The sequence below is a fragment of the Cnephaeus nilssonii genome (assembly GCF_951640355.1).
Source record: "Cnephaeus nilssonii genome assembly, chromosome: 6".
NCBI lineage: Eukaryota > Metazoa > Chordata > Mammalia > Chiroptera > Vespertilionidae > Cnephaeus > Cnephaeus nilssonii.
This window is the reverse complement of record NC_137077.1, coordinates 231,621-296,668: the sequence shown is the minus strand read 5'-3', so window position 1 is coordinate 296,668 and position 65,048 is coordinate 231,621. Positions and strand designations below refer to the sequence as shown.

At 59.8% G+C, this 65,048-nt stretch overlaps 8 protein-coding genes across 16 annotated transcripts in view; 3 read left to right on the top strand and 5 right to left on the bottom strand.

Annotated features, from left to right (window-relative positions):
• SBF1 (SET binding factor 1) overlaps positions 1–9,632 on the bottom strand; it is a 24,551-nt gene extending 14,919 nt beyond the window's left edge. For 2 of the 4 annotated variants that reach the window (XM_079774319.1, XM_079774321.1), the window contains exons 1-16: positions 9,433–9,632; positions 3,902–3,987; positions 3,405–3,542; positions 3,070–3,228; positions 2,880–2,990; positions 2,535–2,558; positions 2,183–2,288; positions 1,931–2,063; positions 1,733–1,841; positions 1,532–1,645; positions 1,366–1,443; positions 924–1,037; positions 724–852; positions 550–648; positions 252–456; positions 61–173 (exon numbers count right to left, since the gene is read on the bottom strand). In XM_079774319.1, the coding sequence (XP_079630445.1) occupies positions 61–173; positions 252–456; positions 550–648; positions 724–852; positions 924–1,037; positions 1,366–1,443; positions 1,532–1,645; positions 1,733–1,841; positions 1,931–2,063; positions 2,183–2,288; positions 2,535–2,558; positions 2,880–2,990; positions 3,070–3,228; positions 3,405–3,542; positions 3,902–3,987; positions 9,433–9,487 (1,773 nt within the window). In that variant the 5' untranslated portion in view covers positions 9,488–9,632. The remainder of the gene's footprint in view (positions 1–60; positions 174–251; positions 457–549; positions 649–723; positions 853–923; positions 1,038–1,365; positions 1,444–1,531; positions 1,646–1,732; positions 1,842–1,930; positions 2,064–2,182; positions 2,289–2,534; positions 2,559–2,879; positions 2,991–3,069; positions 3,229–3,404; positions 3,543–3,901; positions 3,988–9,432) is intronic. The other 2 variants (XM_079774322.1, XM_079774320.1) reach the window with 1 other exon arrangement.
• Positions 9,633–14,809: 5,177 nt separating this feature from the next.
• ADM2 (adrenomedullin 2) lies at positions 14,810–15,781 on the top strand (the record flags this gene model as incomplete). Its single annotated transcript, XM_079775286.1, has 2 exons — positions 14,810–14,919; positions 15,463–15,781. 2 exons carry the CDS (start codon positions 14,810–14,812, stop codon positions 15,779–15,781), a joined length of 429 nt encoding a protein of 142 aa, XP_079631412.1.
• Positions 15,782–20,657: 4,876 nt separating this feature from the next.
• Positions 20,658–23,393, top strand: MIOX (myo-inositol oxygenase; the record flags this gene model as incomplete). Its single annotated transcript, XM_079775450.1, has 10 exons — positions 20,658–20,802; positions 21,221–21,301; positions 21,622–21,702; positions 21,817–21,979; positions 22,198–22,265; positions 22,385–22,494; positions 22,801–22,868; positions 22,952–23,001; positions 23,088–23,200; positions 23,285–23,393. The coding sequence occupies exons 1-10, from the start codon at positions 20,692–20,694 to the stop codon at positions 23,391–23,393; spliced, it is 954 nt and encodes a 317-aa protein (XP_079631576.1). The 5' UTR covers positions 20,658–20,691.
• Positions 23,394–30,928: 7,535 nt separating this feature from the next.
• On the bottom strand, positions 30,929–35,861 carry LMF2 (lipase maturation factor 2). The gene is made up of 14 exons (XM_079775914.1): positions 35,717–35,861; positions 34,920–35,173; positions 34,732–34,760; positions 34,382–34,599; positions 34,123–34,301; positions 33,579–33,720; positions 33,308–33,442; positions 33,130–33,235; positions 32,948–33,044; positions 32,691–32,873; positions 32,415–32,583; positions 32,218–32,329; positions 32,034–32,130; positions 30,929–31,941 (listed from the first exon to the last, which is right to left on the bottom strand). Exons 1-14 carry the CDS (start codon positions 35,808–35,810, stop codon positions 31,639–31,641), a joined length of 2,118 nt encoding a protein of 705 aa, XP_079632040.1. The 5' UTR covers positions 35,811–35,861; the 3' UTR covers positions 30,929–31,638.
• A 178-nt stretch (positions 35,862–36,039) lies between these two features.
• NCAPH2 (non-SMC condensin II complex subunit H2) lies at positions 36,040–45,518 on the top strand. 3 transcript variants are annotated; one of them, XM_079774922.1, is made up of 20 exons: positions 36,040–36,269; positions 38,317–38,418; positions 41,280–41,335; positions 41,440–41,521; positions 41,611–41,679; positions 41,800–41,879; positions 41,968–42,095; positions 42,372–42,455; positions 42,865–42,971; positions 43,302–43,373; positions 43,599–43,665; positions 43,869–43,976; positions 44,079–44,132; positions 44,262–44,336; positions 44,408–44,497; positions 44,594–44,665; positions 44,749–44,804; positions 44,879–44,980; positions 45,067–45,216; positions 45,280–45,518. In XM_079774922.1, the coding sequence occupies exons 1-20, from the start codon at positions 36,162–36,164 to the stop codon at positions 45,418–45,420; spliced, it is 1,803 nt and encodes a 600-aa protein (XP_079631048.1). In that variant the 5' UTR covers positions 36,040–36,161; the 3' UTR covers positions 45,421–45,518. The 3 variants fall into 3 exon arrangements, with proteins under 3 accessions (XP_079631048.1, XP_079631047.1, XP_079631046.1); XM_079774921.1 differs by having other exon boundaries at positions 41,968–42,122; positions 44,597–44,665; XM_079774920.1 differs by having other exon boundaries at positions 41,968–42,122.
• A 128-nt stretch (positions 45,519–45,646) lies between these two features.
• Positions 45,647–47,604, bottom strand: SCO2 (synthesis of cytochrome C oxidase 2). Of its 4 annotated transcripts, none has more exons than XM_079774924.1 (3): positions 47,472–47,604; positions 46,738–46,809; positions 45,647–46,451 (listed from the first exon to the last, which is right to left on the bottom strand). In XM_079774924.1, exons 2-3 carry the CDS (start codon positions 46,749–46,751, stop codon positions 45,656–45,658), a joined length of 810 nt encoding a protein of 269 aa, XP_079631050.1. In that variant the 5' UTR covers positions 46,752–46,809; positions 47,472–47,604; the 3' UTR covers positions 45,647–45,655. The 4 variants fall into 4 exon arrangements, with proteins under 4 accessions (XP_079631050.1, XP_079631051.1, XP_079631052.1 ...); XM_079774925.1 differs by having other exon boundaries at positions 47,449–47,551; XM_079774926.1 differs by lacking the exon at positions 47,472–47,604 and adding an exon at positions 47,442–47,463.
• A 176-nt stretch (positions 47,605–47,780) lies between these two features.
• Positions 47,781–51,706, bottom strand: TYMP (thymidine phosphorylase). Its single transcript, XM_079774923.1, is given in 11 exon segments — positions 47,781–47,955; positions 48,038–48,178; positions 48,276–48,414; positions 48,416–48,507; positions 48,590–48,752; positions 49,201–49,319; positions 49,633–49,762; positions 50,189–50,287; positions 50,687–50,889; positions 51,040–51,290; positions 51,495–51,706. Coding segments are annotated over 10 exon segments (1,458 nt in total). The 5' UTR covers positions 51,254–51,290; positions 51,495–51,706; the 3' UTR covers positions 47,781–47,797.
• A 131-nt stretch (positions 51,707–51,837) lies between these two features.
• Positions 51,838–54,604, bottom strand: CIMAP1B (ciliary microtubule associated protein 1B). Its single transcript, XM_079775763.1, is given in 7 exon segments — positions 51,838–52,445; positions 52,635–52,775; positions 52,880–53,001; positions 53,121–53,225; positions 53,440–53,788; positions 53,790–53,958; positions 54,375–54,604. Coding segments are annotated over 6 exon segments (936 nt in total). The 5' UTR covers positions 53,928–53,958; positions 54,375–54,604; the 3' UTR covers positions 51,838–52,364.
• Positions 54,605–65,048: the final 10,444 nt, after the last annotated feature.

Genomic DNA, 65,048 nt, shown 5'->3' with positions numbered 1-65,048 from the left:
GCAGACCCGGCGGGGGCCCAGCGCTCCCACACCAGCGTCCCCCACGCCCAGCGCCCTCACCTTCTTGGCCTCGAGCATCTTCCCCTCGAACACGTATGAGATGCAGTTTCGAACCACCTCCAGGCGGCGAGCGCTGTTGCCATGGAGCCCGCTGCTCCGCTCCAGGATGGCGGCTGGGGAGCAGAGAACGCACTCACCTCTGACCTCACACCCACCCGGGCCACACTCAGGGCCTCCACCCCATTACGCACTCATAGGGGGCCCCGAGGGCACGGTGGTCCTCCTCTCGGCCTTCACGGCGGGGGGTGCTCCCTGCATCTTGGCCGTGGCCTGGTCCACGATCCACTGTACCATGCCCTCATCCAGCCGGGGGAAGGGCCGGGGCGCCCGCCGCAGGTGGCTGGCCTCCCCGGGCCTCTGCACCTTGTGCATGGCCACGGCGGGGTACGGGTTCTCCTGGGGGGCACAGGGAGTGTGGGCGGGCAGACCAGGGCTCCCAGAGCTCCCAGGGCTGGGGCTGCAGAGTGGCCTCCTGGGCCGCCCACCTACGTTTTTGTAGAGCTGCTCCGCCAGCTCCTTGACGTGGCGCAGGACCCGCTGGGGGTGGCTCTCATCCGCCCGCATCCGTGCCACCTCATGGGCCACCAGCTGTGGAGAGGCAGCATCAGGCCCTGACCAGACTGGGGAGGGGTGGGGGCTCCTCCCAGAGGGGGCAGGGCACACCTCATCAAACAGGTCCGTAGGACGGTAGGGGACCCCGCGCTCCGACACGAAGCCTGCGAAGGCCATGCCCTCCAGCACCTTCATCAGGAAGTCGTCCTCCACCAGCCCACGCTGGCCCAGGAAGGCTGCCTGGGGGGCACGAGGAGGTCAGCCCACAGGCACTGACTGCTGCCCGCCGCCGTGCCCGCCCTGATGCCCACCTTGTGGAAGCGGATGACAGGCTCCGGGTGGATGCGGACCATGTGCAGGCACCAACGGTAGCCCTGCAGGAGCTGAGCAAAGAGCCGCAGAAAAACAGCCCGCAGCTCCTTGTCCTGGTCACAGGTGAGTGCAGGTGAGTGCCCAGCCCCTGCACAGGCAGCCCTCACCCTCCACCCACTCCAGGCTCCACACCTCCTCGAACCCAAACCCTGTGTGGGCCCTGCCCAGGCCTCCCCAGGTGCCTCAGACCCTCCTCTCCCTCCAGCCCCCTCCCTACAGAGCGCAGGGGTGCCTGCGACAGCACTGACCACCACTCCTGCCCGGGGCCCTCGGAGCTCAGCGCCCCCCCTCCCCCGCGGCCTGTGACCCGCCGCAGGGTGGGCGCACTGCACTGTGCCGGCGGCAGGCCTAAGGAGAAGGCACAGGAAGGCATGACCCCACCTGCATCTTCAGGGAGGAGGAGGATGTTGTGGGGGGTGGGAAGGCGAGATCCGCCAACTCCAGCTCCGGGTCCAGGACCTAAGCAGCGGAGAGGAGCGCAGTCAGGCCCACCAGCCCAGGCACTGAGCCCCCGTCCTCCCGCCCTCCCCGCCCTCCCCGGCCTCACCATGCTCAGCACGCTGTGGGTCTGGCTCTGCAGCGGCTCCGGCAGCGGTGGAACGTGTACACACTCGGGGACCGTCACCGTCCCTCCATCCAGGTCAGCCACAATCACATCCAGCTGCGGACCAAAGGCGGCGTGTGGTCAGGGACCCGCAGTCCAGCCAGCAGGGCCTGGAGCACGGGCGAACACAAGCATGGCCCTCACCAGCTCCTGGGTCTCTGCCTGGAAGGCTGCATTGACGCCGATGATGAAGGGCGTGGGCGTGCTGAGGACCTCCAGGAGCTGCGCCGGCAGGATGGGCACGTAGGTGAAGCTGCAAAGGCCAGGCTCCGTGAGGTGGGTGCCACAGAGGAGGGGGCTGGGCGGAGGGACCAGGCGGCAGCAGGGGCCCGGGGCAGGCACCTGTATCGGAGCGGGAACAGCAGGGCCAGGAGTCCCCGGCAGGCGTCTGAGAGGCGCTGGTAGCTCCGGGACAGGAAGAGCACCTTGTGCTCGGTGAGGGCAGCACAGAACAAAGACAGCACGTTGGTGATGCCTGAAGGGAGAGGACAGGCTGGCAGGCCCCGCCCCACCCCACGTACAGTGACAGCCTCAACCTCTGACCCCGGCCAGGTGGGGGGAAGGGAGGCCTGGCGCACGGGGCAGCGGGCTCACCTAGCTGGCGGAAGAGCAGGGCCACACTGCAGCGGCTGATGGGCAGGGAGTCAGTGAGTGGGGTCTGGATGACCTGCCGGTCACCCGCCCCCAAAGAGATGGTTCTCTGTGGGAAGAGAGAGACCGGTGCTCAGGGGCCCGGCCCAGACCCGAGTCAGCCCAGAGCTCCGTGGCCTCAGCAGGCCTGGGGGGCCGACAGGGCCCGAGGTGGGACTGGCCGGGGCAGTGGCAGGCCCGAGGGAAAGGCCACACCAGCCTCTGCTGGCCCGAGCAGTGCTGCCCAGAGAGCTCGGGGCCGCTGACCTGGGGCAGGGACGGGCCTGGGTGGGCAGAAGAAACAAAGAGTCCGTACCACTCCGTCCTCAACAGAGTCCAGCTGCACAGGACAGACGGGCAGAGAGACACAGTTAGACACACTCGCACATGGCGGCTCGGACAGAGAGGCTGAGCATCCAGAGACAGCACCCCCAGGAGCGAGAGGACAGACACACTGACAGGTGCCAGGCAGAGAGACAGGCGAGACACGGACACACAGGCGAGCAGGCAGGCCAAGGAAGGATGGCAGCTGGCAGTGCACCAAGACACACAAGGCCTGGGGCCGCGCTCCGCCCAGGCTAGACTGTGGAGTGCCTACAGCCCCCGCCCCCCCCCACAGCCAGGGGCGCAAGGAGGGCCCAGCCGCTGCCTCAAGACCCACCTGTGAGCCCCCAGCCAGTGGGATGATGCAGGTGAGCAGGTTCCCGACCACGGTCTCCAGGCCCACGTTCAGGCCCTCCACGTGGATGGTGTAGATGAGACCCAGGCTGTTCTGCAAGAGCCACAGAGGAGCATGGCAGCAGCTGGCGGGAGACCCACGCCCTGCCTCGTGCCCTGGCTGCCCGCCTCACCCTGAACACCTCCACGTGGTCCAACCGAGACACCAACACCAGAGTCTTTGGAGCGAACAGCTGGCCAGGCGGGCCGGACGTGCCAGGTGACAGTCGCCCTGAGCCTCCCTCGTCGGCTTCCTCTTCCCTCCCAGCAGCGTCCTCCGAGCACACGGCTTCCTGTGGACAGAAGCCTGTTCGCCCGGCTTCCAGGCAGGTCCAATGAACCCAGCGGGAGGACATGGGTGACTCTTCTGGAAACTCCAGGCTCCATGGGGTTAGGCGCCGGGACAGCCGCAGACAGGGAGACACCCCCAGGGGCAGGGGCAGGGGTAGGGGCGCAGCCCCAAGCTGACCTGCGTGGGCTCTGCTGGCTCCCAGAAGGTCAAGCAGGCACAGTAGTGCCGCTCGGAGTTGATGTCAGTGAGGACAGCAACAAAGAAGGTCGGTGGGTTCCTCTCAGGACACAGCTGCCACCCGCTGGGCTGGCAAAACTGTGGGAAGGTGGGGTCAGAGGTCAGCTCCCTCTGCACCCTGCCACGGAGCATGCACACAGCCAGGGTCTGGATGCCAGGTTCCAGAGCAAGCAGCTAGCACCTCCCTGGGCCACCAGGGTGTACCTCACCTCCTGACCTCACCCACCCCCCACAAAAGGGAGTAATAGCCTAGGTGGGGTGAAGACCCTGTGGGGCAGGACATGGTCCCCGTAGTGAGGAGGGAGGAATGACAGGATGTGGGAACCCAGCACCCTGCCAGCCAAGCCAGAGGCCCTGCCCCCCACCCTCTGAAGCAGCTCAGACATCTCCTTGTCCCGGGCGGGGCCTGGCCCCCCAGCAGCCAGCACCTCACTCACCAGCTCGATGCCCTGAGGGAACGGGTTATCCTCCCAGTCCTTCTCCGGGAAGCGCTGCAGGATCTGGCCCTGGCCTTCCCCACTCCCTGAGGACAGGAGCAGGTGGTCAGAGCACCTGCCACCACCACCACCCCCGCTCCCACCAGGCAGGAGCCTGGAAGCCTGGGTGGAAACGTCCCCGCCCCCGTCCTCATCTGGCACCAGGCTAGCCTCAGCTCCCACACCTATAATTTCCCTAAAAATAATCCTGAGAGAGGCCAGTAGGCATCCACAGATCCCAGGGCCACCAGAGGGCAGAGAGAAGCCCTGCTGTGGGACCGGGGCCTCTGTCTCACTCCCACTCCCAGGCCTGGCCCCAGTGTCAACACCCCACCCCCCCCTGCCCCGCAGAACCCACCTGCAGCCTGCACGCCAGCCGACTGCACAGCACACCCCTCCAGCCAGGGGACAATCCTTCCAGACTGTCCTCCAGCCAACCCCCAGCCTCGGCACTAGGCCCTCACGATGCCCCAGCCTGACAGGTAGGCACCAGGACAGTGGGCGCCCGGCAGCCCAGCGCCCAGCCCTACTCCCTGGCTCTGCCTCACCCGCCAGCCAAGGCTCACTTGAGAGGCACAGAGGTCTCAACGCATTGTCTGTGGCAGGGGAAAGACCACTGTGCCCACGGCCTCAGAGACAGAGCACCCCCTGAAGGAGTGCCAGTGAGCTCTGAGGAGTGCTGAGGGTGGCACAGGAGGCCACTGTGCACACAGCCACCCCAGGGCCAGCGAGGAGGCCCATGTCCCTGCTGTGCTCTGGGGAAGCTGCCTGCCAGCCTAACTCACAGGGTGCTCCCCAGAGACCAATCCACTCCTTGGAACCCCAGGGCCCACTAAGCCCCTCTCATCTACTTCCCCCACTCCGAGCTAGGCACTGCCCCAGGTCAAGGTCACACCAGCGGCTCTTACTCATCCCAGAGCCAAACCGGAGGCATGACCGGGCCCTGTTGGGGACCCTCGCCTCTCGGGACTCTGGGAGAAAGGACACAGTCTCTTCTTCCTCCAGCTCCCGCCCCGCAGGGCAGCAGAGTGAACCAGGAAAACACAAGCCTCCCGCCTTCCCCTCCCACACACGACCCGCAGGCCCTCCCCGCTCGGCGCAGCTTCGCCACTGCCCAGGGCAGCAGAGGGCAGGGTCCTGAGGTCGGAAAGCGCCCGCTCAAGAGACCACCTCCTGGTCCTGAGGCAGCACCAAGGCCGGCAACAGGAGGTTCCGGCTGGCTGGAGGTGGCGCTGGAGGTGGCGGTGAGGGGCCTGACTCACAAAACCTCAGCTTCCTGCTTCCCGCCCCCCGCCCCCCCCAGCACGACACTCACTCGGAGATGAGGTGGCAGACAAGACGAGGTGGGGGAAAGGGACAGGTGTCTGCTGGTGTCACACACACAGGCCCACAGCCCACCAGACAAAGCCTCTGGGTCCCTCCAGCCCCCCAAGGGCCACCCTTGCCCGGCCCCGGCTGGCGTGCCCTAAGGGATGGCTCCTTCCCCCAAGCTCTCCCTGGAGGGCTGACTGGTGTGGGCTCCAAACCACATCTGGGCCCAGGTCTGGCTGACACCCAGGGCTCACCCAGCTCTTGCCACGAGGCAGAGGCGGAGGAAGGAAGGGGGTGTGTGCAGCTCTGCCCCACAGCCTCCCGCCCAGGCCAGGCAGGCAGCTCTCTCAGCAGCCTCTCCCCCAGGACGTGGACAGAGCAGCTGGCATTGTCCACCGCCCCCTCCCTCCCCATCCATCTCATCTATGAAACGTCAACTCTTCCTTGCAGGGCTGCACCCTCCAAAGAACCCCTGGAGACACTCCTGAACTGTCCCAACTACCTAAGGGGCAGGTGGCTGGGCAGGGCAAGGGGTGCTCACGTCACCAGCACCTTCTCTGGACCACCATGACCCCAAACTTGACCTCCAGGTCTCAGCCCAAACTGCGTCCCTTCCTTCAGGCAGATGTCTGCTGCCCGAGCCTGGGCCTGCAGGACCTGCCTCCCTCCACCACACCCCTGATTCTTGTACACCTGTTGGCTGGCTGGGCCAAATGGGAGCTCCGTGAGCAAGAAGCTACGTCTGTGTATCCAGCGCACACCTAAGCCTGGCACAGACCACAGCCTAATGAGGGCTCGCGGAATGCACACAACTGGCTACACCACCATCCGCCCACGGCCAGCCCCACTCACACCCCACAAGCAAACAGGTTCCTCAGTCAGAGTGCAGGCAGCTTCCGGGGCCCGGGGCTCCAGGCATGCAGGCCTCCCTGGAAGAACACGAGGTAGAGGCCTGGCTCTCCTGACCCCTCTGAGACCCCAGCCCACACCTCAGTCTGTGCTGGCAGGGGCCAGGCTGCAGCTGGGCTGTGGGCCACACCCTGAGGCAAGGGTGGGTTCTGCCACGTCTCCCAGCACCCCCATCCGAGGGAGCCCTGTGGCAATGGAGGTGATTTGCTGCTGCTCCTTGCCCCACCAGAGCTGCCCCTACCCCAGGGACCAGCGCAGCCCTGCGTCCCATGGCGGGTGTGTGTGTGTGTGCGTGTGTGTGTGTGTGTGTGTGTGCGCGCGCGCGCGCGCGCGCTAGGAGGAAGGGCACTAGGTCCCCTGAGACACAGACAGGGACCAGAGCTTCCTCCCACAGCCACATCCCGGCAGCCAGTCCCGTGTGGGCTGAGGCTGACGAGAGGCGGGAGAACACAGGGCATGCGTTCTGTCATCTGCTGGCAGCACCGTCACCAGTGCCAGGCTCAGTGCCTGGAGGCCGCCTGGGCTAGCTTGCACTGTGGGCAGAGGCCAGGGAGGTGCACACGCCCTGGGACCAGCCCAGCCATAGGAAGAGCAAAGGCAGGCAGCACCCTCCTGCTGCTCCCTCCCCCCCCCACCCCACTCCGCAGGACACAGGACGTGTAGAGGGGCTGGGCGCTCTGGAGCCCCATAACCACTGCTCGCAGCCTCCTCAGTCAGGCCAGACCCGAGGTCTAGGACCCTTCGCCTCCCAGGTGGGGGCTGGGAACCAACCGAGGCCACCCAAACAGCCCCAACCTGCTCCAGAGGGAGGGCAGGGCAGGGGTGGGGAGAGCCATGGGCACAGGAATGTGGCGGCTCAGCTCAGTCAGGACCGAGAGGCCAGGCCATGGGATGGAAGGGGGTCTCCTCAGATGCCGGGGCAGGGGGGGACCAGGAGGGTCCGGCCCCTAGTCCCTCAGACGCTTGGTCAGGTCAAGTGCATCTCTGGCTCCCAAAGACACAGCCAGCACTGGCCACGTGGCGTTGTCAGCAGACACTGCCAGGGCCCTCCCAGGCCGGGAGGTGGACAGAGGGATCTGTCTGGCACCTGAGATGTTCCCAGACCAGCCCAGGGTGCCTGTGTTGGTGTGGAGGTGTTCCCACTCACCAAGGGGGGGCATGCACCCTCTTCGATGAAAGAAGGGGCCCCTCCTTCCCCCCTCCCTCCTCCCTCTGGCAACACTCTGGGACTCAGCACAGGCCCTGCATCCACAACTCCGGCAGGATGTCCAGGTCCTCTCTCCCAACGCCTCCACCGAACCCAAGGACCCTGCATCCCTGCCCTAATGTCCTAGGCCTCCAGCACGCAAGGCCCCTCCTCCTCCCACGGAGGTGCCCATTCCGTCTGTGCCTAGGGGTGTCCGCACACCTGCCGCTCGCCACTAACAAGACACCCACCACTTCCTGGAGCCGCCATGTGAACAGCTTCATGTGTGTGTCCATCTCATGCTCATGGCAGCCTGGCAGGTCTGCATGACTCATCCCATCTGCAGATGAGGAAACTGGGGTGCAGAGGGCCTAAAGACCGGCCCAAGGTCACAGAGCTAGCAAGTGGCGAAGCAGGGACTGCTGACCCCACACAGTGCTCCTCTGCCCTGGGCCCCAGGGCAGGCACCCCGCTCGTGGGCTTGTTCCTCACAGGGATGGGCAGATCCTGCCAGGGAAGCCCTGCGGCTGGTGGCTGGCCAGCAGCCTGGAGCAGGGGTCCCGGGGCTCCAGAGCCCCACCCCCAAGGCAGTGGACAGCCTGGGAATCACTCCTTCCTGCCACTACGGTAAGTGGGCACTGTGGGCTCCAGCCTTCCCCTCCTGCTCAAAGGGCACATACATGTGGGGTGCATACCCTGTGAGCACATACGTGTCACAGCCAGCTTGTTATGGAGCCCACCCATGCCTCCCTCATATTCACCCTCAATGCCCCACACCTGCTGTCACACCGCCAGCATGCTCTCTCCTCGGGCCCTACCCACCCCACCTTCAGCATCATCAGCCTCCAGACCTGCTCTGCACACGCAGCCCCCGCCCAGCACCCTCACACGGGGCCAGCCTTGCTCCCTGGATCCCATGCACCCCTCTGGCCTGTACACCACTGACAGTGCACCCACCGTGTGCAGAATGGTTCTTGCCCGTGAGAACTCCACCTCTGGAGGAGAAGGCACGCTCCCCACAGACACGGACGGTGTCAGGGGTGCATTCAGACAGACGGGAACAGAGAGGGGGAGCGAGTCCTGAGCGGGAGGGCCCTGAGCAGGGTCTGCAGTGCGCAGGGCCCAGCAGGCAAGGAGAGGAAGTCTGGGTCCTGGGTGGTGACTAACAGCAGGACTGACAAGCAGCAGGGTGGGCGATAGGCTCAGGGTTCAGCCCAGCCTGACCACAAGCCATCCCCGACGACACACTGCCCACAGCACGGCCAGCCCCTCCAGTGGGTCTAGGACCAGGCACCCAGCCTCTCTTCCCCGAGCCGGCTGCGCACGGGGCACCAGCAGGGAGACCTGGGTGGGCTGCCCTGCGAGAGTGAGGTCAGGCACACAAAGGGCTGTGCAGGGCCTGGCACAGGGCGCTGCTCCCCGGGTGCTGATGTCATGGCCGGGCTCTGGGTTCTCCTGTCCCTGCGCTGAAGGGCTCTGGACACGGCGCTGACCGCAGACAGGCCCTCCCGGACACGGACAGCAGGCAGCACGCTGACCCCCGCCCCGGGCTGGGCTTGCAGGCCTGAGGACGTCGGCCCTCTGCCAGGAATGCTCTTCTCTCTCGCCCATTTCCTCCCGAAACCCTCCAGCTCCAGCTCCAACACCACCTCTAGGTGAAGCATCCCCTGAGCCCCTCGCCCTCGCCTGCACCCCGCCCAACCGCCTGGGCCTGAGACACCCCGCGCCGGGCCTGTGCTTCGGGCCGGAGGCACCGGGGTCAGCGGAGGGGCTCGTGAGCGGAAGATCGTGTCGCCTGAGGCAGAGCCACCCGGCAGTCGGCCAAGGCGGGGAGCCCGTCCCACCCATTGGGAGTCGGAGGCCGACCGCCCGGGCCTCGCTCATCCCGGCGACGCCGAGGCGCTGCCCGACCCGGCTCTGCCCCGAGTGCGGCGGCAGGCGCGGCCCGATCCATCTCACCGCCCGCCTCGGACCCAGGACCTCCGGGCCCGACCCGGCGCGGCAGGTGCCCCGGACGATCGCGACGCTGGCCCGGCGGCCTCGGCCCGCCCGCCCCGGCCGACCCTCTGCGGCCCCCGGCACTCACCGCGCGGGTGCGGCCCGAACGCCACCAGCACGAAGTAGTCCGCGAGCCGCGCCATGGCGAGGGGCGGGCGGGCTCCGCGGCTCGGGGACGCGAGGGCGGCGTGCTCATGGCCCGGCCCCCGCCCTTGCCCGCGCTCTCCGGACGCCCGGGGCCCGCTCCGCGGCGGCGGCCAGGGCTCCCGCCGCCATCTTCCCAGCCAGCCGGCCCGCCCGGGCGCGCCCTGCGCTTGCGCGGCTTCGCTCCGCCCCCCCAAGGCAGGTCCCGGAGAGACGCGCTCCCATTGGTCCAGCCCCGCGGGCTCGGGGCTGGGGGCGGAGCCCCGCCCTCACCGAGGGCTCCAGGCCTAGGCCCCGCCCCCGGGCGGGAACAGCGACGGCGGCTCCCGCGGGTCGGCGGCTGGCGCAGCCCGAGCCCAAGGCTCCATCCGCGGCGCTGTCAGCCCGGAGGGAGGCGGGAGGGCCTGGCCCCGCCCGCGGATCCCCCCGATGAGCACGGGAGGGGCCCGGGACATCCCCTCGGGACCTGCCTTCCTGGCGGCAGGGGCGGACCCTGGCCCTGCCCTTAGGGTTCCCAGCCGGAGGGGGCTCAGCCCCCCTGGAATCCCCATGCAGGTGGGGTGAGACATTTACCTCGTGACCATAAGAACGGCTGCTGCAGCCCTGACCGGTGTGGCTCAGTGGATAGAGCGTCGGCCTGCGGACTGAAGGGTCCCAGGTTTGATTCCGGTCAAGGGCATGTGCCTTGGTTGCCGGCACATCCCCAGCGGGAGGTGTGCAGGAGGCGGCTGATCGATGTTTCTAACTCTCTATCCCTCGCCCTTCCTCTCTGTAAAAAATCAATAAAATATATATTTTACATATTAAAAAAAAATAAGAAAGGCCTTTTAAACTCAGGTCCCGCTTCGGGCAGAGTTTAAGGCGCCGGCCCTGGAGGCCTGGCTGGGTGCACACCCAGGACCCCGACAGTGCCCACCGCCCTTGAATTGGGGCTGACCAGGGAGAGTGAATGAAACCGGACCCAGAGACGAGAACGGAGCCCACCAGGCTCCCCTGCCCACCTGGGTGCACAGGCCCAGGCACAGCCTCCCCTGATTCTGTCGGGTATTGTCACGGCCGCTTGAATTGGTTTCCATCACTTACAGCCAAACGGGTCCCCCCACCACCTGAGCCCAGCACTTAGCTTGTGCAGGAGGTGTGTGTGTGGGGGGGGGGGGTGTGCAGTGCCCCTGGGAAGTCCTCAGCCTGGCGCCCAAGCCCAGGACGGGCTCTCCCCAGCCCTCATGCCCTGAGGAGCCCATTTCAGCCCTCTCAGAGGCACCTTAGGGTCACGGGCAGGTTTGGGGGTTCGCTCTGGACCATGGTGCCCCACTGAAGTTTCTTGCCGTGGAGTTTCCTGCACTCTACATTAACAGGTCCCCCTCAGGGGTGCTTGCTCCTGCCTGCCTCCTCCCCTTCGAAGGTGCTGTGCCTTCCCTGCTCTCCCCCAGGCCTTGCTGCAGGGAGCGGCCCTCCCTGGTCCCACGGCCCCTTGGCAGCCTCCTTCCCTGCTTTTACCCCACCCCGTGTGGCTCCCTCACCCGTCAGCTGCCAGTGTTATGGTCCCCACCTCTCTGCCTGGTTTTCACCGTCCCCATCTGGCAAACCCCAGACACACACAGTCCTGCCCACCCGTCTCCTGTCGCCCTGCTCCACTGACAGTGCAGATGGCCACCGTGACCTATGGCCCAGCCTTGATGGACGACCCCGCTGCCCAGCTGCTGATGTCTGGTCAGCTCTCCTCCACTCCACACGCCGTCTCCTCAAACCTCGGCCCCCACCCCCAAGGGCCCCCTTCACAGAAAACACAGGAGCCACCCTACGGTGAGCCACGTGTGGCATCCTCACACCCCAAGCCTGCCTCCCTTACCCCACTTCCTTCCACAGCCTCCTCTCTGCCTCTTGCTGTCACTCCCCAGGCCTCCATGCTGTCTTTTCCTCTCCAGCGATCCTTGCCATCAGCGTTAAACACACTCTCTCTCACCTTAAGGTGCTCTACAAAACTGCCCTTGACCCTAGCCAGTTTGGCTCAGTGGATAGAGCGTTGGCCTGTGGACTGAGGGGTCCTGGTTCGATTCTGATCAAAGGCACGTGCACGGGTTGCAGGCTCCATCCCCAGTGTGTGTGTGTGCGCGGGAGGCAACCAATCAGTGATTCTCTTTCATCATTGATGTTGCTATCTCTCTCTTCCTTCCTCTCTGGAATCAATAAAATATATATATATTTTAAAAACTGCCCTTGAAGATGTTAGCCCAGCCAGTTGCTTCCCTGGCTTCTCTTGCCTCACATGAATTTCTCTAAAGCACCACCTGCCTGCCGTGGCCCGGGTCCCACTCTCCAGGGCACCTCTGCCGGTGGGCATCTCTCAGCAGCCAGCCCACCACCCTGCAGAAATAGGTCCTCCAACTGAGGCTGAATGAAGGAACCCCAGAGGGCACACGGACATACAAACAAGTGCCCCGAGATGCTGCTCTGTGCAGGGGGCTGGGAGGTCCCAGAGGCAAAACAAGCAGCCTGCAGCCAGAGGGCGCCCCATCCGTGGGCTTTCGGGGAGATGGGACCTTGGGCTCGTGGTGGCAGCAAGTGTCCTGAGGAAGAATGCAGTGAGCCCGGGGCCAACCCCTCACTGAGACTCACCTGCACCTCCCAGAGTAAAACCTCCGGGAGCCCTGGCAGGCGGCACTCAGTGGGTGGGCACTGTCCCGAGCACCGAGCACCGAGAGGTTGCGGTTGATTCCCAGTCAGGGTGCATGCCCAGGTTGCAGGCTTGATCCTTGGTAGGGGGTGTGCAAGAGGCAGCAGATGGATGTTTCTCTATCGATGCTTTTTTCTCTCCCTCTCCCTTCCTCTCTCTCTCTGAAATCAATGAAAACATTTTTTTTTTGAAAGCACCTTGTGGAGACAGGAAATTTCCGTCATTGGTGGGGTGAGTAATACGATCACACTTGTGTTTAGGACGGACGACTGGCAGCGGTGTGGACAACAGATTGCGGCGAGGAGTGGGGGGTGGGGCTCGTGAGGAGAAGCTGCAGAATCATGCCCCCCGTTCCTCCGCGCCCCCTTCCCTGCCTGTCCCCTCATAGCTGGCATGTCACGTTCTGTCCTCTCCGCACTCTCCTTAGGCAATGTTCACACGCCCCCCTGCCCCAAGCCTGGCCATCTCTGTAACTCCCCAAACTGTCTCTCCCTGTCTGCCCCTCTGCAGCCCAGGCCTGTGAGACACCCCTGCCAGGATGGCCCCCCGGCAGCTGACCTTCCACTCTCTCCAGCGACCCCCTGCCTGGCTCAGTTCCTCCCTGACCCGTCCCCTCTGTTCCCACCGCACCCTCCCCCCCCCCCCCCCACCGCCCGCAGCCCCCACCTCCCTGCTGACTCCACTTGTCTAATGTGCATGTGACGCACCACTCTCCCCGCTCCCTCACTGTGAAAGGAAACCAATGGAATGGGGTTACCTGCCGACACTCCCTGCCTTCCTCGGGTACACACGGCGCTCATGTGGTGGCACCTGCTCAGCACTTGTGGGCTCCTTCATCCAGCACGTGTTCCCTGGGCTCCCAGGGTGTGCTCAGCAGGAGGCACGGGGGCCGGGGGGGCAGGTCACTCACAGGAGCCTGACGGAGGGGAGGACACTGGGGAGGGTCTGAAGGACGAGGAGAGAGGGATAGACTCAGAGATGCTCAGTCATCCACGAAGGGCGATGGGCCCAGCCAGCGTGGCTCAGTGGTTGAGTGTCGATCTATGAGCCAGGAGGTCACGGTTCAATTCCGGGTCAGGGCACATGCCTGGGTTTCAGGCTTGATCCCCAGGAGGAGGCGTGCAGGAGGCAGCCGATCCATGGTTCTCTCTCATCGTGGATGTTTCTCTCTCTCTCCCTCTCCCTTCCTCTCTGACATCAATAAAAACATATATTTTTTAAAAGGGGGCGATGGGTCTTTGTCCCCTCTCAGTCTGTGTGGGTTGACAGTGGATTGGCACAAGCTTCGTGGAGCACAGTTTGACACTAACGGTTTGCACAAACACAGGCTCACCCTCCACCGGAATTTCCACTTCTAGGAGAGCATCCTACAGAGACACATCTGTGAGCTCACAGCACCAGGGTTCTCCTGGAGGTAGCCTAGTGGCTCCTTAATAAAGGATCAATAGCCCGGCCGGTGTGGCTCCATGGTTGAGCATAGACCTATGAACCGGGAGGTCACAGTTCAATTCTCGGTCAGGGCACATGCCCGGGTTGGGAGCTTGATCCCCAGGAAGGGGCGTGCAGGAGGCAGCCAATCCATATTCTCTCTCATCATTGGTTTCTTTTTCTTTCTTTTTTTTTTACAGAGAGGAAGAGAGAGGGATAGAGAGTTAGAAACATCGATGATAGAGAAACATCGATCAGCCGCCTCCTGCACACCCCCCACCGGGGATGCACCCGCAACCAAGGTACACGCCCTTGACCGGAATTGAACCCGGGACCCTTGAGTCCGCAGGCCGACGCTCTATCCACTGAGCCAAACCGGCCAGGGCTCATCATTGGTTTCTAACCCTCCCTCTCCCTTCCTCTCTGAAATCAATAAACATGTATTTAAAAACTAAACATAAAAAATAAAGGATCCATGGAGTCAGCCTCAGAACACCTACACATTGGAGCAGGGCCAACAGTGGGAACGTCGGGAGGGCTCTAAGCGGACACGTGTTTTAGCTACTCGTGCCTGAGTACTCAGGTGACGCTCACACAGGCCTGTGAACAAGAGAAAGGCAGGCGTGGGGTGCCCCCCCCCGGGCGGTGCAGGAGCCACAGGGGGGCAATGGCGACCTCACGCTCTACTTGTTTAAATTGCTCACAGAAATCATTCAGTCCTTCAGTGGTGAGGGGACCGGGCACAGGCTCTTAGGAAACCAGCTGCTGGGGCTGAGGGGTCTTGAACTTGTCTCTGCAGGGGACCGAGTGCCCAGCCTGCTGTGCTTTCACAGGGCTGCTGGCCAGGCCCCAGGGTGGCTCTCCTGCCCCCGACATTTGTGGGCTGGGACACCGCCCCCCCAGGAGAGGTGGTGGGTGGGAACCAGCCCTGTGGACCGAACCCCTCCGGCACCCGCTCTTTCTGCCTGGGAGGCTAGGGAGCCAGCGGAAGGGGGAGTGGGGGGCTGGGGAGGGCTGGGGAGGCCCCGCCCCGTCCACTCCTGGGGAGACTATTTGGGTCCGGAGGTGCCCGGGCTCCGTCCTAAGCAGGACCCGCTCACCGCTGGTCACAGGTGCCAGCCCGCCTGCCCCACGCGGAGGACTCCCCACAGAAGGGTGGCTGCAGCCCTCCACTCCCCGCACCTGCCTGCCCGCCGCCCGCCGCCCGCCGCCCGCTGCCATGGCCCGGCTATTGCCTGTCACCCTCGGATGCCTCAGCCTCCTCTACCTGCAGCTCCCAGGCTCGCTGACCTGCTGCCAGGGCAGAAGCCGGCAGCCCGCCCGGCCCAGGTGAGTGGGGTGCAGGCCAGCCCGTCCCCTGGCCGAAGCTGCAGAAACCAGAACACCTGGGAGGCCCCCTCTGCCCAGCCCCTTCCCTGACACCACCCCCCCGCGTTGGGGAAAACCCCCTGCTGCTAGGGCTTACCCTCAAAATCAAGGGCCAACCCCCAGCCTTCAGCAAACTCTGGTCAGGGCAAGAGCCCCCTCTTTCTTTGCCTCCCTCCTTCCCCACTGGCCGAGGAGCCCTCCCCAACAGAGAGGCCAGCCAGGGCACCAGGGGCGGGAGGGTCCCCAGGCCTGCCCACCTCCCCCCTCCGCAGGAAGGGCTGAGGGGGAGCCCTGAGCACAGTGACCCTCAGAAGCCAGGGGTGCCCTTTTCCCAGGAGGCGCGGGTGAATGGGACAGGGACCTGGGCTACTGAGTGGCTGAGTAGCCAGAACCCAAGCCCTGAGACCCAGGAGGACCTGGGGCTCCCCCTGGCGTTCTCCAGGCAGAAGGCGGGGTCCCTGGACGGCTGGGTTGTCGGGTTTGCTTCCTCCATCTCCCCTGCAGGGCGCCTCCAGCCAGGACCCTCGCCAGCGGCCCGCAGCCCCAGCACCCTGCACCCCAGCCTGTGATCCACCAGCCAGCCCAGGCCCTGCAGCCACAGAGGGGCGCCCGTCTGGCCCCTGCCGTGGGTCAGCCTCTCCGGAGTGGTCCCCGTCGACACTTGGGCCCCCCAAGGCCCAGAGCCCGGCTCCTGCGGGTGGGCTGTGCGCTGAGCACCTGCCAGGTGCAGAACCTCAGCCACCGCCTGTGGCAGCTCGTGGCATCGGCCGGCCCCCGGGACCCAGCCCCCATGGACCCCAGCAGCCCCCACAGCTATGGCTGAGGTGGGGCAGGCCATGCCCTAGCCAGATGCTGCACCCCAACCCCAGAGCGGCAGCTGAGCCCAGCCCAGCCCAGCCCCCAGGGCTCCCGCAGACAGCAGAGACCCCCACACACCCACCATGTGCTGCAGCGAGCTACCTTGAACTGCTTTGGACACATAAACCTGCACATGTGTGGCCCCAGGCAGGTCAGCAGGCAGAGTCCGTATGCCCAGGGTCTGTGCACACAGGAGTGCGCATGCTCCGGGGACAAGTGTGCCGTTGAGGTGGCCGGTCGCACCCCACGCGGGAAAGGGCTTCAGAGGGACGAGGTCTGCTCAGGGTCACGGAGCAGAAGTCAGTCCTGAGCACGCAGTCACCACCTCCGGGCCAGCGGGAGCCAGGGGCCGCATTGCCTGGTGTGTGTGGCCCGCTCCGCTGTCAGATTAAATCCTGGCTTTAGCCCGGCCAGCGTGGCTCCGAGGTTGAGCATCGACCTATGAACCAGGAGGTGACGGTTCAATTCCCGGTCAGGGCACAGGCCCAGGTTGTGCACTCGATCCCCAGTGTGTGGCATGCAGGAGGCAGCCAATCAATGCTTCTCTCTCATCATGGATGTTTCTCTCTCTCCCTTCCTCTCTGAAATCAATAATAAAAATATGTTTTTTAAAAAAAGAGCCACACGGTGTTCTGGGGCAGAGCAGAACAGACACCCCTTTCCACGTCCCAGGGCCAGGCAGGCTGGCTTGTGGACAAGATCCCCCAGCCGAGTGGCTCCATGAAACCGGGACCACCACCACCTCCCGGGGCGTGGGGATGGCACACAAGAGTGGGGGCTCCACAGGCAACCCAGGCTCCCTGACCCCCACCCGCCCTGCCTCCTGGGGGGACTCGCTGGGACCTGCTGTCCCCGGCTTGCCAGGACCCTGGGGAGGGGTACGGCGCACAGCAGCGTGCATGGAGCTCCTTACACGTTATGACTCAGAGCCTGTCAGTCCTGACACCCCACGTCACAGGGGCATGACCCGGGGTCCAGGAAGGTGGTTTCTTGTATTTAGCAAACACTCACACAGCACTGAATTTGCCCATATTTGCCCCTGTCACCCCTTCAGCCACCCTGTGACGGGGGCACAATCATGATCCCAACTCCAGGGGCAGCCACTGCAGCCACAGAGGTCAGGGACAAAACCACAGTCAGGCCCTGGCTGGTGTGGCTCAGTGGGTAGAGCGTCTGCCTGCGGACTGAAGGATTCCGGTCAAGGGGGCATGCCCTGTTGTGGGCTCAATCCTCAGTAGGGGGTGTGCAGGAGGCAGCCAATCAATGATTCTCTCTCATCATTGATGTTTCTCTCTCTCTCCCTCTCCCTTCCTCTCTGACATCAATAAAAACATGTTCAAAAAACAAACAACAGCTACAAAAAACCCCACAGAGAGTGCAGAGGCCGCCCCAAAGCAGCTGAATGAGGCTGGAACGCATGGGCGGGCCTCAGAGCCAGTGCCTGTGGTCACTGAGGGGTGTCGGCCGAGGCAGGCCGGCAGGGAGGGCGTAGGAGAGGGGCTGGGAACGAGGAAGACGGGACCAGGAAGGCAGAGTTGGGGCGAAGTCCTGGGCCTGCCGGTGGCCTGGTCCTGCACACGGATGTTCCCCCGCGGTGCGCCCCCTCATGGTAACCAGGCTGCCAGGCCCCGGGACTGCACCTTGGTGTCCTGGCCGAGACATTCCCCGGAGCCTCGGGCGGCTGTTCCTTGAGGCGGGACGGACTGTTGACCTTAACGCATGGCTGTGCCGCATCACGAGGTCACGGGCTGTGGTCAAAGCATCACACCTGGTGCCCCCTGGCCGCTGAGCTCCAGGCCATGCCCCGGCCGCCTACCTCGCACCCCCGACCCTTGGAGGTCTGGAGGCAGCACCCAAGCTCCCCCAGCCCCCTTACCCACGGCCTTCTTGCAGCTCCTGCTTTAGCTAAACCTCTGGTTAACCTAAAAAGGAAAAGGCCTTTCAATGTGAGAGACAAGCGTTTATTTGAGATTTTTTTAAAAGCCTTTCCCGAATCACTGATTCTGGCAGAAACCCAAATCATGCTCTGCTTAGGAGACCACGCGACGGGTGCTGACAAGGGGCGGGACCGTGATGTCCACAGAAGGAAGGCATTGCTGTTGGTACCGACAGCATGGCGAAGTGATGCCGACTCTCACCAACTTCTCATTCCAGTCCTGCAGTCACCCGCCCAGTAGGTCCTGCAGTCACCCGCCCAGTAGGTCCTGCAGTCACCCGCCCAGTAGGTCCTGCAGTCACCCGCCCAGTAGGTCCTGCAGTCACCCGCCCAGTGGGTCCTGCAGTCACCTGCCCAGTAGGTCCTGCAGTCACCCGCCCAGTAGGTCCTGCAGTCACCCGCCCAGTAGGTCCTGCAGTCACCCACCCAGTAGGTCCTGCAGTCACCCGCCCAGTGGGTCCTGCAGTCACCCGCCCAGTGGGTCCTGCAGTCACCCGCCCAGTGGGTCCTGCAGTCATCCGCCCAGTAGGTCCTGCAGTCACCCGCCCAGTCGTCGTCACACCTGCTTCTCGTCATCTCTGCACACAGTCCTCTGGGACACAGGTTGCTCTAGGCCCCGTGCAAAGGTTACTTTGCCCCGTTTTAACATCCAGAGATTTGAGGCCTAAGAGGTTCCAGGCAGTTCCTCGGCCCCAGTTAGGTTTTTGTTCACACCCCGCCCCCCTTGTCATCAAGGCCTTTCTCTGAGAGCTTCCCGGTCCGTCCTCAGGAAGCAGCCTCGTTGGCTCCCCGTGGTCCGGGGCTCCCTTGGGGCGTGTCATGCCCGCGTCCCTCCCTGGTCTCTAGGAAGGCTCACCCCCGTGTATCACGTCCCACAGAAGCGGGAAGTGGTTTTGTTTCTGGAGCCTCAGGCCACCTTCGAGCAGCAAGAGCTCTGTCGTGTTTCTTTTTCTTTTTTAATATATATATATATATATATATATATTGATTGATGTCAGAGAGGAAGGGAGCGGGAGAGAGAGATGGAAACATCCATGATGAGAGAGAACCATGGATCGGCTGCCTCCTCCACGCTCCACACTGGGGATCGAGCCCACAACCCGGGCAGGTGTCCTGACCGGGAATCGAACCCTGACCTCCTGGTGCATGGGTCAAACGCTCAACCACGGAGCCACGCCAGCCGGCAGGACTCGTTTTGCTCTGTCTGCCTCTTCTGTGGAGAATGTCGGTGCCAGGCAGGTGCGCGTGTGCGTTTGGAGCCTGCTGTGTCTGCAGAACCAGGCCTGGCCCAGTGCTGCTTGAATTCATCTCTGCCCGGACTCGAAACGGAACCTCTCGCCCTAAGGGCCAGACAGAGACCCACCTCCACCTTCACCAGACTTCAGCGGGCTCTGGGCTCCTCTCAGCGCCGTGCCCGCCCCCTCCCCCCCCCCCCCCCCCCCCGCCCCACCGCCCGTGGCCTCGCCTGGTTCTCACAGAGGCCCCACCCTGACGTCTCATCGCCCGGCCCTGCCTTCAGCAGGAATCCTGTCCCGTCAGTTTAGCAAGAACCCCCGACTCTTGATGTCTCCTCTCGGCATCTTCCTTCCACGGACCCTCCGCCCTCCTCCCCCAGGAGAGACGGTCCAGGACGTGACCTCGAACAGGCCTGGGCCAGATCAGGAGAGGCGGCTGCAGACCCCGCGGAGGCTGATCACAGCTGCTGCTTGTTCCGACATCAGCGGGCACCTCCCTGCCCCCGCTGTGTGCCGGTCCCTGCAACAGGCCCTTGTCGGAACCCGGTCAGGCGGGTGCAGTAATGTCTGCACCAGGGAGCATTCCTGTGCTGGTCCTGGGACTCCCCGCCCCGGCCCGGTACGGTCGCTGGCCCCTGCCGAGCAGCGTAGGGATGCGTCTGGTCTTGCAGCCGCCCACGACTTGCCTCCTGCGTGCACGTCCCTTCGTAAACCCGTCAGTCAGTGGCAGCCTTCCTGTGGCCTTTCCCTGCCCGCCGTGGGCAGAGGTGGGCTTCCAGGCCGGGGCTGCCCCTGGGTCTGCGGTGGGAACACCCTGCCCGCTCCGCTCCTGGCTGTCCTGGCTGTATTCTGGTGGAGCCCAGGTCGTAACGGCTTCCTTCCCATTTTAAGTGTCAGATAGCCCTGGCTGGTGCGGCTCCGTGGTTGAGCGTCGACCTATGAACCAGGAGATCACAGTTGATTCCGGGTCAGGGCACATACCTGGGGTTGTGGGCTTGATCCCCAGTGTGGAGTGTGCAGGAGGCAGCCGATTGATGATTCTCTCTCATCATTGACGTTTCTCTCTCTCTCCCTCTCCCTTCCTCTCTGACATCAGTAAAAATAATAAATAAATAAATGTGTTAGTTTCTTTTTGTAAAAATTCTTTATTGTTTAGAGTAGTACATATGTCTCCTTTCCCCCCATTGACCTCTCCCCTTTTGTTTGTTTTTTTTTTTTAATATATATTTTATTGACTTCAGAGAGAAAGGGAGAGGGAGAAAGAAAAAGAAACATCAATAATGAAAGAATCATTGATTGGCTGCCTCCTGCACGCCCACACTGGGGATGGAGCCCACAACCCAGGCATGTGCCCTGACCGGGAATTGAACTGTGACCTCCTGGTTCATAGGTCAATGCTCAACCCCTGAGCCACGCTGGCCGGGAAGAGTAAGTGTTTCTGGAACAAGGCCCTGCCCAGAATCCCAGGTGCCTTGAGGGATGGGGGTGGCGAGGGTCCCACGGCCTGTGGGGAGGGCCCCGGGGGGTGTGGCCGGGTTTGGAGCCTGTGGGACACAGCGCAGGGACACCCTGAGCGGCCAGTTGTCCGGGAGGGAGTCCAGAGCTCAGGCAGGAGGGGCTGGGCCGCTCCTGTGCTGACCCATCAACTCGCTGAGCCAGGAGGAGGGTGGATGGTCACTCATTACCGAGGGCCCAGGCCAGGGGATGGGTGGTGTCCGGCACTTATGTAACCCGTGGGCATATATAAGGGCACATGGCCTGTGGGACGCTTGCCCGCCTGCAGCTCCGCTCCCTCTTAGGATGAAGGTGGCTGTGGTGAGTCCCCAGGCCCAGTGCCCACGGGCCCTGCTGACCACTCTCCGGTGTCCCCTCCCTGCTGGTGCCCGCCAGCCCGCTGCTCCCCTTCTGGTCCCGCTAGGCAAGGGTCAGCTGCCCAGCCCCAAGCTCCCGGCGTGCCCAGGTCCGGGAGGGAGGATCAGTGGGTCTGTGCTCCCGCACAGCGTCTCCCAGAAGCAGGCGCCCGGCTGACATCCACTCCGCAGACTCGGACCCACCACGGCCTCCGGCGGGTGCGAGGGCCGGAGATGGGTGCGCTGCAGGGCGCTGTGCTCTGGGGCGACCACCGGCCTCCGCGCCGACCCCCCGCTGAGCTAGTCTCGTGCCCTCGAGGGGGTCCCCACTGCCTCCTGGAGCTGCCATCGTGGTGAAATGGGTTCAATCCCCACCCATCCAGGGCCCAGACCCTTCCCTGGTCTACAGGCCTGAGGTGGACCCCGAGGCGGCCAAGGACAAAGGCAGCTTCCGGAACTACACCGTGAGGACCCCGCCCGCCTCACTCATGGGTCCTGGACCCCGCACCCCCCACTCCAGCTTTATCACCCCTGCGCCCCCTCCCTGCCCCCACACCCCTCTCCAGCCCCACTCTGGCCCCACCCCAGCCCATGTTTCAGGCCCTCTCTGCCCACTCCACCCACCCCGCCCTTCCCTGGGGAGGGCGACCCTTGGCACAGGGCCAGGGCCGGCCGTGGGGAAGGCCCTTTCCCACCTGTGAGACCAGCCTGGCTGAGGGGGCAGTGGGCCCGGGGAGTGAAGGGCAGGGGTTGGCAGCCGCCTGGCTGACCCTCTGGCTTGCAGTCCGGCCCGCTCCTGGACCGCGTCTTTGCCACCTACAAGCTCATGCACACGCACCAGACGGTGGACTTCGTCCGGAGGAAGGTACTGGCTGACCCCTCCGTGGCAGCTCCGAGGGTGGGATGCCCCCGCCCCCCGCCCGCCCCCATGCGTGGGCCGCCTGGCCCGTGGGCCTGCTGACTCGGTCCTTCGGGCCAGCACGCCCAGTTCAGCAGCTTCTCCTACAAGAGAATGACCGTCCTGGAGGCTGTGGACATGCTGGACGGGCTAGTGGACGAGTCCGACCCAGACGTGGACTTCCCCAACTCCTTCCATGCCTTCCAGACGGCCGAGGGCATCCGGCAGGCCCACCCCGACAAGGGTGCGCCCACCTGCCCCTCCCTGGCTGTGGTGGGGGAGGCACTACCCTGGGGCGGGGAGGGCAGACAGGGCAACCTTTCCCTGCAGGCCCTGCCCAAGCCTGTTCCTCCCCTGCCCTGTCCCCGGCACCCTCCCCCCGTCCTCCCCTGCCTTGTCCCCAGCACTCCCCCCGTCCTCCCCTGCCCTGACCCTGGCTCCCCCTGTTCCTCTTCCTCCCAGACTGGTTCCACCTCGTGGGGCTCCTGCACGACCTGGGGAAGGTGCTGGCTCTGGCGGGGGAGCCCCAGGTGAGGGCAGGGTTGGAGGGCGCGTGGGCAGGGCCGGAACAGCCTTAGCTCTGGGCTTGGGACACCCACTTGGCGGGCAAGCAAGTCGTGCCCACCCATGGCTGCCTGTCCCTCCCCAGTGGGCGGTCGTCGGTGACACCTTCCCCGTGGGCTGCCGTCCCCAGGCCTCTGTGGTTTTCCACGACTCCACCTTCCAGGACAACCCCGACCTCCAGGATCCTCGATACAGGTGCCCCCAACCCCTGCTGGTCCCCACGGGGCGCTTCTTCGTCTTCTTTTTTTAATATAATAGATTTGTATTGATTCCAGAGAGGAAGGGAGGGAGAGAGACAGAAACATTAATGGTGAGAGAGAATCATGGACCGGCTGCCTCCTGCACGCCCCACACTGGGGATCGAGCCCGCAACCCGGGCCTGTGCCCTTGGCCGCGAATCAAACCGTGACCTCCTGGTTCATAAGTTGTCGCTCAACCACGGAGCCACACAGGCTGGCCCAGGGCGCTTCTGAGCCCCTCACCCTCCCTCTCTCCCTGCAGCTCGGAGCTTGGCATGTACCAGCCGCACTGTGGGCTCGAGAACGTCCTCATGTCCTGGGGCCACGATGGTGAGGCTGGTGAGGGGCTGGCATTGCCAAGGAGGGGCTGTCCCTCTGGGTGCCTGCCTGGTGGTGACCCCTCTCTCCCACAGAGTACATGTACCAGATGATGAAGTTCAACAACTTCTCCCTGCCCCCCGAGGTAGGTGTGGGGAGGGGCCACCCGCCCGCCCGCTCGCCCGCCCGCCCAGCCTGGCGCTCGCTGGGATGGCCTCTTCCTGTCCACAGGCCTTCTACATGATCCGGTTCCACTCCTTCTACCCGTGGCACACGGGGGGCGACTACCAGCAGCTGTGCAGCGAGCAGGACCTGGCCATGCTGCCCTGGGTGCGGGAGTTCAAGTACAGCCACCCCCACGGAGACTGGGGGGGCAGAGGGGGGTGGGTATGGGCCTCCCCTGAGTCACCGTCCCTTCTTCGCTGCAGCAAGTTTGACCTCTACACCAAGTGTCCCGACCTGCCCGACGTGGACCAGCTGCGACCCTACTACCAGGGCCTCATTGACAAGTACTGTCCCGGGGTCCTGAGCTGGTGACCGGCCGCCCGCCCGCCCTGCTCAGGCCTGGCCAGGGCGGCACCGGTGTTGGGAATGGGGACAACCCACCTCAGCCTCCCTGGGGACCCGCCTGCCGTCCTTGCTCCCCACCCGTGGCCTCTGGTTCGGTGGCAATAAAGACCGAGAAGCAGCCCTAGCTGTCTGACTCAGTGAGTAGAGCGTCGGCCCGCAGACCGAAGGGTCCCGGGTTCGATCCTGGTCAAGGGCAGGTACCTCGGTTGCAGGCTTCTCCCTGACCCAGGCCCTGGTTGGGGCTCCTGCAGGAGGCAACCAATCGAGGTGTTTCTCTCACTTTCCCTCTCTCTTCCACTCTCTCTAAAAAAATCAATGGAGCCCTAGCTGGTTTGACTCAGTGGATAGAGCATCGGCCTATGGCCTGGAGGGTCCCAGGTTCCATTCCAGTCAAGGGCACATGCCTAGGTTGTAGGCTCGATCCCCAGTAGTGGGTGTGCAGGAGGCAAGCCGATCAATGATTCTCATCATTGATGTTTCTCTCCATCTCCCTTCCTCTCTGAAACCAATAAAAATATATTTAAAAAATAAAAATAAATAAATAAATAAATAAATGGAAAAATATCTTTGAGTGAAGATTAACAAAAAAAAAAAGAAAAGAAAAAAAAAAAAGAAAGAAAACTCAAAAAAAAAAAAAAAAGACCTAGAAGCAGCTGGAGTTGGACCTCACTGAGCCCTGTGTGCTGCATGCAGGGCAGTCTGCGTGCAGGGGGCGGGACCCGGCCTCGTGGACATGTGTCCTGTCACCCTCCCAGCTCCCCAGTGAGAACCTGGGGTCACCCTGGTCGTCACCCCTGCCCCCCTTTCTCAAAACAGTCACCAAGTCCTCTGGGCTCGGTTGCCTTATAAAAAGAAACACCTGCCCGGCTGGTGTGGCTCAGTGGTTGAGCATCAACCCATGAACCAGGAGGTCACGGTTCAATTCCCGGTCAGGACACATGCCCGGCCTATGGGCTTGATCCCCAGTGTGGGGCGTGCAGGAGGCAACTGATCCATGATTCTCTCTCATCATTGATGTTTCTATCTGTCCCTCTCCCTTCCTCACTGAAATCAATGAAAACATATTTAAAAAAACAGAAACACCTCATCGCCAAAGAACACACGACAGAAACACGTAACAAGTGCACAGGGTGCGAACATGACCCACGAATACACACACCAGCCCCCCTGTCGCGCCCCCCACCGCCCTCCTGTGCCCCAGGTGCAGCCCCCATCCTGCCCCGAGTGTGCCCTCCAGACCACAGCTTTGCTGGCTCCCCCGGCAGTTTATTTCTTTGAAGAAAGTGGCTCGTTTGTCTCAGGGAGTTTCCTTCTGTCCGGGTGTGCGGGCTGCAGCCCCCAGGTCTCTGTTAGTAATTCCTCACTCTTTCTGGTGATTGGTGAGTGAAGGCAGAGGCCTGGTCAGATTCAGGTGAGGCTTGTTGGGGGCAAGAGTGCCTTGGAGGTGGTGGAGTGCTCTTCACAGGCTGTGCTCAGTGTCATCTGAGAACATCCTTAACCCATCAGAGGTCCTGACAGCATCCCGCCCTCACTCCTCCATCCTCCTTGGACCCTGCGGTACCCAGAAGCCCCTACTGCTAGCTGGTTACTGTGTGTGTAGGAAAGGCAAGTACATGAGCATCTTTCTCTTAATTTGCCCGTTTGCAACATCTTTCAATGGTGATCAAGTCGTCCGTTTTTGTGTGAAGAACCAATAGATTTCACCATGTTTATGCTTCAGTTCATGGATTTAAAAAATATATGTCTTTTTATTGATTTCAGAGAGGAAGGGAGAGGGAGAAAGAGATAGAAACATCAATGACGAGAGAGAATCATGGATTGGCTGCCTTCTGCACGCCCCACACTGGGGATTGAGCCTACAACCCAGGCATGTGCCCTGACCTGGAATCGAATCGTGACCTCCTGGTTCATAGGTCGACACTCAATCACTGAGCCACGCCAGTTGGAGCAAGTCATGGAATTATTATTATTACTAGAGGCCCGGTGCACGAAATTCGTGCACGGAGGGGGGTTGTCCCTCAGCCCAGCCTGTACCCTCTTCAATCTGGGACCCCTCAAGGGATGTCCGACTGCCCATTTAGGCCCGATCCCAGGGATCGGGCCTAAACGGGCAGTCCGACATCCCTCTCACAATCCAGGACTGCTGGCTCCCAACTGCTTGCCTGCCTGCCTTCCTGATTGCCCCTAACCGCTTCTGCCTGCCAGCCTGATCACCCCCTAAACCACTCTGCTGCCAGCCTGTTTGCCCCCAACTTCCCTCCTCTGCTGGCCTGGTCACCCCTAACTGCCCTCTCCTGCAGGGTTGATCACCTCCAACTGCCCTCCCTTGCAGGCTTGGTCCCTCTCAACTGCCCTCCCTTGCAGGCCGGGTGCCTCCTGACTGCCCTCTCCTGCTGGCCATCTTGTGGTGGCTATCTTGTGTCCACATGGGGGCAGGATCTTTGACCACATGGGGGCAGCTATATTGTGTGTTGCAGTGATGATCAATCTGCATATTACTCTTTTTATTAGATAGGATAGAGGCCTGGTACAGGGGTGGGGGCCAGCTGGTTTGCCCTGAAGGGTGTCCCGGATCAGGTGGGGTTTCCCTTGGGGTGTGGGGCGGCCTGAGCGAGGGGCCTGTGGTGGTTTGCAGGCCAGCCACACCCTCTGGTGACCCAAGCGGAGGCCCTGGTATCTGGAATTTATTTTCCTTCTACAATTGAAACTTTGTAGCCTGGAGCGGAGCCAAGCCTGGGGCTCCTTCTGAGGCTGGTAGCCATTTGTGTTGGGGTTATAATTGAAACTTTGTTGCCTTAAGCGGGTGAGCCCGGCCAGGATGTGCGAAAAGTTTTGCTTCCCCTGTTGCCGGCGGCAACCCTGGCCTACTCTCTCAAGCTCCATTCTGCCGCCATTTGTTTGAATTTGTTTACCTTCTATAATTGAAACTTTGTAGCTTGAGTGGAGGCTTAGGTCTGGCTAGGGCAGGCAGAAAGGTTGGCTTCCTCTGTTACCTAGGAAACCTTGCTCTCTGTGGCTGTCGCCATCTTGGTTTGGGTTAATTTGCATACTCGCTCTGATTGGATGATGGGCGTGGGTTGTGGGCCTGGCTTGTGGGTGTGTCGGAGGTATGGTCAATTTGCATATTTGTCTATTATTAGAGAGGATTATTATTATTTTAAATATTTTTATTTCAGAGAGAGGAAGGGAGAGCGAGAGAGACAGAAACATCAATGATGAGAGAGAATCATTGATCAGCTGCCTCTTGCACACCCCACACTGGGATTGAGCCCGCAACCCAGCATGTGCCCTTGACTGGAACTGAACCCGGGATCCTTCAGTCCACAGCCTGACGCTCCATCCACTGAGCAACACCGGCCAGGGCTGGAATTATCATGCTTCCTAGTGCTCAGACAGCCCCATCCTCGCTGGTCCCATGACCCGACCGCAAGCAATGGCCTCAGGGGATGTCTAGTTGTCTGTCTGCTGCAACAAGACTTCCACATTGTGAACTTCCTGTGTCTGACATAACACGTTATCACAAACCTCTTGGCTTGAAGCAACACATTTATGCTCTCAAGTTCTGGGAGCCAGAACTCTGAGATCAAGGTGTCTGCCGGGCCTGCTCCCCCGAGGCTCCTTGCTGTTTCCAGCTTCAGATGGCCGCCAGCATCCCCCGGCCCTGGCCGCAGATCTCTGCCCCCCTTCACACGGCTTCTTCTCTGTGTCTGCCTCCCTCTTACAAAGACACTTCTCATGACACTTAGTCCCCCCACCCCCATAATCTAGGATGACCTCAAGATCCTTAAGCATGTCTGCAAGATTCTTTATTTTATTTTTAAAATATATTTCTTTATTGATTTCAGAGAAGAAGAGAGATGTATAGAGAGATAGAAACATCAATGATGAGAGAGAATCATGGATCAGCTGCCTCCTGCTCACCCCTTACTGGGGATTGAGCCCACAACCCAGGCATGTGCCCTGATGGGAAATGAACCATGACCTTCTGGTTCACAGGTGGACGCTCAACCACTGAGCCACACCAGTCAGGCTCTGCAAGATTCTTTTCCCAAATAAGGTCACACAAGTTCCAGGGGTTTGATGTGGACATGTTTTGGGGGGTCATTTATCAGCTTACACAGAGGCTGCCCCAGACCTGGTTTATATCCTATATAATAAAGCGCTAATATGCTAATTAGACTAAACAGCCAAACAACCTTCCAGATGTCCTTCTGGATGACCTTTCCGACAAAGCTGGGCTGCGAGGGGCTGCGAGGGCTGGCAGAGGCAGCCGGGGCTGCAAGCCGAGCCCCTTGCACAAATTTTGTGCATTGGGCCTCTATATATATATTAGAGGCCCAATGCACAAAATTTGTGCAAGGGGGACACGTATATATATATACACACACATATATACACACATATGTATATACACACACACACACACACACACACATACATATATATATATGGAGAGAGAGCACAAGACATTGATGTGAGAACCATCAATAGGTTGCCTCCCATAGCACCCGGACTGGGGATCAAACCCAAAACCCAGTATGAGCCCTGACTGGGAATAGAACCCGCAACCTGTGGTGTACGGGACGATGTTCAAGGAACCCCGGTTTCTTTGGAAGCGTGGGACGTGGTATTTCACATCCACACGGAGGGGCTGAAAACACAATCACTTCTTGAACGTCCACCTCCACTCTGACCTCTCGTGTGGCCATTAGAGGTGCGGCCTGCAGCCCTCCCTGCCCGGCTCAGGCTGTGCTCGGCCCAGCCCTCCTGTCCTGCCCAGGCCCCACTGTCCCTCCCCGTGTGCCCAGAGCCGCTGTGCGCTGACCTCAGGAGAGAACAGGGTCAAGCTCTCCTCCTCTCAGGAAACTCTGACCCGACCTGCTCCTCCATCGCTGGGCAGCGTCGGGTCAGAAGCTCTGACCTCAGCTGCCCTTCTCCACCGCCCTCCCAGCCTGGAGATCGGGCAGGGCAGGTGCAGGTGCAGAACCTCAAGTGGGTCTCTCCTGGAGTTGCTCCATGGGTGTGCGGGGGCTGGCGAGGCAGGAAGCGGGGATCTGGGTCTCGATGAGACCCGGGCGATGGGGCCATGCCTCAGGGTGGACGGGCCTCTGCCTCCCGAGGTCAGGTCAGGTCAGCGAGCAGGTGGGTCTCGGAGGAGGCGGGGGTGGGGCTGGGGAAGAGAAGAATGAGCCCCAGAGTTGGGGGAAGGGGCAGTGCTCAGTGGGCTTCCCCTCTGGGTCCAAAGTTGCCATCCTGATGCCACCCCTGGGGAGCCTCCCCAGTGCAGGCTGGGAGCAGCTGCCTTTGCCCCAGTCCCGAGGCCCCAGAGCCTCCTTGTACCCGTCAGACCCTAAACTGGCCCACGTTGGGGGAGGGCAGTGGAGCCCAGGGCCCCATATTTCTGCCCCCCCCAGGGGGCTGTGGGGCCTCTGTGGGGGCCCTGGGGCGTTGGGACAGTTAAGGAGCCCACAGAGGAAGGGCTTGGCTCTCCCTCCAGCCTGTGCTGCCATCCAACCCCCCGAGTCCTCTGCCCCCTGCCCTCCACCCCTCCTCCAGCTCTTCCTGTGCTTGCCACCGGTTTCCATGGCGTGGGGCGCAGGTCAGCCAACACCCTTCTCGTCGGTAATATTTCTCTTTAAAGGAGCCACTTCACTCTGAGAAAGTGGGTTGCAAGGAACAGAGTGGGTAGGTTTGTTTCAAGGCCCGTTTGGGCTGGAGGCTGGGAACACCTGCTGGTGTTGGAAATCCCGCAGCCCATGCCCTGCAGGAGCAGAGCAGCTAACGAGGCCTTTGCCACTCGGATGGAGGAGCCGGTTGAAGGTGTGAAGATTAATAAGCAGATGGAGTTGCGAGGGCCTGCCCAGGAGCGCTCAGCCTAGCCCTCATTACTCTGCTAGAAGATTGGCAACTACTCAGCCAATGAAAGACTGCTCCAGCTCAGCCAATGGAAAGCCAGGTCATGTTCAACTCCAAGTTGAAATAGACTCTCGGTTTACAACAGCCCCGCCCCCCCACCCCCTACCCCCCCAAAAATAATGTTCTTTTCCTTTGGTCTAGACTCCAGGGACTTGCCTGTGGTTTGGGGACTATGAGCAGGTCCTAGAAGAAGGGTGGTTTTTCTGAAGGTGCAAACGGCCCACGAAAATACAACGTCAAGTTCAAGTCCCTAAATGTCAGCCCATGCTCAAGGCTGATGGGTGCTCCAACAGCCGCTCTGCAGTGTGGGGACCTGTCAGGGGCCTGGAGTCAATGCTGGTGTAACACACTGAGACATTGATTGCCCTTCTCACTCAGTCGACATTCGATGACATACATGCAACAGCGGTACAAAGGCTGCCGACCTGCACAGATCCAGACGGTGGCCCCAAAGTGCTAGTCCCGTGTCCTTCGGGTCACACACTACCAGCTAAGAAAAGGTCATTTACTCAAGAATGTCTTTGACTGCCCAGAGGTCACGGGAATCGGCACATGCTCGGGTTTCGGGCTCCGTCCCCAGTGGGAGGCATGCAGGAGGCAGCCGATCAAAGATTCTCTCTCATCATTGATGTTTTTCTCTCTCTCCCCCTCTCCCTTCCTCTCTGAAATCAATAAAAATATACATATATATAAAAAAAGAATGTCTTTGACCAAGCAATAAGTTATTATGTTTCTTAATTCTCTCTCCTTGAACATGGGTCTTTTTTTTATCTTTCGTGTGACAAAACATGAGAAGAATGCTTCTGCTGAGTACTAAACGCGACAGTCGCCTCAAGGAAAAGTCCTTGGGGATTGAGTTTCCAGCTCAACCAGTCAGGTTTACTCGGACCGATAGACAAACGGCAGTCATTCCGTCTTGGGTACTTAGCGGCTGTCTTTCCTTTCGTTTTTAAATGTTATTATTTATTTATTTATTTATTTCTATATATTTTTATTGACTTCAGAGAAGAAGGGAGAGGGAGAGAGAGAAACATCAATGAAGAGAGAATCATGGGTTGGCTGCCTCCTGCACGCCCCCCACTGGGATCCAGCCCAACAAAACCCAGGCACGTGCCCTGACCAGGAGTCGAACTGGCAGCCTTTCAGTGCACGCAACGATGCACAGCCAACTGAGCCACACTGGCCAGGGCTCAGAGCACTTGTGAAGCCACCCGAAAACTCGGGTCACAGGCCCACCTGAGTCACGAGTGCCTGTGGGTTGGTCAGAGGGTGTCCGTGATGCGGAGAGGAGCTGGCACGCCTGGGCAGGCTGTCCGGGGCTCTGTGGTGAGCCTGAGGGGTGGGGGTTGAGGGGCAGAGGGAAGGCTGAGCTGCAAGTGCCCACAGGGGGCAGTGACCTGATTGACAACCAACCCCCAAGTGGAAACCTGGACGGTGCCCTCCTCCGCCCCGACCCAGGGCCCCCGGCTCCTCTTCCCCCACCGCACCCTCTCCTGCTGCTCTGGCCTCTCAGCTCTTCCCTGACCTGCCACCTGCGGCCCCCACTCCACCTCTCCTTCCTTCTGGCCCAAGCAGCGTCCAGTGCTCTGAGTCTTCGTTCCTTTCCCGGGGGCAGTGACCTGAGGCAGCTGGAGCAGGAGGGAAGGGGCTGGGTTTGGGTGGGTTCCAGGCCCTCAGACGGGTCCAGGCTCCACATTCCCTGACCGGCCTCGCAGCTTTGATGTGTAGACCCGACAGGTGGTCCAAGCTGTGCTGACTGAGGCTTGGGGCCCCGAGCGGTGCCAGACCAGGTCCTCGTGCCCATTTTATAGAGGGGAACACTTGAGAAGGGCAGAGCAAGGACACCCAGGGAGCCAGGTCAGCAACAGCTGGACAGTGCCCGGGCTGAGCCCACACAGAGGCCTGTCTGCAGGCCTCCCTGTGGGAAGGAGACAGCACGGTCAAGCATGAAGAACCTTTATTGGTTCATGAACCAAGTGATGGGCTGGGCTGGCATCAGACTCGGACCCCCCCGTCCTGCACAACGTCCTGGGAAGGGCTCTGAGCGGGTCTCACACCCACCTCCGGGGCCACTGTCCAGGTCAGAGGGTGCTCTGGGAGGGGACGTGGTTGGCGCAGTGGGGGACAAGCGGACCCTCGAAGCAGTAAGGCAGCCAGAGCCTGCCCCCTGGGCAGCACCCCAGCCTGCGTCTGCCAGGACCATCGGCTAAGGCACTGTGGCTGGGCCACGTCCTGCTTCAGAAGGCCAGAGTGTGGGGGACCCCAACCCTCCGGGCGTGTGGCAGACAGAACGTGGCTACTTTTTCCGCCGGGCAGTCTGGGAGCCACTGCTGCTGCTGTTGGGGGCTGGTGCAGCCTGGTCCGTGTTCGCTCCCGGGTCCTTCTTGGGTTCCGGCCTGTGCTTCTCCTCCCTCGGGGGAGGGGAGGCTCGGGAGGGACGGGGCCCCAGCAGAGCCTGCAGGACCCTGATGGCCCCCACCGCGAGGATGAGTCCCCAGAGCAGGGTGGGGGCCTCCAGGGGCGACAGCTGTTTCCGGACCCAGTGGAGGGCCTGGGCAAGGGCGCTGCTGGAGCTGCGGGCCCGGCGGGGGCTCTTGTCCTGTGGGCAGGATTGAGGGGGGTCAACAGGGGTCGTCCCTGGGGGTGGAGGTCACCCTTGCCAGCACCCCAGCCTGGCTAGCACCTTCCTACCTGGAGACCAAACTGCCTGAGTAGTGTGTCCAGCGTCGGGTCCCCCAGGGACACGGGGGGGAAGAATTCCTCCACCCATTGGCGTCGCCACCACTGGCTGCAACAGGACGGGGAGCTCAGGCAATGGGGAGCTCCGAGCCCCCAGCCCCCAGCCCCCAGCCCTCGTCGGGTGCCCCAGCCTTACCCCTGCTCCCCAGGCTGTGAGAACCAGTACTTATAGCGCTGGGCTCGAACATAGGTGGGTGGCTGCTTGTGGAAGGGGTACCTGGCCACGTCGCTCTGGATGAGGTGGATCACTGTGGGGGAGTGGGCTCAGCTGGCTGCTCCCTCAGCCCCGCCCATAAGCCCCCCAGCAAGCCCGACCCTCTGCTCCAGCCTCACCTGGCTCGTTGCCCTGCAGCAGGCAGAGCACCAGGCTCGTGAACCAGGGGCTGTGCGTGTGCGGGCCCAGGGCCGCGAACCACATCTGCCAATCGAGGCGCGGCTGGTGGGGTGCCACGAGGGGGGGCGGCCGGCTCACGTTCCCAGGCTTGTACATGAACTCGATCTCCTGTGTGCCACGCCCAGCCAGGTTGGGAGAGCTGCTAGACCTGGGTTCCCCCCCATCCTCCCCGCCAACCACATCCCCCTTGGGTTCCCCGCCCGTGGAGCGCTCACCGTCCAGTGGTGCCTGTCATAGCTGCCCTCCAGCACCACCTCGGGCCGCCCACCCAGGCCAGTCATCCGTCGGAAGAGGCCGTAGGAGTTGGCCAGCTGCAGGTGCTCCACGGCGCCAAACAGGCGGTGGGCTCCGGTCCAGAGGCGCCCGTGGGTGGAGGGCTCCATGTAGGAGTATGGCACCTGGAGGCCGGGGGGCAGAGGTTCAGCGATGCTCCTCCCGCCCCTCCCAGGGTCCCCTGTGAAGTGCTACCCACCAGGCTGACCAGGAACATGGCCACGGTGGCAGTGCCGAAGATGGACAGCTGGACTGCAGTCCAGAGCTTCCGTAGCAATCCTTGCACCTGGGTCCACCTGAAGGTCAGGGGCCAAGTCCAGTCAGCCCTGCTCTGCACAGCTCTACAGCCCTCGCCTCCCCCGCCCCCCGCCCCGCATATACCTCCAGAGGGCGACCAGCAGTTCCCAGGCGAGGGAGGCGCCCCCCAGCCACATGGTGGGCAGGGTCACCATCTTCAGCCACTGGGAGAACTGGTGGAAGGTGAAGGCTGTGGAAGGAAGGGGTATGAGGACGGCGGCCCAGTCCAGCCCCTGTCCCCTGGCACCCAGCTGGCACTCACTGGTTCTGGAGTGGATGGTGCGCTGCTCCCAGTCGACCTCCAGGCCAAAGTAGTGCACGGTGCCATAGGCCAGCAGCCCGTAGACGGCCAGCTCCAGCAACAGGGCCGGCAGGGCCAGCAGGGCCTTGGGCCAGGCTGCAGGGCAAGACAGTCCTGGCCAGCTGGGAACAGGGCGGAGGGTGGGTAGCCAGGAGGCTGGGGAGCTAGAGCAGAGGCCAGTGGGGACTGTTGGGGAAGGAGACAGCTGGCTGCTGGGACGGGTGACACTCACAGGCAGGGGTCTTCTTGCGACGGCTGTTGCCAGCCTCGGCAGCCAGGTGCTTGTCATCCAGGAGGGAGGTGGTGAGCACGAGGGTGAGCAGGTTGAAGAAGTTGTAGTTCCCCGTGATGATAATCAGGACTTGCAGCAAGACCTGCAGGAGGGTCTGAGCTCAGAACTCCACACAGCAGCCCCCGTCTGGGCCCTCCAGAGCCTGCCCCCCACGCCTAGGTCTCTCCTGAGGCATCCTGCCCGCTCTGCAGCATCCCTGGCCTCTGTTCTGTCCCCTCTGCTCACACCTACCATGGCTCCCCAACACCACTTGGAGAAAACCCACGCTCAGCACACCTCATGCCCCTGCCGACCTGAGCCTGACATCCTCCAGCGAGGCCATGCTCTGTCCCATGGGCACACCTTCCTGCCTAGAGCTAACCTGGCCCTCTGCCCACGAGACCTCCTGACTGCCGGCGGCAGCTACCCTGTCCCCAGCAGGACCCCCTGGATGGTGCCGAGGGCCCATTCCCGCCTGTGTCCTGATGGTGGACGGCCCCCTCACCTGGGAATAGAAGGCAGCCAGGCGTAGGCGGCGAGCAGGGGCGAAGAACAGATGGGGCACCGCGATCTCGATGAGGAAGGTGGCCACCACGCTGAGCCTGTGTAGCCAGACGGGCAGGTGGTGGGCAAACCAGGCAGCAGGCGTGGGCAGGCACTGCGTCTCGTAGTGGTAGGTGAGGGCTGCGGGGGACGGTGGGTGGTCAGGGCTGGGCAGAGCCCCCCCCTCCGAGACTGCCCCAGGTGCAGGCGGGGACCCTCACCAGTGAGCCCCCACCACGTGGGGCAACGGCTGGTCAGCTTGACCACACCCGAGGCGAACATGAGGCGGAACAGCAGCCAGCGCACGAGCCAGAAGGGGAGGCCTTCGTGGGGTGAGGCTCCTGCCAGCCCACCCTGGGGGGGCTGCTTATGGTGGGAGGGCTGCCTCAGGGGGGCCACCAGCACAGCCAGGAAGCCAGTCTCCAGCAGCAGGGAATCCCTGCAGGGAGAAGGAAGAGCACAGAGAGCCCCCTCCCCATCAAGGCTGCTGCCCTCAGAGGCCCTTCCAGGAGAGGCTGACCCCTCCCCCGCCCCCCAGCCTCCGGAAGCCCCACACCCAAAGGTCACTCACCACTGGAAATAAAGAAACACCTGGCCCACCTGCGGGGAGAAGGGCTGTCAGGGAGCAGGGCGGGGGGGGGGGTGGGGGGGTGTCTGGGGAGGCAGGCGAGGGATGGGGTGGAGGGCGGATGGGGCTGAAGTGAGGTGGTGACCAGGTTCCCAGTGGAGGGGAGCGGAGGGCAGGCAGCCCCCACTTGCCTGGCAGGCCGACAGGTAGGCGGCCCAGAGCAGCAGGTAGACGAGGAGGTGGCGCAGCCGGCGCAGCAGCAGGGCGCCCAGGGCCAGCAGGGTGCCCAGCAGGGTCAGCAGCTCCAGGCCCTGAGCTGTGTCCAGCCCCAGGCGGGGCGCCTCCCACAGCAGCGTCGGGGTCTCCCACAGCTGCTGCCAGGGCCCCTTGCCCTGTGGCCGCAGTGTCCTTCGGGCGGGCAGGATGCCCTCGGTGCCATATAGGCCTGCGGGAGGGCACCGTCCTGAGGGGCCAGACGTCCCCCCCAGCCAGGCCCGCACATCTGCCGCCTCAGGGCCCGCACATCTGCCGCCTCAGGGCTAGACCTGCAGCCAGTCCTTCCCGCCAGCCCGGGTCCGGACGCGGCTCTCACCCCGACCAACCTGTCCGAACCTGGTGACCGCTCCCCTCTCGCCGGGGCCAGCACCCCCACCCCACTCCGGGCTCCCCAGGCCAGGGTCTCCCACCGGGCGGCTCCCAGTTCCCCTCTCCTCCAGGTTGGAGCCCGGAGTGCCCTACCTACCCCCCCAGGTCCGGGCCCCCTAACTAGGGGCCCTGTTCCCGCCCCAGGTGAGAACCCGAACCCTACGGGAAACGGACCATTGCAAGCCCTCCTACCCCCCAAACCTGCGGCCCGCAGGACACGAACGCAGCCCCTATCCCCGCATCAAGGCCTGGACCGCACTCCCGCCCAGGACGGTAGGGTCGGCGGGGAGATGAGGGGACGCGGGGCGCGGGCGGGGGGGTGTCCCGCGCTCAGCGCCCTCACCCGGGATCTGTGTGTAGAGGGAGGCGAAGGCGAACAAGAAGACGGCGGCCACGCCCTGGAGGAAAAGCTGCCGAGGGAGCCGGGAGCCCGCCATGTCCGCTACGCGGTCCGCTGGACACGAGCCCGCGAGTCCGCCCGGCCCCGCCCCGCCCCGCCGCGCGGGCGGCAACTGCAAGTCCCGCCCCGATCTGGCCCCGCCCCCGGCAGCGCACGCCCCGCCCCCTAGCCTGCTCCGCCCCCAGCGCGTCCCGAGGCACTTCCGGCGCGTAGGGGGCGCAGCGCCCGGGGTCGCCCGGGCCGTGTGCGTCATAGGTGTGCGCGCGGCGCCGCGCGCTTTCCTGGGCGGGAGCAGCAAAATGGCGCCAGAAGTGGTGGCGGGTTGAGGACGCTGGCCCCCCTCGAAGCCACCCTCGCGGGCCGCGGGCCGCCCCAGCCGCTGCCGGGCATGGAGGACGTGGAGGCGCGCTTCGCCCACCTTCTGCAGCCCATCCGCGACCTCACCAAGAACTGGGAGGTGGACGTGGCGGCCCAGCTGGGCGAGTATCTGGAGGAGGTGAGGGCGGCCGGGGGAGTGGCGCTGGGCGGGCGGGGCGCCGGGCCGGGGGCTCCGGGCGGCCCGCCGCCTCCGGGTCTGTGCATCCGCCGCTCTGGCCGCGCTTGGCCTCGGGCTCGGTTGCTTTTCCCAGCGCCGTCCCCGCCTCCCGGCACCATCCCTTGTTAAGTGAGCCTGTCATTACAGGTCGCTCGCTACCCATGAGCGGGCTCCGAGATCGATTTATAGGTGGTGACCGGCATTTGTTCTGATGTGATAGAATGCCTGTGCCTTTTGGGCGTTTGAGAGATCTGGATCAGGTTGTAAGAATTCCCTTCTTTCTTAAAATTTACTTTTCACGACAATTGACACACAGTGTAAGGTGTGCCGCAGTGTGAGGAGCTGGCCGCTCCATTTCTGCACTTGACTTTAACTCTTCCGTTTTGGGCTGCTCTTGTCTTGATGGGTAATGACCTCCATCCTGTTCAGCTCTGCAGCATCTGTTGGGTTGACCATCGCTCCTTTTTGAAACAGGTTTTGGTGTTCTGATATTCGTCCGATTTCATTGCCCACGTTTTCTTTCCTACCCAGCCTCTCAGTGTCTAGCTCCTCCGGTGGGGCCTGGGCCATCTCCTTACACGTGTCCCCTCCACATTCTCATTTATTCCCAGGATTTCAAATATCGCCTGGGATTCTGGGTAGGTGGTTTGGGGAGGGGAATCTCTAGAGCTTAGCGTGGACCTGTTTCAATGTGACTTCCGGGTAAGCCATCCAGAAGGTTTGGGCATACATGGGGGGTCCGTCCTGGGAGCGTGCATCTGGGAGCCATTAGAAGGAGAATGGAGAGTGAGGTCCTGGGAGTGGGTGCCCAGCTGGGGCTACAGTGTCGCCGAAGAGAAGGGCCACCTTTGCAGCTCAGGGTCTGGGTGGCCCTGCCGCCCTCTCCACGTTCCCTTTCTTCGGGCGTAATGTCTGTTCGCTCGGCACTTTCTGGCTGTCATGCTCCTGCTTCCTCCCTCCCCGCTGACCTGACCAACTCCCTCCCTCTGTCCTTCAGGAATGAGTAGCAGTCGCCCTGCCCTGGTGGAGTCCCCCTTCTTGGCGCCACCACAGGCCTGTCTTCCTTTGGATAGATAGGTCACCTAAGACTCTTTCCTAAGTGCACGCGTCCTGTCCGCACGCTGCCTCTGTGTGGCGCTGCTCTTCCTGAAAAGCCACCTCCTTCATCTGGGAAAGAGGACCACACATGCATTAGGCTTAGCTCCGACGTCACCACTTTGTTCATCAAACATTTATTGGGCACCAGCATCAAGCGCAGCGCTAAAGGCTGGAATTACCCTGAGCTGCTCACTGTGCACTGAGGGAGGAGAGACTCACACGTGGCCAGACCTCCCTCAGGGTGGCAGGAAGCCCGAGGGAGACTAGGAGAGTTTGCACTGGGCCAGGCTGGGGTGGGCGTTCCCGGCAAAGAGCTTGACAGACATGTAAGGGCTCCGAAGTGCTGTTGGCTGGACTGCAGGAGGGGCCAGGCTGTGGGGCAGTCTCGATGGAGATACCTGCTGGGCAGCTACAAACACACCCCGAACTTAGGAGAGGGCGCTTCTCTGCACGGGGTTGGGAGTTGTTGGCATGTGGTTGATACCAGCTGGGGTTCAGGGGTCACAGAAGAAGGAGGAGGACTCACTTGGGATTGTTTCCTGAGTTTTCTGCTCAAAGGATTGGTGTTCGTCTCTGTCTTCCCCACCCCTGAAGTCCCCTTCCTCTCAGGGTGCGGGGTCTTCCTGCCGGTCTGTCTGAGTCAGCCCTGACTTGGATGGAGCACCTTCAGCAGGGAGCTGTGTGCAGCGCTGGCTGTGTGGATGGGGTCTCCCTCTTCCAAATACCAGGCTCAGAGGTTACAGGAAGTGGGGGAAAGCACAGAGACCCTCCCAAAACAGCAGACAACAAGTGAGCCCCAAGCAAAGCCAGAGCTGTCAGCCTGAGGGGCCAGAGGTGGGGTGGTGGGTGGGCGCTCCCGCGGGAAGTGCACACGCTCGGCTTCCCACAGAACCAGTTTTGTGTCTTGCAGCTGGACCAGATCTGCATTTCTTTTGACGAAGGCAAAACCACAATGAACTTTGTGGAGGCAGCGCTGCTGATCCAAGGCTCCGCCTGTGTCTACAGTAAGAAGGTGGGCGCCCCTGGCCACGGGACTGGGTGTTTCAGGGGCCAGCAGGACCAAGGTCCTGTGTGCTGCGGGGCAGGTGGCAGGCTCACCCCGCCTCTGACCTGCCTTGCCAGCCCTCCTGTCTCCTTCCGGATTCCTCAGCATCTCTTAACACTGAACAGGAGCTTGGATTTAAACGTGCAGGGCCTGCTTCTAAACACCCAACAACGTCCAGGAGAGCCCCTGCGGCAGAGAATCATGCAGCCCACAGCGCCTGCTCCCAGGCTGAGAGCCTGCTGTGGAGTGAGGGAAGCAGGAGGGAGGGTGCACCGTGGGGAACCAGTGTTCAGGGAGCATCCTCAAGAGGGAAGGCAGAGATGGTCAAGGAGACAGTGTCCTGGCTAGGAAGTCAGAGCAGTAGAGAATGTCCAGAGGGAAGAAAAATGGCCAAAAATGTTGAGTTCAGGGAGTTGGACCCATACACTAAAGACTTCAGAGTCCCTTCTGGATCTGCAGGTCCCGGGGATTTAGTGAGAGGAGGGCTGGACCATTGGCGGAAGGAAATAGAGGCACGAGAAAGTGCTCTTGAGAAGTTTTATTGAAAAGGGGAGGAAAGAGACTAGGTAGTAACTAAAGCATGGTTCTCAACCGAGGCTACACTCCCAGCAGTCACCATGGCCGGGCCTTGCCCAGACTGAATACATGGGAGCGGGGGAGTGGTGCAGGCATCAGGATTTCTTAAAACATCCTCTGTGGCAGTGGGGATGGGGACCCTGACGCTAACCCGTAGAGGCAGCCAGGGAAGTGGTGGCGGAGGAAAGGGGGAAGGGAGGAGGGAGGAGAATAGGTGAACAGAATCCCAGAAGTGAGACTGGGTCCGGGGTGGCTTTGCCTCATCGCTGGAGACTGGAGGGATACGGAAACATGGATGCAGAGAAGTTGGGCGCAGGGATTTGGGGAGTTGATGCCTAAGGCCCCAATTTCCATAATGGAGGCTGTAAGTCAGATACTGAGAGTTGGCTACTGGAGAGGACGTTTGAAGAGTGGAATTGGCAAATGTTACAAGTATTTGCTGAGGGGAATGCAAACAAAAGGTGAACGGAAAGCGTTGGTCTAAGGGAGATGGAATGCACCCTGTTCCAGGCACCTCCCCAGGGGGCTTAGCATCCCCGGGGCTGTGTGTGTGTGTGGGTGTGGGTGTGGGGTGGCAAGTGGACCACGGTGCTGATCCAGCGTTGGGAGTTTAGGGGTTGGGAGGTAGGAGTTAGAAGTGCTGTGAGGAGCTGAGTTCCAGGGTCCACAGCAGACAGAAGGGACAGGAATCTGCTTGTGGTTGGCAGGGTGTGCGCCTCTGGGCACTGCAGAGTTTTAAGACAGTCAAGCCTTGATTGATTTTTGTCCTAGATAATCCCATTGAATCGAATTCCTCTTTCCTGGGTTTGTCCTAAGAAGGAATGTCTGCAACTGGCTTTGAAGGCACCAATGCAAGGGGCACTGACAGGCAGGTGGATGGGCCGCCCCGTGATGAGGCAGGAATGAGTTGACTGGAGGGAAGCCGAGGGGTGGGGCTCAGGCTCTGGAGTGGGCCCAGCGGGCTTTCCGAGTGTTGGGAATGGTCTGGACCTGTGGTCAGGTGGGGACCGCTGGCTGCATGTGGCTCCTGACCCTTAACCTGTGACTGGTGTGGCTGAGGACGTTAGTCTTGAGTTTTGTTAACTGTTCAGTGATGGAAGTTGCTGTAGCCACATGTGGCTCGTGGCTGCGCATCAGATGGTGCAGCTCTAGGCTCACAGGCGCTGGGAGCCAGCCCTGGGCCCAGGACTGCGCCAGCTTACTGTGTTTGAGTCTGAGTTTATGCTCTCCTTTTAATGTTTTAATTTTTATTTTGCTTTGAGAGGACATTTATTAAAGCTGGGGATAGTGACACAAGGAAGGGCTTACGACAGAAGCAGCAAATGGGGAGCCAAGGTGGGGCTGCTGTGGCCACTGGAGCAAAAGTCACAGTGAAAGCGGCGGCCTCGGGGGGCTGCTGTCAGCTCACTGGAGAGCCAGAGGAAGGGGGCCCTGGAGACAGGTGTGAGCCCGGGAAGAGCTGCCGCTGCCCACTGCTGCCCTGGGGGCAAGCCCGTGGGGTCTCAGAGTTTAGGAGAGGCGTGCGTGTGGGGGAAGGAGAGGGAGGGAGAATGCACTCTGAGTTGATTCTCTCATAAAGTGAGGATAGTAGTGGCACCCGATTCAGACAGGTTAAGTGAGATGAAGCGTGAAGCAAGGTTCTGTGTGTGGCACACACTTAGAAAAGTTAGTGTTTATTGTTCCTAGTAAATGGGGTCTCTTGCTCACTGCTGTATCAGTGTCCAGTGCATGAAAGAAAAGGCCCCCCCAGCAGAGGACTGTGTGTGCTCTGCAGGGGAGGATGGTATGGGGGTGTAAGGGGCGGGCGGAGGAGAGGGGGTTCGCCCAGAGGAAGTGGCCCAGAGGCAGCAGGTTCGCCCCCTGTTGGTGCGTTGTGGTCAGCATCTCCAAATCCCCACCCTCACCCTAAGGGTGGGGCCCCTGGGTTGTGGCTGGAGTGGTGTCAGGTGCCATAGACCCGGGTGGTGGAGGCCGGAGGTGGGCTGAGGCCGCGGGAGGGAATGGGCCACCCGCAGGCAGGTATGCACAGAGGCGCAGGGCGGGATGCACAGCCTTGAGAGGGGGGAGGGGGCCTCAGCTATCAGCAATTCTGTTCAACCGGAGAAGTGCTCTTGATGGCCACACTGGCAGGACTTGGGCCGGAGGTTTGGGAGGGGACAGCCGGCTTCTCTGCACGGATGTCTGGGTTGGAGGGCCCTGGGGATCGTGGGTAGGCTCCTTTCTGCGTCCTCACTTCCGCTTCCGGCCTCCAGGTTGAATACCTCTACTCACTGGTCTACCAGGCCCTCGATTTCATCTCTGGCAAGAGGTGAGTCCTGGAGGCGTGAGCCAGGAGGTGGAGGCCGTGTGCCCTGCGTGTGGCCGGGGAAGCCCCTGCAGCCTCCGAACACCCGTGCATTGATTCTCTCCCAGGAGGGCCAGGCAGCTCGCGGCGCAGGAAGACGGGGCCAGCAGGGACGCCAGCTCCAGGGCCTCCCAGCACGTGGAGGATGAGGTGGGTTTCCTGGGCGCCTGGCTGCTGCCCGCGGGGTGCTTGCTGGGTGCTTGCTGGGTGCTGCTGCTGAGCTCACTGTCTCCTCACAGTTCCTGTCGCTGGATGACCTGCCCGACACCCGTGCTAACGTGGACCTGAGGAATGAGCAGGCCTCCATTGTGAGTGCCCCCCCCCCCCCCCCCCCCCGTCAGTGGGGCTAAACGTAGCTGATGGGCTCTTTGTAGAGTGTGGGCATCCCATCTGGTTCCCATGCTGACCCGCTCTCGGCCCCTGTGCAGGAGGTCACCATCGTCCCCCTCCTGCCCATGGCCCTGGTAGCCCTGGATGAGATGGACAAGAACAACAACCCCCTGTACAGGTGCGGACCTGGGCCTGGGCCTGGGCCTGGGCGGGGAGGGCGGCTGCTGGGGGCGGTCTCTACAGAGGCTGTTTTTTTGCCAGCACAGCTGTCAGGGGGAGGTCCTGGCCAGTCGGAAGGATTTTAGGATGAATACGTGCACCCCTCACCCCCGAGGAGCCTTCATGTTGGAGCCAGTGGGCTTGTCCCCCATGGAGACACTGCTGCCCAGGACGGGTGAGGGCTCCGGTGTGGGGCCTGGTGGTAAGGAAGGGTCTCGAGGATGGGCTCCTTATTGGGTATCCTGCGCCACCATCTCTGGTCCCAGAACCCTCCCTCCCCAGTCACCTGCCCCACAGGCCGGCCTGCTGGAGCTGGTCCCGCTGCTGCCCTCGTCTGCCCACAGCTGGCTCAGTGCAGGGCCCTGCTCTCCCTCCCCAGCCCTGGCTCTTGGGTCCCTTGGAGAGTTATGGGGAGGGGCTGGGCTGCCCTGTCTCACGCCATCTCTCCCAGAGGCTGGGTGGGCTGAGGAGCAGCCAATGGAAGTCTCTGTGATCAGCAGTCCGGTCCCTGTGCCTGGCATCTCCCAGGAGCCAGGTGAGAAGAGGTCATCCTGGTGGACCTACTGGTGGGGGTGGGGACAGGACTCTATGCTCAGCTGACCCAGGCTGCCCACCCCTCTATGCCTGTGCTGGGGCGGCATGGGAGCCGTGAAACCTTGGAGCTGGCCCCGTATGCCCAGGCCTCGTCCCCCACTCAGCCCGCTGCCCTGGTTGCCTATTCCTCTGGGCAGACACAGATGGCAGCATTTAAAGAGGAAACTGGCTAAGAAGTAAAAGACAAATGACACAGTTGCATGTCGAGGGTAGAACGCCGTGCTCCCGTCTCGGTCTAATCCATGAAGAAGCCGAGACGGGGAGGGCCTCAGGCCCAGAGGGGCAGCCCTCACCTGCGGTCTGGTCTTCGGGCTCCTCGAGGCTGACGGGCCTCTCGCTCCTCTGCCCAGGCACGCCCCCAGAAGGCCCGATGCCCGGAGGCGGGGACGAGGATGAGGATGCAGAGGGGGCGGCGGAGCTCCCTGAGGTCCCCCTGGAGCCCAGGAGCCCGCAGCAGGTGGGGCGCACACTGAGGCCTGCAAAGCTGAGCCGTCCATCGCTTCCCTCTCCCTGCAGAGCAGCTGCTGCTCCTCGGGCGGGCGGAGCCTGTGGTGCCCCTGGAGCTGCCTGTTACTCTGTTTTTCCGCACGACCACTAGTTCCCTGTCCTAGCAGTGCTGCCTTTAGCCCTTGCCTATTTGACATTCCTGCTCAGATGCTCTGGGTTGGAGGGCCCTGGGGATGGTGGGTGGGCTCCTTTCTGTGTCCTCACCTCCGGCCTCCGGGTTCCTGGAGCGTATCTGCCCCCTGAGCAAAGGAGGGGCCACCCTGAGGCTGTTTCTTTGCAGAGCACTGCCCAGCCCAGGAGGTTTGAGTTGAGGGAGAGGCAGGAGGTCCTGGAGCCTGTGTCCCAGCTGAAGGTGAGGTGGTGGGGCTCAGACCCCTGACCCCACTGGCAGGGAGGGTGTGTGCCTGAGGCCCTACCACCCACGTCTTCACTGCTACCTGCCCGAGGCCCTTCCACCCTTGGGTCCCGGATTCCACATGGCCAGTCATCCCCTGGCCGTCATTGCCCTCAGTGCTGGCCTTGGGGGAAGGGTGTGTGTCCCCCACTCTCCCTGAATCTACTTGTTTTCTGTGCTTAGGAGACCCCAGACCCCTGGCAGAGCCTGGACCCCTTCAGCTCCCTGGACTCCAAGCCCTTCAAGAAAGGTAATTGGGTAGAGAGACAGCTATATCCAGTGTCTGTGGCTGGGTTCATGGGGGCACGGGTGGTGGGTGGGGTGTGCCCTGTACCCACGGGGAGCCTGGTGGGGCTGTGCTCCCTCGTGTGACGGCTCCCAGGGGGTGTGGGCACTGGGATCTTCCCCGGGGCCTGCAGTGGTGCCCCGAGACACATTTCGTTGGCCCCCCAGGTAGACCCTACTCCGTGCCTGCCTGTGTGGAGGAGGTTCCGGGACAGAAGCGTAAGAGGAAGGGTGCCACCAAGCTGCAGGACTTCCACCAGTGGTACCTGGCCACCTGTGAGTGGGTGTGTGGGACTGGGCCAGGCCAGGGCAAGAGGGCGCGGGGCGGGGGGCAGGAAGGGACTTGGTCTGGCTCCTGACAACCCAGTTCTCTTGCAGATGCTAACCATGCTGACAGCAGGAGGCTCCGGAAAAAGGGCCCATCCTTTGCAGGTGCGACTGGAGCCCAGTGTGCTCCTCTGAGGGATAATGGCGCCATGCTCTGCCCTCCTCCCCTCCGTCTGGGGATGCCCAAGGCCCTGGGTGGATACGGGCACCCCCTCACAAGGCTTTTGTGTGTAGACATGGAGGTCCTGTATTGGAAACACGTGAGGGAGCAGCTGGAGACCCTCCGGAAACTGCAGAGGAGGGAGGCAAGTACCGGCCACTGGCCTCCCGGCCCCGGTGGTGGGAGGCAGCAGCGGCTCACACGTTCTCTGCACAGGCAGCTAAGCGGTGGCTGCCGAGGGCCGAGGAGGGGCTGTGGCCTGTGGAGGAGGACCGCCTGGAGGACTCCCTGGAGGAGCTGGGGGCAGCAGGTGGGTGATCACAGCGTGGCGGGAGGAAGGGGGCTCAGGACAGGCTGCCTGCTCACCTGCCTCCTGCGGTACACCCCCCCCCCCCCCCCCCCCCAGCAGATGACTTTCTAGAGCCCGAAGGATTCGCAGAGCCTGACGCGGCAAAGCCTGAGGACACTGCAGCCCTGGGTAGGTCAGGTCCTCATGAGGGTGCCTAAGGATGGGAGGGAGGGAGGGTGTGGCCCACACCTCCCACTGCCCTCCTTTTCCAGAAGCAGAGGCCATGCCGGCATCCCTGAGCTACGAGGAGCTGGTCCGGAGGAACGTGGTAGGCCCTGGTTGGGGGGAGGAGGGGGAGCTGGGTGATGCTCTGACAGAGGCAGCAGCTCCCGTCCTCCCTAGGAGCTCTTCATCACCACGTCTCAGAAGTTCGTCCAGGAGACGGAGCTGAGCCAGCGTGTCAGGGACTGGGAGGACAGCATCCAGCCCCTGCTCCAGGAGCAGGTAAGGGGACTGGGCCGGCTTCTGCTCGGGCATGGAGCCCCGATGCTTGCAGGGTTTGACCAGGACCTTGCTCTTCCCTCTTGCAGGAGCAGCACGTGCCCTTTGACATCCACCTTTATGGGGACCAGATGGTCTCAAGGTTCAGTCAGCTCAACCAGTGGTGTCCCTTTGCGAAGCTGGTGGCGGGCCAGCCTGCCTTTGAGGTGTGCCGCGCCATGCTGGCCTCCCTGCAACTGGTGAGTGGCCCTGGGCCTGGGAGGGAAGTGGTCCCTGGCTCTGCTGACACCCTGTCCTTACAGGCCAATGACCACACGGTAGAGATCACCCAGCAGCCAGGGCTGGAGGCGGCTGTGGACACCATGTCCCTAAGATTGCTCACGCACCAGCGGGCCCACAAGCGCTTCCAGACCTACACCGCCCCCTCCATGGCTCAGCCCTGAGTGGGCAGCCCTGTCCCCCATGATGTTGGGCACACATCTGCTCACTTCACACTTGCTTCCTGGCTGGCCCAGCCTAATAAAGTGGTGTTGCCACCCCACCCATCCCTTTAAAAGGCTCCTGTGTAGAGCACCCAGCCAACAACCAGGTGCTGGGCCCCTCTCCTCCGTGGCCTCCCAGGGCAGCTGGTACAGCTCAGGCACACACGCAGCTCCGCCAAGCCCTTTAATGACCGGCTCAGTGCAGGACACTGCGGAAGGCGGCCATGTGGCGCCGCACACTGTCTGCAATCTGCTCGGCCGACCTGGCCCGGCCATAGTAGTCTGTGAAGAGGCCGTCGGGGTTGAGCAGGTAGATGGCGATGGAGTGGTCCACGATGTAGTCCTGGTCCTCATCCTTGGGGCCGGCATTGTAGTACACACGGTAGCTGTGGCTGACCTGGGCAACCTGCTCAGCGGAGCCAGTCAGGCCCAGTAGCCGCGGATGGAAGTCCTGCACGTAGCGGGCCATGGCGGCAACGTCGTCCCGCGCGGGGTCCACCGTGATGAAGATGGGCTGCACCGGGGGCAGGTTGGGCTGGGCCTCCAGCTGCCGCACCACCTGCACCAGCTTCTCCAGTTCGTCAGGGCAGATGTCGGGACAGTGAGTGAAGCCAAAGTACATCAGCACCCACTGGCCTCGGAAGTCGGCTTTGCAGCGAGCCTGGCCCCGGTGGTCCAGCAGGCTAAAGTCTCCCTGGCCCACAGAGGCCTGGCGCAGGGCCTCTGTCCGCCGCCGCTGCTGCTCCCGCTCCTTCTCAGCCCTCATGGCCAGCCAGGCCCCACCCAGCCCCGCCCCAAATAAGGCCGTGACCAGCAGCCTAGTTCGAAGCCCAGGGCCCCGGGGCTGGCCCTGCCCTGACAAGAGCCGGCACCTCACATGGAGGGCCTCGCCTCCAGGAGTCCTCAGGAGGGCGGAGGCCTTGAGCTGAGAGAACCCGCGCTGAGCCTTGGGCGGCTGAGCCAGCAGCAGCAGCAGCACAGGCCTGATGCTCCTGGAAGAGGGCAAACATGTCAGGAGTCGGAAGGTGCTTTGGCCTCTTGGGTCATCTCCTGTCACTGGGGAGACAGGCCTCCACCTGAAGGCCCAACCCTACACTTGGGTCAAGCGGTCCCAAATGGCCACCCAGTGCTCCGCTGAGCTCAGAGCCGTCACACCTCTGAAGCCGAGAGCTCCAGCTTAGGAATCAGAAGTCCAGCCTGTCGGTGCTGTCCTTTAGGCGAGTGCCTCGTTTTGCCTCCGCCCGCCCTGGCCCTGGCCCCGCAGCTCCAGGCACTCACCTGTGTTTCAGCATCTGAGCTGCCTGAAATCATTCCAAGTGCCGGCTTGCCTGGGTTCCTGAGCACGTGGACCTGTTTGCAATGAAATGAGCCCCTTTTCAGAAAGGAGGCTGGTGAGTCTGGCTTCAACCCTCAATGACAGACACTGACCTTTCCCAGCCCGTCAGCTCTCTTTCCCCACCAATAGCAGAAACCGGGTCACTCACTCTGCCCTCCGCACGGAGAAACAAGGTTCCCACCGGCCACAAGTCGCACCCGCTTTCCATCCAGGTTTCCCACAACTCTGGTGGCGCACGGCCCACGCCCTACGCCCTGCCGTCGCTTCGGGGACCGTGCCTTTCTGGAGGCGTGTAGGTGGGGGTCTGAGGAACCCCTCACCTGTTCAGCTGCTGCAGAGGGGCCTCCCAAGGGCCAACCGCTTGGCCTCCACCCTCCTCCCACGATTCTTGGGCTTGGCCTCCGGGCTGGGTGACCTTGGGCACGTCCCTCAGCCTCTCGTACCCGCCTCCTTTACACAATGGGCTCAGCGCTGCACGAGATGTGCCTGACAGGCGAAGGCCCCTGCGGAGACTCCCTGAGCCCCTCTCTAGGCGCCCTCCTCCAGGGCGCCCTCCTCCAGGGCGCCCTCCAGACACGCGCAAAGCTGGGCCCCGCCGCAGGCCACGCGCCGAGCACACCCCAGGCGCCTGCCCGCCCCTCCGAACCTCGCACCCAGGTCTTCCCGGGGTCCGCACCTCGGGCGGTCCCGCGACGGGGTGTCGGACGCTTAGCGCGGCTCCCAAGGTCCGTGGCCGGCGGCGTCTTGCCGGGTCGCTACGCTCGACTCCAGTGCGCACGCGTCAACGCTGCCGCGCACGCGCGTCCGGAAGGCAGCCGGAAGTGCGCGCCGAAGGTGGCGGGGCCACCACAGGTCACGTGCCGAACGGGGCGGCGCTTCCCGAGTCCCGCCCCTGCCGGCGAGGGCCACGCCTCCCTCAGAGGGTCCTCTCCGGGCCCTGCCCGCCCTCCCGCTCCCGTCCGCGGCGAACCAGGCACGGACACGGCTTGGCGGCTCTCGGCTTTATTGCTGCGCGTCGGTCGGCGGCAAGATGAGCTCAGAGAAGGGCGAGGGGGCAGCGAAGGGCTCGCGGTCCGAGAGCACGAGCGCCCCCTGCAGGGCTCGCCGCTGCGGGTCGCTGAGCGCGGGCGCGTCCAGGTGCACGCGGAGCCAGGGGGACCCTGCGGGCGGTGGACGGGCAGTTGGTGGATGGGGTGGGCGGGGCGGCAGCCGGGCTGAGGCGGGGCCGGGGTCCGCGCTTACCGCGTCGCAGCCTCTGGCCCACGCCAACCAGCAGCTCCGCGCCAACCCCGAACCGGAGCGGCTCCCCGGCGCGGCTGCGCCCGGCTCCCAGCTCGTGCAGGACGCGCGCCAGCGGCAGCGCCCGGACCAGTTCCACGGTGCCTGCGGGGAGGGAGTGCGGGGCGCGTGGGGCGCGTGGGGCAGGACAGGGCTTAGGAAGGGCAGGGACCTGGCGGGAGGAGGGTCCGCGGGAGCTCACCGTCCGCGGGCGCGAGCAGTTCCTCTTGCTCCCGGGCGCGGGGCAGCAGCTGCCGGCGCTGCGCGGGGGTCCCGGAGCAGAGGGCTCGGGCCAGGCCCGGGTCCACACCCTGCGTCGCGAGCATCCGCTCGAAACGGTCCCCGGGCCGAGCCGTCGTCCAGCGCCGCGGCCACCCGGGCTGCGCCCTCGGCCTGGGCCTCCGCCTGTCCGTTGAGCCAGAGCAGGGCGCCCCCTGCCGGCGTGGGTCCGGGGTTTAGGTGCAGCGGAGGCGATTCTGTAGCTCCGACCCCCACGCCTCTTACGCGTCCACTCACCGAGCCTAATGACCACGTCCCGCAGGTCCGGTGGCCCCGCGCCGTCCATGCAAAGCAGCGCCTCCTCCACCTCCAGGGTGTGGCCCACGCTGCGGCCCAGGGGATGGTCCATGGCTGTCAGAGCCGCTGCAACCCGGAGCCCCAGGCCTGCCCCTACATCAACCTTCGGAGACACGGTTCAGTGTGGCCCCTGCCCTGCGTCCTGCGGGGCCGCTTGTAATCAAACTCCAGCCGGTGCTGCACTCTTGGGTGCCAGGTCCCAGGAGTGAGGGGCCCCAGAAGGGTTTGGGTGTTGGAGTGGGGGGAGCGGTGAAGCAGGCGATGTGCCAGACTTCAGAGGTGGGGGTCAGAAAGACCGCGTACCGGCCCGGGCTGAGAGCCCCGGGGGAGTCCCCAGACCCGGGCCATGTCAGCCTTGCTTGGGTGAGGTCGCTGAGTAGGGGGTGAAGGCGGAACTGGGAGTGGGGAAGCCAGGTGCTGGCAGGGACCCTGGTGACACGGCTGCCGAGTGGATGTGGCGGAGGCACACAGGGAGCGCCTGCTGGGTCATGAAGGGGAGGCCCGCCCAGGAGACCTTCCCCAGCCCAGGCTCCTTGGGCACAGCTGCTCACCAGTGCTCTCGCCAGCTCCCGGGCCTCTGCCTGGCGTGGGAAAACGGCGGCCCCTCCGAACTTGACGTCCACCACCAGTGCAGACAGGCGCTCCACCACCTTCTTGCTGAGGATGGAGGCTGGGAGGGAGGCAGAGGGGCTGTGGGTACAGGAGAGCTGGCGCCTCCTGAGATGCAGGGCATCCTGGCTCTCAGGTCAGGCATGAGGAGTCAGGGACTCTGAACATTGAGGGTCAAGTCCCTTAGGATGGGGTCATGGGGCCTGGACTGTTGTGCTTCAGCCAGGTCTCCCTCTTGAGTGGTGAGGGGACGCCGACCCTGGGGTTGGGGGAGGTCCCACAGTCCCCTTATGAGAGGACCCTTTACCGGCCCATCAGAAGTCAGGGATGTTTAACATGCAGAAGGTGGGCCCTGGAGTGTGGGGTCAGGTCACCTGTGATGAGTGGCAGGCTGTCAACGGTTGCTGTCACGTCTCTGGCTTCATACAGGATTCCATCCGCAGGAACCAGCTCCTTGCTCTGACCCACAATACAGCAGCCCACTTTCTCCAGCAGACCTTGCATCTGGCCAAATCCCCTTACGTCAGGACTCCCAGTGACTGTCCGTGACCCCTGGTCAGTGACCCCATCACTAATCCTGATCAAGGGACTCACCAGCAACCTTGACAAATGTCTAAAACCATGACCAGTAACTTAGGAACACTTCTGATTAAGTCCTCATTAATGACTAGCTCAACCCATCAGTGGCATTGATCAATGTCCTATGGCCCATCAGTGATTTTTACCAAGTCCCTATTGATGGCTCAAAGCAAAATTCCATTGGTAACTTTGACCAAAGCCCAATGATCATCAAAGATCCATGAATAATTTTGATGAACATCCTCATTAGTGACCCTAACTAATAATAACCCATCAGTGATCCTTCAGCGATTCTGGTTAATGTTTCCATCAATAATCAAGGTCAGTGACCCATCAGTGGCCTCCATATACCTGTTCTGGGCTCTGGATGACGGTGAATCCAGGAATCGACTCTAGCTTATCCAGGGTGCCCCCTGTGTGCCCCAAACCACGTCCACTGATCATAGGAACCTGTTGGACAGGGATTCTGAGTACACATGCACAGCCACCCTCCACCTCTCCCTCACCTTCCCTGGCTGGGACTTTAGCGGCAGTTAGAAGTGGTGTCCACCTGGTGGAGCGAGAATGGGAAAGAAATTGTCCTGGTTTTTTGTAGGGGGAGGCACTGGTGAAGGAGGCTGGTATCTGCTGAGGGAGGAGTACCCAGCTTTCCCCTTGGGAGTCCTTTCTCAGGTACTGAAGAGGAAGGGGTGCGAGGTAGCTTGGCCCTGTTATGGGGGCTGCTGGGAATGGGGGGGGGCAAGAAGCTTGGGTCCTGCCTTTGGGGGCTCTTTCTGGACCAAGTTAGAGGTTGGGAGCTGCCCGCCTCTTTGAGGTCTGAGTTTCCAGTTTGGAGAGGCGGCATCTCACCTTGCAGCCACAGGCAGCCAGGGCAGGTGCCAGGACCAGGCTGACCTTGTCACCCACTCCCCCTGTGGAATGTTTGTCCACGAGCTGCTGGTGCCAGGCCTCTGGCCACTCCAGTTGCTGCCCAGAGTTGGCTAGGGCCTGGGTTAGTGCCACAGTCTCCTCCAGATCCATGCCTTGCAGTCGGATGGCCATGAGCATGGCCCCTAAGCATGGGGTACGGTGATGTAGGCAGCATGAGGGGGTGCTCTCACAGGAATGGGTTAGCCTGGGGCCAAGACGTGGTGGGGTGCCGTGGCGCGCCAAGGGGAGGAGGTCTCCGCTGGAGTTAGGAATGCCCAAGCGGCCCCACACACCTATTTGCGCGCCCTGCGCGCTCCCGTCCACCACAGCGCACACGAAACTCTGAATGTCTCGCTCGCTCAGGCGACCTCCGTCTCGCTTCAGGCGAATCAGCTCTGGGAGCGGCTTGGGCTCTGGAGGAGGGTCAGGAGGGCACTGGGGCCCTCTGGACCCGAGGTCACCCACTGGGGTGAGGGCCGAGGGTCCTGGGGTTACCGGGGTCGCCATTGCTCCGGGCCTGCGGGCTGGGAGACACACCTGGGACCTGGGACCGGCCCCCGCCCCGTGTTCATCTGTGCAGCCTTGTGCGCCTTGTCCCCGCCGGTTCCTTCCTCCTGTCCGCGGCTCCCCCCGCCCCCGCCCGCCGCCTTGTTTGTGTTGCCCACGTGCGTGTCTCTGGGACCAGCTCCCACTTCTCAGCCTCATAACGGGACCCCAGCTCCTACCTGTCCCGGACAGCGGCCCTCACCTTTCCTGCTTCGGGTTCCAGCCGGCTTCCGCCCCGTCCCACCCGGACCACAGACTCTGCAGCCTGGGAGGGGCAGTTCCCGACAGGGAGGGGCGGATCCGTGGTCACTGGCTGCCCTAGGAGGGCAGGTGGGCAGGGCCTCATAGGTAGGACTCTGGGCCAATGGCCGCCTGGAGGAGGCGGGATGTTGTGTTTTTTAAAAAATCATTTACTACGTATTTTTTGTTTGTTTTGTTAACCCTCACATGATATTTTTTCCATTGCTTTTCAGAGTGGGAGGGAGGGAGGGAGGGAGTGGGGAGATACACACACACACACACACACGCACAGGTTGCCTCCCGCCAGTGCCCTGACCTCGGGTGGAGAGAATCCCGCAACTCAGGGACCTGCCCTCGATCAGAATCTGACCCGCCACCCCCAACCCTTCGGTGCGCAAGCCCAAGCCCCAACCACTGAGAACACAGGCCAGGGCGATTTTTTTATTTTCAATTCTCACCTGAGGGTTTTTTAAGTTGAATTTTAGGAAAAGAGAAACAGAAAGTAGTTACTTATTGATGCGCTCATTGGTTGACTCTCACTGCGGATCAAAAGAGGAAGCTTGGCCCACGGGGAGGATGCCCTAACCACTGATCTACCGGGGCCGGGAGGCGCGGCTTTTTTTTTTTTTTTTTTTTTGGTTCCGGCCAATCACAGAGGCCCCTCGGGCTCCAGACTTCCCGGACTCGCCGGGCGCTCCCTGCTGAACTCCGCCCCCCGTCCCTCCGTCCCTCCGCCCCCCGCCCCCCCTCCGGGCCCCGCGCACAGAGAGACGGACACCGGCTGGTTCCCGAAGCTTTAAGCAAAGGTTTGGGGGCCGCGCCCGCCGGCCCGTCAGTCATCCACTTCGGCCAAGGTCTGGGCCACGTAGTCCGAGTGCCGGATCCCGAAGCTCCAGCCGCCGGGCTTCCGGTACTGGGGGCCCAGGAGACGCCGCTGACCTCGCAGGCCGACCCTGCGGCTCCGCACCAGGGCCCCGGTCCTGTCTCCCCTCCACCCCCCCCCCTGCCCCCCGGTCCCAAACCTCGGGCCTCAGACCCTCCATCCGGGACCCGGACTCTCCTGCCCCCGGATCTGACCCTTGGCCCCTGGACCCCAGATCACCTGGTCCACATTGTAGGCTGCGGGTCCGGGGTTCTGGCTGTTGTCTTGGGGGAGCGCCGTCCGCGGCTGCATCGAGAACTGGGGGGCCCGAGCCTTGTAGACGCCGGGGTTCACCACGTGGTAGGTGCCGGGACCTGGGGTCTGCGGAGGGGTGCTGGGCTCGGCCTCCATTGCCGATGTCCGCTGACGCCAGCCCCCGGCTTCCTTCCCCCTGCCCGGCTGCCCTCCCCACGCGGAGCCCTCACCTTGCTGAGGTCCTCGAAGAAGCTGCCCACCACGCTGCGGCCGTAGATGGAGTAGGTCGGGGCGGAGACCTTACCGATGACGCGCGGGCCCAGGAGCGAGGGCACCGTGTAGGTGCCGGGACCTGGAAGGCAGGGGGTTGGGGGGGGGGGGGGTCCGGGGTGAGCCCGGCAGCCGCAGGGTCCGGTGGGAAGCGCCTCCATTCCCATTGGAGGTAACGGTAACGGAACTGTGTGGTCTCACCTGGGGTGTTGTGCTCCGCCTGGACGCCCCAGTTCCGGGGGGCGATGGTGTGCCGGGGCGCGCTGGGGTACGCGGCGTTGCCCGCTCGCTCCGGGAAGTACCTGCCTGTGGGGCGACTGGGAGTGTAGGCAGAACCGGGCCTGGGTTCTGGGATTAGGGGGAACCGAGCCGCGGTTTGTCAAAACCCGTGGGGCCTGGAGTTCTTTGAGGTCCGATACGGAGCCCCGAACTTGGAGTGTTAGGGAACCCGGGGTCGGGCTTGGGTGGGGGTTCTGGGTGCAGCTTGGCCCCGGGGAGCCGGGGTCCCAGGGGTCCTGACCGGGTCCGGGCGTGAGGCTGGGCGCGGAGAGGCGCTGGCGGCCGTAGATGGAGAAGGCCGGGGTGCCGTCCCTGCCGCGCACCGTCATGCGCGCCGGCACCAGGTAGCCGGGCCCGGGGCTGCACGAGGCCTGCTGCTTGGGGAGGCGCAGGCCGAAGGAGAAGGCGGGGGCGCGGGCCCGCGAGGGGTCGTGCAGGAGGTAACCTGCGGGCGTCCCAGCGTCACCCGGGTCCGGCCGCTCTTGCCCGGGCACAGGCGCCGCCCCCCCCTCCCCCCAACAGACCTCCCGCTCTCCAGCCCAGGGTTCAGCACCCCCTCCCGGCACAGACTCGCCAGCCCTTCCTCCCACCCCACCCCGCGCAGTCACACGCGCCGGTACCCGTGTTGGAGGGCAGCTTGTATTTGGGCCCCGGGCCCCGGTAGAGCGCCGCGATGGGGCCGCGGGGCCGGTGCGGTCGCCAGGGACCGACCCAGAGGTCCGAGCCCATGGCGCGCTGGGTGCTCTACGGCCCGCAGCACCTGTGGACAGAAGGTGGCGGTCCGGGCCCCCCCTCCCCAAACTCGCAGGGGACACACTTCCCTGCAACTCCAGGGGCGAGTCAGGCGGGGCTCCACCCGTCTCCCAGGCGCCAGGAAAACACGGTAGCTTTCCCAGCTCTGTGGGGTGGGGTGGGGGGCTTTCCCAGCTCTCTCAGCGCTGTGGGGGACGCAGGGCAGGGACCCAGCTTCGAGGCCTTCTCCCCTCCCCCTCCCCCCCAAACTGAGTGAGTTGGTGTGACCGCGCCAAGTTTGGACTCAGCACCGCCAGAAGGGAATTCCCCGGGTTCTGGGGGGCTGGGGTATGTTGAAGGCATCTGGTGAAGATTCCACAGCAGGGGGGCGGCACCGGGACCGGGTGGGGTGTCTGGAGTGGGGTCTGAAGTTGATGCACTAACCTGCTCCTGTGGCTACCGGCTGGGAAGGCAAGTGGGGTGCCAGGGCCAACTCCCAGACCCCATTGTGTCCCGGTCCTGCCGCCTGGCAACCCAGCTGTCTGGCCACGCCCTCTCCTCCTTGGAGCCTGGTGTTGGCCACGGAGCAGTACGCGGGCCTCAGGCTCCCCCAGACTTCATACACCCATTCCAGGAATGGACAGTTGTTCAGACGAAAAGCAGGTATGAGAACAAAAAATTGTAATCAGCAGGCTCAGTTTATTATTATGTGGAGGGAGAGAGCGTTGCATCTATTTAAGCCCACAGAATATTTGCAAAATATCATTGTGTGCCAGGCCACACATATACGTACATACACCCATGCAAACAAAGAGATAAACTAGGACAGATGACTTGATCGTAATCCAAAGCAATTCTAAACAAACAGTAAAATGTTTAAAAAGCAAGCAAACTTAAATAGTTAGAAATTAGAAAATTATCTTTAAAAAAATCCTGAATCAAAGAAAAACTCAAATACTAAGTTTCAAAGTATATATAAAACTGCAAAGGTACATGCATTCACACCCAGCTCTATAGGACATAGCTAAAGCTGTGTTAAGAGGAAACAAAGCCTTCCTCGATTTCATTATTAATGAAAAAAAATTTTAATAAACATCTTACAAATATTAGAAAAAAGAACAGTCAAGTGCACCGCTCTTTAGACCCAGAAAGAATGGGTCTATTCTGCCCAGCTTGGCACTCTCCCACCAGCTCCGAGAAGGGAAAGGGGCAGGAAGGAGTGTCCCGTGGTCTGGTGGGAATTCCTGGCCTTTGTCAAGTGAGTGCTGAGCCCAGGGTGCCAGCCCAGGAGTGAGAACCAAGACTGGACTGTGGTGATGGCCAGCTGCACCTTGCTCCCCACCTCAGGGCAGCCTGGAAATGCAGGAAATTCACACTCCATGGGGAAGGCCTTTTAAAAAATATATTTATTGATGAGAGAGAAACATGGATTTACTGTTTCACTTATGCATGCATTCATTGGTGCATCCATGGCTGCTTCTTGTTTGTGCCCTGACCGGAGAGTGAACCCTGGCATATTGGGGCAATGCTCTCTAACCATCTGAGCTACCTGGCCAGGGCCAAGGGGAAGAGCTTTGATTGGATTAATTCTTCCCCTGAAGGACAATACTGAGAAATGATGAATTTATTTGGCCTCTTGGAGGCTGATCCCTTGAGAAGGAGCAGTCAGCACACTCAGTACCCAGTAGTGGCTTCCTCCCTGCCCTGCTCCCTGGGGTCAGACCTTCATAAAGTAGTGCTCAGAGTTTCTGCCTCAGCTTTGCTTTCCTAGGAACCCAGGCTTAGTCAATTTACTTTTCCGTCTTTATTTAATTATAAGGACATTAAAAACTATGGTCATGAGTCCTAGCTGGTTTGGCTCAATGGATAGAGGGGACTGAAGGTTCCGGGTTTGATTCTGGTCAAGGGCATGTGCCTCTGTGGCAGGCTCCGCCCTGGCCCCAGCCCTGGCCTGTGCAGGAGGCAACCAATCAATGTGTTTCTCTCACATCGCTGTTTCTCTCCATCTTTCCCTCTCTTTTCCACTCGTCTCTAAAAATTAATGGAACAGGGGGGTGGGGGCATGTGTGGGGAGGGGTGTGGGATGGGAATGGGGGGACGAGGACAAATATGTGATACCTTAATCAATAAAGAAATTTAAAAAAATAAATAATAAAAAATTAATGGAAAAATATCCTCAAGTGAGGATTAAAAAAAAATAATAATAAAATCAACAAAAACATATTTCAAAAAAAACACCCAGCCGAAACCGGTTTGGCTAAATGGATAGAGCGTCGGCCTGTGGACTCAAGGGTCCCAGGTTCCATCCCGGTCAAGGGCATGTACCTTGGTTGCGGGCACATCCCCAGTGGGGGGTGTGCAAGAGGCAGCTGATCGATGTTTCTCTCTCATCGATATTTCTAACTCTCTATCCCTCTCTCTTCCTCTCTGTAAAAAATCAATAAAATATATTTAAAACAAAACAAAACAAAACAAAAAAACACCCAAACAATTAAAAAAAATAAAACTATGGTCATGGGTTCTCCCGAAATATGGTTTTAGTTATACCTGTAGTTTTCGATACACAACATTCTTATTGTTATTAATTTTAAAAAATAGCTTGGCTATTAAAAATGAAACTATGGAAAAAAAATAAAGAAACTATGAGCATTTTTGTGCAGGTGTTTGTGCAGACATTTCAGTTCTCCGGGATAAATGCCAGGACTGTTGCTGGGTGGATGGAAACTATATGTTTGTTTGTGTTTTAAGAAACTGCCAACTTTTCAGAGTGGTTGAACCATTTTGATGTTATGCTGCTGAGAGTCATCCACATCAAACCGGAATCCAATGGGTGACCTCTTGGTTCATGGGTCAACGCTCAACCATTGAGCCACACAGGCAGGGCCTATAATACAGTTTTAAAATAGCTACTTAAAAGTTTACATCCTGCCCTAGCCGGTTTGGCTTGGTGGATAGAGCGTCAGCCTGCGGACTGAAGGGTCCCGGGTTCGGTTCCGGTCAAGGTCATGTACCTTGGTTGCAGGCACAAGGATGTTTGAGGCAGCTGATGGATGTTTCTCTCTCATAGATGTTTCTAGCTGTCTATCCCTCTCCCTTCCTCTCTGTAAAAAAATCAATAAAATATATTTAAAAAAAAAGTTTACATCCGCTCAGATTACATACATTTGAAAGAGATTGTGGCCCCTTCTGTTACCTTGAGATGTTATTTTGGAGGACGATATGCATAGCACCTACCACCAGAGGGCGCTCTGTATACACTGCACCACCTGGCCCCTCCCCTCCTCTTCCCACTGAAGGTACAGTTGGTCTAGTTTTAAGGTTTATCATCAGGGACATATTTTGTAATGTGTGGCAAGGAAGATATATTTTTCTTTTGACTTACTTTGTTCTTGCTTTTTAAAAAAATATATTTTTATTGATTTCAGAGAGGAAGGGGGGGGGGAGAGAGAGAGAGCTATCAATAATGATAGAGAATCATTGATCGGCTGCCTCCTGCACACCCCCTAATGGGGATCGAGCCTGCAACCCGGGCATGTGCCCTTGACTGGAATCGAACCTGGGACTCTTCAGTCCCCAGGCCAACACTCTAGCCACTGAGCCAAACCAACTAGGGCTGTTCTTTTCACAAAATTTAAAACAAATACATATGGTGTGTATGACTTCTACCTTCAACATTATCATCAGTATTATGGCAGGCCTCCTCCTCCTCCCATTCTGGTACCAAATACTTCTAAATAAAACACTTGGTTTTGTTTTCACAACTGTTATTTCTTGCTTTGCTTATTTATTAAATACTAGAGGCCCAGTGCATGGAATTCATGCACAGGGGCGGGGGTGGTTGTCCCCTCAGCCCAGCCTGCACTCTCTCCAATCCGGGACCCCTCGGGGGATGTCCAACTGCCTGTTTAGGCCCAATCCCAGGGCCTAAACCAGCAGTTGGACATCCTCACAATCCTGGACTGCTGGCTCCTAATGACTCACCTGCCTGCCTGCCGGGTCGTCCCTAACTGCCCCCTCTGCCGGCCTGGTCACCCCTAACTGCCCCCCCCCCCACTGTTGGCCAGGTTGTCCCAACTGCCCCCTCCCTGTCAGCCTGGTCGCTCCTAACTGTCCCCCCTGTTGGCCTGGTTGCCCCCAATTACCCCCCCTGGGCTGGCCTAGTCACCCCTCACTGCCCCCTCTGCCAGCCTAATTGCCCCCAACCTCCCCCTGTGCCGGCCTGGTCGCCCCCAACTGCCCCCCTCTGCCAGCCTGGTCGCCCCCAACTGCCCCCCTGCTGGCCTGGTCATCCCTCACAGCCCCCCTGCTGGCCTGGTCACCCCACGCAGCCTGCTGTTCAGTCATTTGGTCGTCCCTTACTAACCCCCTTGCCGGCCTGGTTGTAGGCAGCCATCTTGTGAGGGTGTGATGGTCAATTTGCATATTACCACTTTATTATATAGGATTGATTGTTGATGCTAACCTAATGATTCTTAATTTCTAAATTGTTGAGACATGAGTCTAGACATTCCGTCCTGGTTTAGGTGACTTAACTGAAAACAGACTCATCTGGACAGAGCCAGTCTGTGGAGAGACAGCAGGCCTTGACTGAGGTCAGTGCCCTGTTGCCGGGACTCTCGCACGCACACCTTAGCTCTCAGTGAACACACTCCTGAGGCTGTTCCCAGGCCTGAAAATTCTTTAATGCATTTCTTGATACTTGGAAAAACAAGATATGCCAAGTCCCTTTGGTGGGAACATACAAGTGTATAATGTAATCAGTGCTCCTGGTCACCCTCGCCGATGGGACCTTACATGGTTCCGTTAGAACATCTATGACTGGCCTATCATGCAGAATAATGACAGTTTGAGGACTGTGTGATAGTATTTGTCATTTTAACCATTTGTAAGGGCACAATTCAGTGGCGCTAAATACATTCACAATGCTGTGTATCCATCACCACTATCTATATCCAAAATTTTTTCATCATCCCCAACACAAACTCTGTTCCCATTAAACAATATGCCCTTCTCTCCTCCCAGCCCCTGGTAATCGCTAATCTACTTCCTATCTCTGAATTTGACTACTCTAAGTACCTCATTTAAGTGAAATCATCCAGTGAAATCATTCTCTGTCTGGCTTATTGCACTTAGTGTGCTGTGTTCAAGGTGAACAATGTAGCATGTGTCAGAATTTCCTTCCTTTTACGGCTGCTTGAATTTGTGTACATGCCACAATTTGTTTATCCACCTGTGGATGGACATTTGGGCTGTTCCTTCTTTTTGACTATTGTGAATGAGCAGAGCTATGAGCGTGTGTACATATACACATTTGAGTACTTGTCTTTAATTCTTTTAGATGTATGCCTTAAATTGCTGGGTCACATGGTAGTTTTATGTTTAGCTTTACGAAGACACAGTGGCTGAACCATTTTACATTCCCTCTAGAAATATGTGAGAGTTCAAGCTTCTCCAGTCTTGCCAACACTTTTTTAAAAATGTATTTTTTAAATTTATTTCAGAGAGGAAGGGAGATAGATAGAAACATCAATGATGAGAATCATTGATTGACTGCCTCCTGCACACCCGCTACTGGGGATCAAGCCTGCAACCCTAGCATATGCCCTTGACCAGAATCGAACCCAGTACCCTTCTGTCTGCAGGCTGACGCTCTATCCACTGAGCCAAACCAACTAGAGCTTGCCAACACTTTTATTTACTCTTTTTAATTTATAGCCATCATAGTGGATGTGAAGTGATACATTGTTGTGGTTTAGATTTGCATTTCCCCAGTGACTAATGATGTTAAGCATCTTTTCATATGCTTACTAGTCATCTATATATTTTCTTTTGAGAAATGCCTAATCAAGACCTTTGCCCATTAAAATATATGGGTTGTGTGTTTTTGTTGTTGAGGTGTTAAGAGTTCTTCATACATTCTGTATATCAGATCCTTATCAGATATATGATTTGAAAACATTTTCTCCCATTCTGCAAGTTGTCACTTTTAAAAATCATATCCTATGATGCACAAAAGCTTTACATTTTGTTGAGGTTTTTCTATTTTTTTCTTTTGTTGCTCATTTTTATTGGTGTCATATCTAAGAATCCATTGCAAAATCCAAGATCATGAAATTTACTCCTGTGTTTTCTTCTAAGAGTTTTATGGTTTTAGCTTTTATATTTAGAATGTTGATTCATTTGAGTTAATTTATGTATACAGTGTAAGGTAGGGATCCAACTTCATTCTTTTGCGTGTGAATATCCAGCTGTCCCAGCACCTTTACTGATGAGACTATTATTCTCCAATGAATGGTCTTGGCACCATTGTAAAAAATCAATTGGCTAGCCTGGCTGGTGTGGCTTAGTGGCTGAGCATCGACCTGTGAACCAGGCAGTCACGGTTCGATTCCTGGTCAGGGAACATGCCCGGTTGCAGGTTCAATCCCTAGTGTGGGGCGTGCAGGAGGCAGCTGATCAATGATTCTCTCTCATCACTGATGTTTCTATCTCTCTCTCCCTCTCCCTTCCTCTCTGAAATAAATAAAAATATTTAAAAAATCAATTGGCTTAGAGACACCTGAGTTTATTTCTGGACTTTCAGTTCTATTGTATTCATCTATATGTCTACCACACTGCTTTGAATACTGTAGCTTTGTAGTAAGTTCTGAAATTAGGAAGTGTGTCTTCCAACTTTGTTCCTTGTCACAATTGCTTTGGCTATTCAGGGCCTCTTTCAATTCCATATAATTTTGAGGATGGGCGTTGCCATTTCTGCAAAAATGGCTATTGGAATTTTGATAGAGGTCCCATTGAATCTGTAGGTCACTGTGGGCAGTATTGACATCTTAACAATATTGTCTTCCAATCCACGAACACAGGATGTCTTTCCACTTATTTAGGTCCGCTTTAATTTCAGCAATTTTTTTTTAGTTTTCAGCTTCTTTGGTTAGATTTATTCCCAAGTATTTAATTCTTTTAAATATATTGTAAGTGGAATTGCTTTCTTTTCAGATTGTTTGTTGCTGGTGTATATCAACACAACTGATTTTTGTGTGTTGATCTTGTATTTTGCAGTTTTGCTGAAATTGTTCATTAGCTCAAGTTGCTTTCTTTTTGGTTCTTTGAGATTTTCTAGTATAAGATCATGTCATTTGTAAATTGAGATAGTTTTACCTCTTCCTTTCAAATCTGGATGCCTTTTTCTTTCTTTTTCTTCACTAATAGCTCTAAGATTTCAGTACAGTGTTAAATAGCAGCAATGAAAGCAGGCACTCTTTCCTTGTTTCTGTCCTTAGGGGATGGAACATTTTCAGTCTTTCACCATTGAACATGTTAACCGTGGGATTTTCTTAAGTACCCTTTATCACGTCAAAGTTCCTTTTGATTCTTACTAGTAGTTTTCTGAGTGTTTTCTTCATGAACAGGTACTGGATTTAAAGAATAATCCTTGTACTTTCTGTGTCAATTGAGATGATCGTGTTTTTTTCCTTTGTTCTATTAATGTCCTCTAGTTCATTAATGTAGTCTAAAATTAATGTATTCTAATCAATATACCTCATTGATTGATTTTCTTACATTGAATCCCCCCTTGCATTCTTGGGATAAGTTCCATTTGGTTATGATGTGTAACACTCTTAATATGGTATTGGATTCAATTTGGTACTATTTTGTTGAGGATTTTTACATCTATATTCATAAGGGGTACTAGTCTGTAATTTTCTTTTCCTGTGATTTATTTATCTGGCTTTGGTATCAGTATAATGCTAACATTATGGAATGAATTAGGAAGTGTTCCTGCCTCTTCAATTTTAGGGAAGAGTTTCAGAAGGATTGATGTTAAAGATTCTTCTTTTTTAAATTTTTAATCCTCACCTGAGAACATTTTTTTCATTGACTTTTAGAGACAGTGGGAGACACACACACACACACACACACACACACACACACACACACACACAGAGAAATATCTATGTGAGAGAGATATATCGACTGGCTGCTTTTGCACATGCCCTGATCAGGATTGGGGATCAAGCCTGCAACTGAGGTACATGCCCTTGACCACAATTGAACCTGGGATCCTTCAGTCCACAGGCCAACGCTCTTTCCACGGTGCTAAACTGGCTAGGGCAAGGATTACTCTTGAAATGTTTGGTAGAATTCACCAGTGAAGCTATCTGGTCCTGGGCTTTTCTCTGTTGGAAGGTTTTAGATTACTGATTCAACCTCTTTACTTGTTATAGGTCTGTTGAGACTTTCTGTTTCTTTATATAGAAGAATTTCTTTTTTTAAAATATATTTTTATTGATTTCAGAGAGGGAGAGGGAGAGAGAGAGAGAGAGAAACATCAATGATGAGAGAGAATCACTGATTGGCTGCCTCCTGCATACTCCCCACTGAGGATCAAGCCCGCAACCTGGGCATGTGCCCTTGACCAGAATCGAACCTTGGACCTTTCAGTTCGCAGGCCGATGCTCTATCCACTAAGCCAAACTGACCAGGGCGAGATTTCCTATTTCTTATGAGTCTATTTTGGTGGTTTGTGTCTGGCTAGTTTGTGAACTTTTCTATTTCATCTAGGTTATCTAATTCATTGGGATGTAATTGTTCATAGTATTCTCTTATAATACTTTTCTGTCTGCAATGTCAGTAGTAATGTTCCTACTTTCATTTCTGATTTTAGTTATTTGTGTCTTTTTCCTTTTTTATAAAGTCAATGTTCATTTAGATTTATTAACGTACCACTCTTTGTTGTTGCTTTTCTTTCCTTCTGGCATTCTCAGTTCTTTGATCTGGTCTGATTTTCTTTATGCCTGAAATACATAGATAGTTTAGAATTTACTTTTAGTGAAGATGCTCACTATTTGTCTGAAAATATATTTTTTAATATATTTTATTGTTTGTTTGTGTTTTTTTTTACAGAGAGGAAAGGAGAGGGATAGAGAGTCAGAAACATCGATGAGAGAGAAACATCGATCAGCTGCCTCCTGCACACCTCCCATTAGGGATGTGCCCGCAACCAAGGTACATGCCCTTGACCAGAATCGAACCTGGGACCCTTGAGTCCGCAGGCCGATGCTCTATCCACTGAGCCAAACCGGTTAGGGCTGAAAATATTTTTATTTTGCCTTCACGCTTTTATTTTTTTATGGTTAATCCTCACTGACTGGCAATCGAACCCGCCACCTTTTGGTGTACGGGATGACGCTCCAACCAACAGAGCCACACCAGCTGATCATACAATATTTTTGTTGCTTTAAAAAAATTCCAATAACAGAGAAGCCTTATATTTGATAGGGTTTGCTGCTCTCCACCATCTTATGTACATTAGCTGTCCATTGTATTAATCTTGGAATTATGTCTCCATTTCACTATGCTTTTCCTCTACTAAATGGGAAAGGTCACAGTGGTGGCTGGGGCACCGTCTAGCTTTGTTCAGGCTTGAGGACCAGGCGTGGTGGGCTCTTGTGGGCGCTCCAATGGCCCAGCTCACGTGTGGATGTCCTTCCCCTCCCCAGCCCATGGCATACGGGTGGCGATGGTTGCTGGTAGGGGGAGACTGTCTCCATTCTTGTACTGCTTGTGTCAGCTCTGAGGAAACGGAAGCTCCCAGGACAGAGGCCCGATTCCCTCCTTATTCCTTGTAGTGACTGGGACGGCAGCTGGAAAAGGAGCCCTTGGCCCAAGGGACCTTCCAGGGACCCATTTTGATGTTCATTTTCACCTTGATGGTAATTTGTGACATCCATGCTGTCACAGCACAACCAGAGTAACTGTTAGGGTTCACGGTGTGTGGAGTGATCACGTGTGCTTCTGAACGTGTCTCCTCCCGGCAGTGCATTCTCACTCTCTCTGGGAAGTTAGGGAGGGAACATGTCCCCACCCTCCCAATAGTTTTTCCACACAGGGCCCAGTTTTACCCTTGATCTGGATTGGACAAAGGGAGGTATTTTCGTTCCACAGAGAATGGGACTAGACCCTTCCTTGGTCACTGGTGTGTCTCCAGGACCCATCGTGGTCCTCAGCACCTTGCGAAGTTGGTGGGGATGATTTCCTGAGCTCGGTTCCTCCCCGCCTCGGCGTCTAAGGTGTCACTTGGTGGACACCTCTCCTGTTCTCTGGAGCAGCCTGCAGCTCAGACCTGTGATGGGTCTTAAGAAGCTGGGTGGAGGTGCCTGATGGGGTGCATGTAAGGATGTCATCTACATCCTCTCAAGGTCTTCGGATCCCAAACTGAACCAAGAGGCAGAGCTGGAAACAGGACAGAGAATAAGGGCAGTGTCCAGAACGCCCGCCCCCAACCCGAGGTCCACCTTAAGGCATGGGCCCACCTTCCACCCTCTTGCTGACATCTAATATGCTCGTGGAGCTGTGAGGCAACCTGATGGGTGAGATACCTGAGGCTCAGCAGAGCCCAGGCTGGGTGCCAGGGACGCATCTTGGCCACCTCTTTGATGCCAGGGAGAAGTCCCATGTCCCAGAAGGAGGAACAAATACATGTTGTGGGGGGCCCTGCTCTGTACCAGGGACTTCAGTCCCTTTTTCATGTCTGGGCCCCACCTGGCACCTGTCTCAAGATTTACTCCTGAGATCAGCTTAAGTGAGATGCAGATGGAGGAAGCAAAGCTCTTTCCCTGAGAAACCAGGCCCAGAGGGGAGGCAAGCTGCCTGCCCAGCCGGAGCCTCTGCCTGCCGGCCTGGGAGGGGCCTGAGTCCCAGTGCTGAAGGTGGGAGTGGAGTGATTCAGCCAGGACAAGGGAAGGTTGAGGATTGAGACAGGACACCCAGATGTCAGGCTGATGGAGGACCCAGGGCGGGAGGAAGGTTTCTGGGGGATCTCGGGCTGGATGATGGGAGTAGGTAACAGGAGTTGCATCAGCCTGGACTCAGGGCTCTCCAGGGCCTGGCGAGAGCAGCACCTGGGCAGTCAAGACACTGGAGGGGCCGAGGGCAGCCCAGGGGGCTCTGGAAGGCCTATGTGGGCTGTCATAATTCAGACCAAATAAAGGGGAATACAACTTCTGGATTTTCTTTATTTAAATCTTTTTTTTTTTTTCTCTTGACAACTTAGAAAATTGCTTTTGAAAACTGTTCCATGTCTGCTGAACTCAGGCAAGAGAAAGCCCCGAGGCTGGTAGA

Bases quoted from the DNA above. Each gene is read 5' to 3' on its own strand.
- LMF2 (XM_079775914.1), bottom strand. From the start codon at position 35,810: ATGGCGGGCTCCCGGCTCCCTCGGCAGCTTTTCCTCCAGGGCGTGGCC. The intron at 34,302-34,381 runs GTGAGGGTCCCC...CGTCCCCCGCAG, and splicing joins CACGTGGTGGGGGCTCACTG to CCCTCACCTACCACTACGAG. The intron at 31,942-32,033 runs GTAGGAAGGTGC...TCCTGCCCACAG, and splicing joins TCAGGCAGTTTGGTCTCCAG to GACAAGAGCCCCCGCCGGGC.
- NCAPH2 (XM_079774920.1), top strand. From the start codon at position 36,162: ATGGAGGACGTGGAGGCGCGCTTCGCCCACCTTCTGCAGCCCATCCGC. The intron at 41,680-41,799 runs GTGAGTGCCCCC...GCCCCTGTGCAG, and splicing joins GGAATGAGCAGGCCTCCATT to GAGGTCACCATCGTCCCCCT. The intron at 44,337-44,407 runs GTACCGGCCACT...CTGCACAGGCAG, and splicing joins ACTGCAGAGGAGGGAGGCAA to CTAAGCGGTGGCTGCCGAGG.